This window comes from Cetorhinus maximus, chromosome 13 (assembly GCF_964194155.1).
Source record: "Cetorhinus maximus chromosome 13, sCetMax3.hap1.1, whole genome shotgun sequence".
Lineage (NCBI taxonomy): Eukaryota > Metazoa > Chordata > Chondrichthyes > Lamniformes > Cetorhinidae > Cetorhinus > Cetorhinus maximus.
The window spans coordinates 401,621-473,271 of record NC_135891.1 but is presented as its reverse complement, the minus strand read 5'-3'; the positions used below and the strand labels follow the sequence as shown (position 1 = coordinate 473,271).

Sequence of the window (71,651 nt, the reverse complement as noted above, 5' to 3'; positions counted from 1 at the left end):
CCTTGTATGCCATGGCATCGCAAGTGCACATCCAAATACTTCTTAAATGTTAGGAGGGTTTCTGCCTCTACCACCCTTTCAGGCAGCGAGTTCCAGATTCCCACCACCCTCTTGGTGAAAAAATTCTTCCTCACATCTTCTCTAAACCTCCTGCCCCTTACCTTAAATTTATGCCCCCTGGTTATTGATCCCTCCACCAAGGGGAAAAGTTCCTTCCTGTCTACCCTATCTATGTCCTTCATAATTTTATACACCTCAATCATGTCCCCCTCAATCTCCTCTGCTCCAGGGAAAATAACCCCAGTCTATCCAATCTCTCCTCATAACTAAAACTCTCCACCCCAGGCAACATCCTGGTAAATTTCCTCTGCACTCTCTCTAGTGCAATCACATCCTTCCTATAATGCGGATTCCAGAACTGCACACAATTCTCTAGCTGTGGCCTAACCAGCGTTTTATACAGTTCCAGCATAACTCCCTGCTCTTATATTCTATACCTTGGCTAATAAAGGCAAGTATCCCATATGCCTTCTTAACCACCTTATCTACCTGTCCCACTACCTTAAGGGACCGGTGGACATGTACACCAAGGTCCCTCTGATCCTCGGTACTTCCCAGGGACCTACCATTCATCGTGTATTCCTGTGCCTTGTTTGTCCTGCCCAAATGCATCACCTCACACTTATCCGGATTAAATTCTATTTGCCACTGATCAGCCCATCTGACCAGCCCGTCTATATCCTCCTGTAATCTAAGGCTCTCCTCCTCACTATTTACCACCCCACCAATTTTTGTGTCATTAGCGAACTTACTGATCAACCCTCCTACATTCAGGTCTAAATCGTTTATATATACCACAAACAGCAAGGGACCCAACACCAATCCCTGTGGAACCCCACTGGACACAGGCATCCAATCACAAAACCACCCCTCAACCATTACCCTCTGCTTCCTGCCACTCAGCCAATTCTGGATCCAATTTGCCAAATTGCCTTGGATCCCATGGGCTCTTACCTTCGTTATCAGTATCCCATGCAGGACCTTATCAAAAGCCTTGCTGAAGTCCAAGTAGGCTATGTCAAATGCATTGCCCTCATCTACACAGCTGGTCACCTCTTCGAAAAATTCAATCAAAGTGATCAGACATGACCTCCCCTTAACAAAACCATGCTGACTGTCCTTGATTAATCCCTGCCTCTCCAAGCGTAGATTAATTCTGTCCCTCAGAATTGCTTCCAATAGTTTCCCCACCACTGAGGTTAGACTGACTGGCCTGTAGTTCCCTGGTTTATCCTTTCCTCCCTTCTTGAATAACGGTACCACACTGGCTGTCCTCCAGTCCTCTGGCACCTCTCCTGTGGCCAGAGAGGTATTGAAAATTATTGCCAGCGCCCCTGCTATCTCCTCCCTTGCCTCACTCAACAGCCTGGGATACATTTCATCTGGGCCTGGAGATTTATCTACTTTTAAGCCTGCCAGACCACTTAGAACCTCCTCCCTTTCTATGCTAATTTCTTTAATTATATCACAGTCCTTCTGCCTGATTTCCATACCCACGTCATCCCTCTCACTTGTGAACACGGACACAAAGCATTCATTTAGAACCCTACCTACGTCTTCCAGCTCCACACACAAATTACCACTATGGCCCTTAATGGGCCCTACTCTTTCTCTGGTTATCCTCTTACTCTTAGTGTACTTGTAAAATAACTTTGGATTTTCCTTTATTTTACCTGCCAATGTTTTTTTCATGCCCCCTTTTTGCTCTCCTAATTTGTTTTTTAAATTCCCCCCTACACATTCTATATTCCTTTAGGGTTTCCGCTGTTTTGAGCCCTCGGTATCTGCCATAAGCCTCCCTTTTTCTCTTTATCCAATCCTGTACATCCCTCGACATCCAGGGTTCCCTGGGTTTGCTGATCCCACCCTTTATCTTTACTGGAATATGTTGGCCCTGTACTCTCCCTATTTCCTTCTTGAATGAGTCCCACTGCTCTGACACAGATTTACCTGAAAATAGCTGCTCCCAGTCCACTCTGGCCAAATCATATCTGATCTTATTAAAATCAGCCTTCCCCCAATTTAGAACTCTGATTTCTGGCCCATACTTGTCCTTTTCCATAACAACCTTGAATCTAACGGAGTTATGATCACTATGTGCAAAACGCTCCCCCACTGATACCTCTACCACTTGCCTGGCTTCATTCCCTAAAATCATGTCCAGGACCGCCCCGTCTCTTGTAGGACCTTCTATGTAGTGGATTAAAAAGCTCTCCTGGATGTATTTTAAGAATTCTGCTCCCTCTAAACCTATCACAATATGACTAACCCAGTTAATGTTGGGGAAGTTGAAATTCCCCACTATTACTACCCTATTATTTTTACGCTTTTCTGAGATTTGCCTGCATATCTGCTCTTCTATTTCTCTCTGACTGTTTGGGGGCCTATAGTGCACTCCCAGCAATGTGATGCTCCTTTTTTGTTTTTCTGTCCTACCCATGTGGATTCATTTGAAGAGCTTTCTAAGATGTCATCCCTCCTTACTGCTGTAGTTGATTCCTTGATCAATATTGCGATACCCCCTTCTCTTATACCTCCTTCCTTGTTTCGCCTGAAGACCCTATACCCTGGAATATTGAGCTGCCAATCCTGCTCCTCTCTCAACCATGTCTCTGTGACAGCAGTGACATCATATTTCCATGTGTTAATTTGTGCGCTCAACTCACCTGCCTTATTTGTCAGACTCCTTGCATTAAAATAAATACCATCCAACCTTGCCAAGCTCCCTTGTGCCTTAACTGTCCTATAATTTCTATGCCTTCCAGACTCACTTGCTCTCTCTTCTAATTTTGGCTGTGAACCTCCTCTCAGGATCCCATCCCCCTGCCAAGTTAGTTTAAACCCTCCCCAACAGCACTAGCAAACCTCCCCGCAATGATGTTGGTCCCATTCCAGTTCAGGTGCCTTGTACAGGTCCCACCTCCCCCAGAAACGGTCCCAATGTCCCAGAAACCTAAAGCCCTCCCTCCTGCACCATCTCTCCAGCCACGCATTCATCTGGACTAACCTCCTCTTGTTTTTTTTTAAAAATATCCTTTATTCATAAAATATCTAGAAGAACATTGCAAAACATTTCTAAATCGCCATCAGAAAAAGTACAATCATATTCAACTTTTCCACATAGATCATGAGGTGCTTCAATACAATCAATGAATATTACAGACATTTCAATATAGTCATTACAGACAGTCAGACAATAGGATTGGAGTTATCAACATACATCATGTTGCACTCTGAGGTGCTTCAATACAATTATAATATAATTAGTATTCACTGTATATATTCAATGTGAGTCATACAGCCTGAGGGGTCTATACAATTCCCAGCCCCTCGGTGCACTGTGGCAGAAAGGTCTTAGACAGTGACCTTTCCCCATTGCGCCTTTGTTCCGGCTGCTCCAAGCTTTAGTGCGTCCCTCAGCACGTAGTCCTGGACCTTGGAATGTGCCAGTCTGCAACACTCGGTCGGGGACAACTCTTTGTGCTGGAAGACCAACAAGTTTCGGGCAGACAAAAGAGCGTCTTTCACCGAGCTGATGATCCTCCAGCTGCAGTTGATGTTTGTCTCGGTGTGTGTCCCTGGGAACAGCCCGTAGAGCACAGAATCCTGTGTCACAGAACTGCTCGGGATGAACCTCGACAGAAACCACTGCATCTCTCTCCAGACCTTCTTTGCAAAGGCACATTCCACAAGGAGGTGAACAACGGTCTCTTTCCCACCACAGCCACCTCAAGGGCAGCATGTGGAGGGGGTGAGACTCCTGGTGTGTTGGAAGGATCTGACGGGGAGGGTCTTTCTCACCACCAGCCAAGCCACGTCTTGGTGCTTGTTGGAAAGTTCTGGCGATGAGGCATTCTGCCAAATGACTTTGACAGTCTGCTCAGGGAACCAGCTGACAGGATCCACCCTCTCCTTTTCCCTCAGGGCCTCTAAGACGTTACGTGCTGACCACTGCCTGATGGACTTGTGGTCAAAGGTGTTTCTCTGCATAAATTTTTCCACCGGGGACAGGTGGTACGGCACGGTCCAACTACTTGGAGCGTTCCGCGGCCGCGTGGCCAGACCCATCCTTCGCAACACCGGGGACGGGTAGAACCTCAGCACGTAGTGACACTTGGTGTTTGCGTACTGAGGGTCTACGCACCGCTTGATGCAGCCGCACACAAAGGTGGCCATCAGTATGAGGACGATGTTGAGCATGTTTTTTCCCCCTTTATCTAGAGGCTTGTACATTGCGTCCCTGCGGACACGATCCATTTTCGACCTCCAGATAAAGCGAAAGATGGCTCGAGTGATCGCCATCGCTCAGGAGTGTAGAATGGGCCAGACCTGCACCTCGTACAGCAACAGCGAGAGTGCCTCACACCTGATGAGCAGGTTCTTACCCGCAATGGAGAGGGAGCGTCGCTCCCACATGCCCAGTTTTCTTTTCACCATAGAGACTCGCTCCTTCCAGTTTCTAACGCTCCGAACCATATACCCAGCACCTTCAGGCCGTCACTCTTGTTATTTTCAAATAGAACTGACTGCAGGACACTCTTTCCAGGCTGCTTCACAATGATGCTGACTGCAGTACACTCTTCCCAAGCTGCTTCACAATGATGCTGACTGCAGGACACTCTTTCCAAGCTGCTTCACAGCGATGCTGACTGCAGGACACTCTTCCCAAGCTGCTTCACAATGATGCTGACTGCAGTACTCTCTTCCCAAGCTGCTTCACAATGATGCTGACTGCAGGACACTCTTCCCAGACTCAAGTCTCAAATTAGTTAAACCTGATTTCCCTTTCACAAAACCATGTTGACTCTGCCTGATTACCTAGAACTTATCCAAGTGCCCTGCTATAGCTTCTTTAATAATAGGTTCTAACATTTTCCCTATGGCAGATGTTAGGCTAACTGGCCTTTAGTTTCCTGCTTTCTGTCTCCCTCCCACATTTGCTATCTTCCAATCTAATGGGACCTTCCCTGAATTTAGGGAATTTGCGGAAAATTAAAACCAGTGCATCAACTATCTCACTAGACACTTGTTTTAAGACCCTAGGATGAAGTCCATCAGGATCTGGGCACGTGTCAGCCCTCAGCTTCAACAATTTACTCAGTGCCACTTCTCTGGTGATTGTAATTTTCCTGAGTTCTTCCCCTCCTTCCATTTCCTGATTTATAGCTGCTTCTGGGATATTACTTGTATCGTCCATAATAAAGACTGATGCAAAATACCTGTTCAATTCATCTGCCATTTCCTTGTTTTCCATTATCAATTCTCTAGACTCACTTTCTATAGGACCAACGCTCACTTTGTTAACTTGTTTCATTTTAAAATATTCTTACTATCTGTTTTTATATTTCTGGCTAACTTTCTCTCATACTCTAATTTTTCCCTCCTTATTAATATTTTAGTCATCCTTTGCTGTTCCTTATATTCTGTTCAATCTTCTGACCTTCCACCTATCTTTGCATAATTATATATCTTTTCTTTAAGTTTGATACTAACTTTAACCTTTCTAGTTAACCATGGATGATGAGTCCATCCCTTGGACTTTTTCTTACTCGTTGGGATGTATTTATTTTGTGTATTCTGAATTATCCCCTTAAATGTTTGCCACTGAAATTCTATTGACCTATCGCTTAACCTATTTTGCCAATTCATTTCAGCCAGCTCTCCTTTCAAAATTGCCTTTATTTAAGTTTAAAAACCATTGTCTCAGACCCACTCCTCTCTGCCTCAAACTGAATGTAAAATTCATTATGATCGCTGCTACCTAGGGCACCTTCACTATGAGGTCATTAATTAATCCCATCTTGTTGTACAATATCAGGTCTGGTACAGCCTGTTCCCTGATTGGCTCTTGAATGTGATGTTCTCAGAAACTATCCCGGAAACATTCTATGTACCCCTCATCTAGGTTATCTTTGCCCATCTGACTTTCCCAGTCTATATGTAGATTAAGATCTCCCATGATTATCACCGTGCTTTTCTGACAAGCTCCCATTATTTCTTCCTTGATGCTCCATCCCACCATGTGGTTACTGTTAGGGGGCCTGTACACAACTCCCACAGGTGTCTTCTTACCTTTACCGTTTCTCATCTCTACCTAAACCCTTTCCACCTCCTGGTTTCCTGAACTTAGGATTCTTCCCTCTGTATTGTAAGACTTCATCCTAGGGTCTTAAAACAAGTGTCTAGTGAGATAGAACTTCCCTCTGTATTGTGTTAATACCATCATTCACTAACAGAGCCATCCCTCCACCTTTCCCTCGCTTCCTATCCTTCCTAAATATCCTGTACCTTTTAATCCATGTCCTCCTGCAGCCATGTCTCCGTAATGGTTATCAAATTGTAATTATTTATTTCTATGTGCGCTTTCCGTTCATCTGTTTTTTCCCCCGAATGCTGTCATTCAGATACAGAGCCTTTAGTTTTATCCTTTGATTATTTTTATAACCTCTAGTCTCATCAGTTGATTTACCGTTAGATTTGTACTCTCTATCCCTTCCTATCACAGTCTGTTTTTCATTTCCTGTAATCATACCTTTCTCTCTTGCCTTGTCTCTACTCTTTGATTTACCACATCTTCCCAAATTTGTACCCTTGCCCCACTATTTAGTTTAAAACCCTCTCTGCTTCTATAGTTATGCAATTCGCAAGAACACCGGTTCCAGCACAGTTCAGGTATAGACCGTCCCAACGGTACAGACCCCACTTTCCCCAGTACTGGTGCCAGTGCCCCACAAACCGGAACCCACTTCTCCCACACTGGGCTTTGACCCATGCATTCATCCATCTAATCTGATTTGTCCTATGCCAATTTACACAGGGCTCAGGTAGTAATCCAGAGATTATAACCTTTGAGGTTCTGCTTCTTAATTTGGTGCCAAGCTCCTCATACGGACTTTGTAGAACCTCCTTCTTTGTCCTGCCTGTGTCATCGGTATCAACATGGACCAACGCAACTGGGTCCTCCCCCTCCCACTGCGAGTTCCTCTCCAGCCCCAAGTGGATGTCCCGAACACTGGCACCGGGCAGGCAACACAGCTGCACCAAAATGGGAATCAAATTGCAAGGGTCGAGGCTCCTGCCCTCTTGCCCTCTGGGTCCCCTTACCTGCCTCTCTAGCAGTCACCCTCCTGTCCTTGACCACTGACCAAATCAGAGACTCCATCCTCCTGGGATAAAGCATCCAGGTAACATCCCCCCTCCCAGTGTCTGCAGCTCAGCCTCCAGCTCAATAACTCAGAGCCAAAGTTCCTGCAGCCTCGAACTGCAGATGTGTTTGCCCTGGATCACAGCAGTATGCAGAAGCTCCACATCCTGCAATTGCAGCACATCTGGTCATCTCCAATATGTGTTAATTAATAATTGCTAATTAATTAATTATAATTAATTAAGCCTGCACCTCCCAATATGTTTTGGCACCAGTGAACTTTACAATATTGATTAAATTAATAATACCAGTTACTGGTTTACCTGCTCCTTCTACTGAGCCAAAGTGGGAATTAAATACTGGAGGCTGAAAAAGAGTAGAAGAAAAAAGCTCCTCCCTGCTCTTTACCGAACTCCGCACTCTGCACACTTCACTTCTTGTAGTAACCCTTACCCAAAACAACTCTTCCCCCCTATGCACCGAACTCCCACTTTGAACCAAATTCCCAAATGTACTCCCTCAGTCCCTGTTCCACTCAGGCCGAAGGTTCCCCACACAGACTGTGCACCTCTTACTGACTGTGTGCTTTAAGATTCCCTTTCTTATATAGAGCTGTGAAGATGACTTGTGTTTCCTTTAAACACACGAGGTGGTTTCGCATTGTCTTCCTCGTGTTTTTAAAGGGATCACAGGTTGTCTTCCTGAAGGATTGTCCATCTGTAAACATTTGTTTTTCCTCTTCCTCCACCACCACCCAAAATTTGCTGCTCTGTGGTTGTGACTTGGACCCTGGGCCTGGCCCCTTTACCTGAGTCTGGGGCGAGTCACAAAAGGGCAGTGACGACCACCCCTGAGGTCCCTAAAGACTCTGCTACTCCTTTAACATGCTGGTTAGAACCTCCCTCCTCGGTCGAGCTTTTAGCCAACAGCACTAATATCTCCTTCCGTGGCTCAGTGTCCAGTCTCTCTGGTAAAGCCCCTGTGAAACATTTCAGGATGTTTTAGGGATGCTCTGGTTGCTCCTCCTGTCCTGAACATGTTGACTCTGGTTAAGATGCAATTCCATGGGCTCGGTCCAGCTCTGCATTGTCCCTGCGGGTGACCCCTAGACCGCAGGATATTTGACCATGGGGTACAGGTTCTGCTTGCACTCACTGTGTGAGCTGACGTGCAATGGCGGGTCAGTGGGGGCAGACGGATGGGACAGTGTCCATGGGACAAAGTACAGACTGTGGGATGGGAGCAGAGAGGCCAACCCAGCACAACTCCAATTGGCCAAGTGCAGCATTGGGAACAGCCAATCAGCTGCCAGCTCCTGCTCAGTTTGGTGATTTATGTTCGAGCACGGGAGAGATTTCCTCTGAAATCATCATCGATATCGTTTCCTGTAACAGCGCCGGGGGGGGGGGGGGGGGGGTGGGGGTGGGTGGGGGTGGGGTGGGGGGTGGGGGTGGGTGTGGGGGGTGGGGGTGGGGGTGGTGGGTGTGGGTGGGGGTGGTGGGTGGGGTGGGGGGGTGGGGGTGGGTGGGGTGGGGGGGGGTGGGTGGGGGTGGTGGGTGTGGGTGGGGGTGGTGGGAGGGGTGGGGGGGTGGGGGTGGGTGGGGTGGAGGGGGGTGTGGGGGTGGTGGGTGGGGGTGGGGGTGTGGGTGTGGGTGTGGGGGGGTGGGGGTGGGTGTGGGGGGGTGGGGGTGGGGGTGGTGGGTGGGGGTGGGGGTGGGGGTGGGGGGGTGGGGGTGGGGGTGGTGGGTGTGGGTGTGGGTGTGGGTGGGGGTGTGGGTGTGGGTGTGGGGGGGTGGGGGTGGGGGTGGGTGGGTGTGGGTGGGGGTGGGGGTGGTGGGTGGGGTGGGGGGGTGGGGGTGGGTGGGGTGGGGGGGGGTGGGTGGGGGTGGTGGGTGTGGGTGGGGTGGGGGGGGGTGGGTGGGGGTGGTGGGTGTGGGTGGGGGTGGTGGGAGGGGTGGGGGGGTGGGGTGGGGGTGGGGGGTGGGGGTGGGTGGGGTGGAGGGGGGTGTGGGGGTGGTGGGTGTGGGGTGGGGGTGGGGGTGTGGGTGTGGGTGTGGGGGGGTGGGGGTGGGTGTGGGGGGGTGGGGGTGGGGGTGGTGGGTGGGGGTGGGGGTGGGTGGGTGGGGTGGGGGGGGTGGGTGGGGGTGGTGGGTGTGGGTGGGGGTGGTGGGTGGGGTGGGGGGGGTGGGGGTGTGGGTGTGGGTGTGGGGGGGTGGGGGTGGGTGTGGGGGGGTGGGGGTGGGGGTGGTGGGTGTGGGTGGGGGTGGGGGTGGTGGGTGGGGTGGGGGGGGTGGTGGGTGGGGGTGGGGGGGTGGTGGGTGGGGTGGGGGGGTGGGGTGGGTGGGGGTGGTGGGTGGGGTGGGGGGGTGGGGGTGGGTGGGGTGGAGGGGGGTGTGGGGGGGGTGGGTGGGGGTGGGGGTGGGGGGTGGGGTGGGGGGGTGGGGTGGGGGGGGGTGGGTGGGGGTGGGGGGTGTGGGTGGGTGTGGGGGGTGGGGGTGGTGGGTGTGGGTGGGGGTGGTGGGTGGGGTGGGGGGGTGGGGGTGGGTGGGGTGGAGGGGGGGGTGGGTGGGGTGGGTGGGGGGGTGGGGGTGGTGGGTGGGGTGGCGGGGGTGGGTGGGGTGGGTGGGGGTGGGGGTGGTGGGTGGGTGTGGGGGGGTGGGGGTGGGGGGGTGGGGGTGGTGGGTGTGGGTGGGGGTGGGAAGTGGGGGTGGGGGTGGTGGGTGTGGGTGGGGGTGGTGGGTGGGTGTGGGGGGTGGGGGGTGGGGGGGTGGGGGTGGGGGTGGTGGGTGGGTGTGGGGGGGTGGGGGGGGTGGGGGGGTGGGGGTGGGGGTGGTGGGTGTGGGGGGGTGGGGGTGGGGGGGGTGGGGGTGGTGGGTGTGGGTGGGGGTGGGGGGGTGGGGTGGGTGTGGGTGGGGGGGGAAGTGGGGGTGGTGGGTGGGGTGGGGTGGGTGGGTGGGGGGGAAGGGGGGGTGGGGGGGGGGAAGTGGGGGTGGGGTGGGGGGTGGGGGGTGGGGGGGGTGGTGGGTGTGGGTGGGGGGGGTGGGGGTGGGGGGTGTGGGTGGGGGGGGGGAAGTGGGGGTGGGGTGGGGGAGTGGGGGTGGGGTGGGGGGGTGGGGGGTGGGGTGTGGGGGTGGTGGGTGGGGTGGGGGGGGGTGGGTGGGGGTGGGGGGAAGTGGGGGTGGGGGTGGGTGGGTGGGGTGGGGGGGGCGGTGTGGGTGGGGGTGGGGGGGGAAGTGGGGGTGGGGTGGAGGGTGTGGGTGGGGGTGGGGGGGGGTGGGGTGGGTGTGGGGGGGTGGGGGGTGGTGGGTGTGGGTGGGGGTGGGGGGAAGTGGGGGTGGGGTGGAGGGGGGGGGTGGGGGTGGGGGTGGGGGTGGGGTGGAGGGGTGGGTGTGGGTGGGGGTGGGGGTGGGGGGGGGGGGTGGGTGGTGGGGGTGGGGGGGTGGGTGGGTGTGGGTGGGGGGGTGGGGGGGGGTGTGGGTGGGGTGGGGGTGGTGGGTGGGGGGGTGGGGGGGGGGTGTGGGTGGGGTGGGGGTGTGGGTGGGGGGTGGGGGGGGGGGGTGTGGGTGGGGTGGGGGGGGTGGGGGTGGTGGGTGGGGGGTGGGGGGGGGGTGGGGGGGGTGGTGGGTGGGGTGGGGGTGGTGGGTGGGGGGGTGGAGGGGGGGGGGGTGGGTGGGGGTGGGGGGGGCGGTGTGGGTGGGGGTGGGGGTGGGGGGGTGGTGGGTGGGGGGGGGGGGTGGGTGGGGGGGGGTGTGGGTGGGGTGGGTGGGTGGGGTGGGGGTGGGGGGGGGGTGGGTGGGGGGGGGGGAAGTGGGGGTGGGGTGGGTGGGTGTGGGTGGGGGTGGGGGGGGGGGTGGGTGGGGGGGGGGAAGTGGAGGGGGGGTGGGTGTGGGGGGGGGGGGTGTGGGTGGGGTGGGGGGTCAGAATCAGAGAGAGGGAGGGACACAACAGGGAAGGTCCAGGAGCTCCGCACACTTGTTATTAGAGGTGAGGACGGACGGGAGAGGAGATTATCTTAGATGAGACCCGAGGGGGACCCGAGGGTGGGAGCGAGGAAAAGCTTTTCCTGGGACAAGGTGAAGGTGAGAGGGACTGAGCAGATTCACCAGGGCGGACATGTCACAGCAGATGGACGGCTGGGGGGGTGAGGGTGGCTAGAGCGCGACTTGGGGTTTTTCATGGGTCAGATACAGAGGGGGGGCGTGCGAGGAGTGGATGTGAGGGGGGGGAGGGAAAAGGGAGAGAGGAAGTGGGAGCTGGGGAGGGGGGACAGTGAGGGGGGAGGGGGAAAGGGGGGAGGGGGAAGGGGGGCAGCGGGAAGGGGGGAGGAGGGGAATCGGGGAACAGAGGGAGGGGGAAGGCTGGGAGGAGAGGAGAGGGAACAGGAGGAGGGGGAAAAGTTAGGGGAAAGGGGAGTGTGGGAAGGGGGCGAGGGAGCAGGGGAGAGAGTACAGGGGTAGAGGGAGGGGGAGGGGAAGGGGGGAGCAGGGGGAGGGGTTTGGGGGGGGGTTCCTGCCTGTTTCTAGTCGCAATGCAGTTTCTGGCCCAGGATGCGATGGTCAGCACTGCCCTCTGGTGTATGAGAGTTGGTGCTGCAGGTGAGGCAGTTATTTCCTCAATTGGGAATTTACTGGGTTTGCAGCCAAATGTTTCATCTAATTTTAATTCGTGTTGACTTTGTAAGGAGTCCAAATCTCAATATAAAACATCTGCTGTTTGCTATAAAATGCAATTGAATTCAAATAAATAATGCCAATTTGGCTGTTTGCAGCCACAGCTCTGATTATTTCTTCACAATGAATTATTTTGGTGTCATTCAATAAAATCCCACAAAGAACAGGGAAATTTGCCAGTTCCATCCTCAACATTCTCAGTGTCTCCAGCTCCAATCGGCTGATTAACTCCCCCTATTGCAGACAGAATGAGCACCAAGAACCATATTGGACACTTGGATAATGATGATCTGATTGGGCACAGTCAGCATGGATTTATGAATGGGGGAAAATCATGTTGGATGAACCTGTTGGAGTTTTTAAGAGGATGTTACTAACAGAATTGATAAAGGGGAATTGGTGGACGTGGTATACTTGGATTTTCTGGAGGTTTTTGATAAATTCCCCCACAGGAGGTTGATTAGCAAAATAAAAGCACATGGGATAGGAGGCAATTTACTGGCATGGATTAAGGATTGGCTAACAGGCAGAAAACAGAGAGTAGGAATAAACGGGTCATTCTCACGTTGCCAGGCTGTGACTAGTGGAGTACCGCAAGGATCAGTACTTGGGCTCCAGATGTTCACAATATATATCAATAATTCAGACATGGGGACCAAATGTAATATTTCCAAGTTTGCAGATGATACAAAGCTCAGTGGGATTGTGTTTTGTGAGGATGATGTAAAGTGGTTACAGGAGGATTTGGACAGACTTAGTGAGTGGGCAAGAACATGGCAGATGGAATATAATGTGGAAAAATGTGAGGTTATCCACTTTGGTAGAAGTGACAGATGTGCAGAGTATTTCCTAAATGGTAAGAGATTAGGAAGTATCGATGTACAAAGGGACCTGGGTGTCCTTGCCCATAAGTCACTGGAAGCTAACATGCAGGTGCAGCAGGGAATTAGGAAGCTAATGGAATGTTAGCCTTTATCACAAGAGGATTTGAGTACAGGAGTAGTGAAGCCTTGCTTCAATTGTATAGAAGTTTGGTTAGACCACACCTGGAGTAGTGTGTGCAGTTTTGGCCCCCTTACCTCAGAAAGGGTATTATTGCCATAGAGGGAGTGCAATGAAGGTTCACCAGACTTGTTCCGGGGATGGTGGGACCGTCTTATGAAAAGAGATTGGGGAAACTGGGCCTGTATTCTCTAGAGTTTTGAAGAATGAGAGGTGATCTCATTGAAACCTACAGAATACTTAAAGGAATAGACAGGGTGGATGCAGGTAAGATGTTTCTCCAGGTTGGGGAGTCTAGAACCAGGGGACACGATTTCAAAATAAGGGGGAAGCTACTTAGGACCGAGATGAGGAGAAATGTCTTTACCCAGAGGGTTATGAATCTTGGGAATTCTCTACCCCATAGGACTGTGGAAGCTCAATCATTGAGTATGTTTAAAGTAGAGATTGATAGATTTCTGATTAACAATAACGTAAAGGATTATGGGGATAGTGTGGGTAAAAGGCATTGAAGTGTTCAATCAGCCATGATTGTATTGATTGTAGGAGCAGGCTCGATGGGCTGAATGGCCCAATCCTGATCCTACAGATACGATGTTGACAGCAGCAGATGGTCGGAATGTCCAAATGCACATGGTTTACTCAAATAAAGGTCCCAACTGGGGCTAAAGCACTCGCCAAACCTGTATCAGCTGTGACTCAGTGAGTAGAGCCAAGTGACGAGGCTTTGGGTCAGTACTGAGGGAGTGCTGCATTGTCAGAGGGTCAGTACTGAGGGAGTGCTGCACTGTCAGAGGGTCAGTACTGAGGGAGTGCTGCACCGTCAGAGGGTCAGCACTGAGGGAGTGCTGCACTGTCGGAGGGTCAGTGCTGAGGGAGTGCTGCATTGTCAGAGGGTCAGTACTGAGGGAGTGCTGCACCGTCAGAGGGTCAGCACTGAGGGAGTGCTGCACTGTCGGAGGGTCAGTGCTGAGGAGTGCTGCATTGTCGGAGGGTCAGTACTGAGGGAGTGCTGCACCGTCAGAGGGTCAGCACTGAGGGAGTGCTGCACTGTCGGAGGGTCAGTGCTGAGGGAGTGCTGCATTGTCGGAGGGTCAGTACTGAGGGAGTGCTGCACTGTCAGAGGGTCAGTACTGAGGGAGTGCTGCACTGTCAGAGGGTCAGTACTGAGGGAGTGCTGCACTGTCAGGGTCAGTACTGAGGGAGCGCTGCACTGTCGGAGAGTCAGTACTGAGGGAGTGCTGCACTGTTGGAGGGTCAGTACTGAGGGAGTGCTGCACTGTTGGAGGGTCAGTACTGAGAGAGTGCGGCACTGTCAGAGGGTCAGTACTGAGGGAGTGCTGCACCGTCGGAGGGTCAGGACTGAGGGAGTGCTGCACTGTTGGAGGGTCAGTACTGAGGGAGTGCTGCACTGTCAGAGGGTCAGTACTGAGGGAGAGCTGCACCGTCGGAGGGTCAGGACTGAGGGAGTGCTGCACTGTCAGAGGGTCAGTACTGAGGGAGTGCTGCACTGTCGGAGGGTCAGTACTGAGGGAGTGTTGCAATGTCAGAGGGTCAGTACTGAGGGAGTGCTGCACTGTCAGAGGGTCAGTATTGAGGGAGCGCCGCACTGTTGGAGGGTCAGTCCTGAGGGAGTGCTGCACTGTCAGAGGATCAATACTGAGGGAGTGCTGCACTTTCAGAGGATCAATACTGAAGGAGTGCTGCACTGTCGGAGGTTCAGTACTGAGGGAGTGCTGCACTGTCAGAGGGTCAGTACTGAGGGAGCACCGCACTGTCAGAGGGTCAGTCATGAGGGAGTGCTGCACTGTCGGAGGGTTAGTACTGAGGGAGTGCTGCATTGTCAGAGGGTCAGTACTGAGGGAGAGCTGCACTGTCGGAGGGTCAGTACTGAGGGAGTGCTGCACTGTCAAAGGTTCAGTACTGAGGGAGTGCTGCACTGTCGAAGGTTCACTACTGAGGGAGTGCTGCACTGTCAGAGGGTCAGTACTGAGGGAGTGCTGCACTGTCGGAGGGTTAGTACTGAGGGAGTGCTGCACTGTCAGAGCGTCAGTACTGAGGCAGTGCTGTACTGTCAGAGGGTTAGCACTGAGGGAGTGCTGCATTGTCGAAGGTTCAGTACTGAGGGAGTGCTGCACTGTCAGAAGGTCAGTACTGAAGGAGCACCGCACTGTCAGAGGGTCAGTCATGAGGGAATGCTGGACTGTCGGAGGGTTAGTACTGAGGGAGTGCTGCATTGTCAGAGGGTCAGTACTGAGGGAGTGCTGGCATGTTGGAGGGTCAGTACTGAGGGAGTGCTGCACTGTCAGAGGGTTAGCACTGAGGGAGTGCTGCACTGTCGAAGGTTCAGTACTGAGGGAGTGCTGCACTGTCAGAGGGTCAGTCATGAGGCAGTGCTGCACTGTCGGAGGGTTAGTACTGAGGGAGTGCTGAACTGTCAGACGGTCAGTACTGAGGGAGTGCTGCACTGTCAGAGGTTCAGTACTGAGGGAGCGCTGCACTGTTGGAGGGTCAGTACTGAGGGAGCGCTGCACTGTCGGAGGGTCATTACTGAGAGAGAGCTGCATTGTCAGAGGTTCAGTACTGAGGGAGTGCTGCACTGTCGGAGGGTCAGTACTGAGGGAGTGCCGCACTGTCAGAAGGTCATTACTGAGAGAGAGCTGCATTGTCAGAGGTTCAGTACTGAGGGAGTGCTGCACTGTCAGAGGGTCAGTATTGAGGGAGCGCTGCACTGTCGGAGGGTCAGTCCTGAGGGAGTGCTGCACTGTTGGAGGTTCAGTACTTAGGAAGTGCTGCACTGTCAGAGGATCAATACTGAGGGAGTGCTGCACTGTCAGAGGGTCAGTATTGAGGGAGCGCCGCACTGTTGGAGGGTCAGTCCTGAGGGAGTGCTGCACTGTTGGAGGTTCAGTACTTAGGAAGTGCTGCACTGTCAGAGGATCAATACTGAGGGAGTGCTGCACTGTCGGAGGGTCAGTACTGAGGGAGTGCTGCACATTCAGAGGATCAATACTGAGGGAGTGCTGCACTGTCGGTGGTTCAGTACTGAGGGAGTGCCGCACTGTCGGAGGCTCAGTACTGAGGGAGCGCTGCACTGTCGGAGGGTTAGTACCGAGGGAGCGCTGCACTGTCGGAGGGTCAGTACTGAGGGAGTGCCGCACTGTCAGAAGGTCATTACTGAGAGAGAGCTGCATTGTCAGAGGTTTAGTACTGAGGGAGCACTGCGCTGTCGGAGGGTCAGTACCGAGGGAGCGCTGCACTGTTGGAGGGTCAGTACTGAGGGAGCGCTGCACTGTTGGAGGGTCAGCACGGAGGGAGCGCATCACTTTCAGAGGTCCAGTACTGAGGGAGTGCTGCAGTGTTGGAGGATTAGTACTGAGGGAGTGTTGGAGGGTCAGTACTGAGGGGGTGCTGCAGTGTTGGAGGGACTGTCTTTCGGATGATGCATGTAGAAGATCACCTGGTACTATTTCAAAGAAGAGCAGTGGTGTTATCCCCAGTATCCTGCTCAATATTTTATCCCCCAACCAACATCTCTAAGAAAGCGGTTATTTGGTCATTTATTGCATCATTGTTTGTGTGATCTTGCTGTGTTTCTTACAGTTAAAAACACTTCAGTGGCTGTAATGATCTTTGGAATAAACTGAGATTGTGAATGGTCTCTGTAGAAGCACAGAATGGTTCCAGCACAAGAGGCCATTCAGCCCATCATGTCCGTGCTGGCTCTTTGCACGAGCAATTCACCTTGTCCCACTCTTCCCCCTTCAGCCCGGGGTCCTGTAAATGTTTCTCTTCAGATCATTATCCAATTGTTGTGATATGGCCGGTGGTAAATGCCGGGCTGACCAAATCCCAAAGGGAAACTTGGCCAAGCTACCACAACGATTTTGCAATTTATATTTTTATTACAAGAAGGTATGTGTACTGAATTCAGGAGTAAAGATTCTTTTTGGAGATATTAAATCTTAAATTAAAACATTTATTAAAAGCAAAAGGAAAGAAAATGTAAACAGACAAGATTAGTTACAGATTTAAATTTAGTTTTACAACAATTCCCAAAAGATTTCTACTTAGCTAGACTCACAAATAAACACCCTTTTCCAGGCAACAGTCCTTATAGATTCTTAATCTATAAAACGTCCAGTAATATTACGACAAGGCACCCATTACTGCTTTAAGGGAGGCATTTCACAAGCTTCTCTCTCCCTCTCACTCAACATTGAAAATCCAAGGCTTGTAACAAAACATTGCTTTCTGGATCAACCAGACACTTCTCTGGGATGGCTAGAAGCTGCTTCCTTCACACGACTGTGCTCACACAGCACACTCTTCAAGATCACATGGCCACACACACCTTTCAATCTTTCCTTAAATACGTTTTCCCCCTTTCATCTTTAAACCCATTGTTCTTAACTGTCTTTTGAAGTCACTTTTCCCAGAAACAAAAATCTTTCATGTTGACTTTGTGGCCACCACTTTCAGGAAAAATAAACTTAATAACTTTGCTTTATTTATTTATGATCTTTGCCAGTTGTAAAACTTCCTTCTCTCTCTTTTTTGAAATTCAAAAACTAAGAATTCACCCCTCATTTATCATCTAATGCAAATTCCCACTCATGTTGCATTTACCCGTATCCCATCTTACCTCATCCATTTCCAATTCAAAATGCCTGCTTTTACACCTAATCTCTTTTGATGTTTTAAACCTTGCAGTCTGTCTTCAGTAATATTGGAAAAAATGATTATTTTTTTACACAATGCTCTTTTGAAAGCAATGATTGACCCTGTCTCCATCACACTCTCAGGCAGTGCATTCCAGACCCTAACCACTCGCTGCTTAAAGAAGTTTTTCCTCATAGCCATGTTGCCATTTTTGCTAATTACTTTAAGTCTGTGCCCCCCTCGTTCTTGATCCTTCCACAATGGGAACAGTTTCTCCCTCTCTGCTCTGTCCAGACCCCTCATGATTTTGAACAACTCTATCAAATCTCCTTTTCTCTATGGAGAACAGTCCCAACTTCTCCAATCTATCTTCGTAACTGAAGTTCCTCATCCCTGGAACCATTATTGAGGATCTTTTCTGCACGCTCTCCAATGCCTTCACCTCTTTTCTAAAGTGTGGCCCCCAGAACTCTAAAAGTCTCTGTTTCTTGCACAATGGACTCTGAGCTCCATCTATATCCTGATGTTTGCCAATGAACAGTGAATGTTAAAATCAGACAGTTCAACTCTTCCTCAGGTCAGTGAGCTGTTCCACCAGACAGCAGCTCTTGTACTGGACAAAGGCTGAATTCATTCTCTCAATGTGGAGCTTCCAGGGTTTTGTATGAGTTCCCACTCCCTGCTGAGCCTGCAAATAGCTCATTATTTGTGACTTAAGATCATGGTTGAGGAGGAGGAGGGGGAGGTTGAGGAGGTGGAGGTTGAGAAGGAGGAGGGGGAAGTTGAGGAGGAGGAGGGGGAAGTTGAGGAGGAGGGGGAGGTTGAGGAGGAGGAGGGGGAGGTTGAGGAGGTGGAGGGGAGGTTGAGGAGGTGGAGGGGGAGGTTGAGGAGGTGGAGGTTGAGAAGGAGGAGGGGGAGGTTGAGGAGGTGGAGGGGGAGGTTGAGGAGGTGGAGGGGAGGTTGAGGGGGAGGTTGAGAAGGAGGAGGGGGAGGTTGAGGAGGAGGTTGAGGAGGTGGAGGTTGAGGAGGTGCAGGGGGAGGTTGAGGAAGTGGAGGGGGAGGTTGAGGAGGAGGATATCTGGAGGACGATTGATAGGAGAGGACCTGCCGGGAGTAGTAGCTGAGGATTTGGGGGTGAGATGGTCAAGTCAGTGTTTCCAGTGGATCAATAAATAGCTTCACCTCCTCCAATTACATTAAACACCCGGAGAGATTCACTGACCAGTTCCAGAATGAGCGGGAAAGAGAATCAGGAACAGAATCCAGCCCACAAACCAAACATCACCCCCGCACCCCACCCCCGACCCACTGACCCTGCCCATCCCCAACCCACCCACAACCCACCCAGCCCATCACCCCCTCCCACCCCCCCAACCCATCCCCAACCCACCCAGCCCATCACCCCCCAACCACCCCCGCACCCCCCGCCCAACCCACCCCCCCACCCCCCACCCCTGCCCATTCCCAACCCATCCCCAACCCACCCCCCCACCCACCCAGCCCATCACCCCCAACCACCCCCGCACCCCCCGCCCAACCCACCCCCCACCCACCGACCCTGCCCATCCCCAACCCACCCCCAACCCACCCCCCCACCCACCCAGCCCATCACCCCCAACCACCCCCGCACCCCCCACCCACCGACCCTGCCCATCCCCAACCCACCCCCCACCAACCGACCCTGCCCATCCCCAACCCACCCCCCACCAACCGACCCTGCCCATCCCCAACCCACCCCCCCACGCACCCAGCCCATCACCCCCAACCACTCCCGCACCCCCCCACCCACCGACCCTGCCCATCAGCCCCTCCCACCCCACCAACCCATCCCCAACCCACCCCCCCACCCACCCAGCCCATCACCCCCAACCACCCCCGCACTCCCCCACCCACCGCCCAACCCACCCATCACCCCACCCAACCCCAACCCATCACCCCCCCAACCCATCAGCCCCCTCACATCCTCACATCTTCAACACCCCCAACGCCCTCACTCCCCCAACGTCCTCACTCCCCCAACGTCCTCACTCCCCCAACGTCCTCACTCCCACGTCCTCACTCCCCCAACACCCTCACTCCCCCAACACCCTCACACCCTTAACGCCCCCAACGCCCTCACACCCCCAACGCCCTCACACCCCTCATGCCCCCAACACCCTCACACCCCCAACGCCCTCACACCAACACCTTCACACCCCCAACACCTTCACACCCCCAACACCTTCACACCCCCAACACCCTCACACCCCCAACACCCTCACACCCCCAACACCCTCACAACCCTAACACCCTCACAACCCCAACACCGTCAACACCCTCAACATTGTCAATGCTCTCTCACCCTCAACGCCCCTCACACCATCAAAACCCTCACACCCTAAATGACCTCTCACCCTCAACCCCCACATTCTGTTCCATATTTAAGGAACATCGCCCACACCGGATTGGGAACACTCTTCTCTCTGGTTCCAGGAAGCACAGTAAAATCACAGCCGGCGGAATTTACTGGAAAAATAGCCAGAATAAACAACATTTGCTGTGATTAATGTGAAAATCAGCTGGTGAGTTGAGAGGATGAGTACATGGTGAAGGAGGCTCTCCAGAAGCTGCTGTCTGATTCACACCAACAGCACCTCACTCTCAGTCTCCCAGTATTGTTAAAAACCCGCTGGATTTGCAACTTAAATTTGTTCCAGAATTAGAGCTGAAATTAAACAGTTTAAGTATCTTATTACAGTGTGATCATTGTTAACGCAATGTTAATCAATCTCTGTGTCCCAGAAAGGGAAGAATTCATCTGTTCACTCGTTCCTGCAAGTGGCTGATTCTTCTTAAAGAAGATAACAATGTTTGTTCCGTTCTGTCTCTTTTCTCTCAGTCTGATCTTTCTCTCTATTTCTTTCTGTCTGATTTCACTGGAAATCACTCTCTTCCATCACTGTGGGTTATTTGTTTCTTTCTCCAACCTTAAATCTCATTGGTTAAGATGATAAACTGTTGGTCCCATCATTAACTGAGATCCCTGATGCCCCTGTTGCTCTTTCTGAACTGTTACTGCTTCTCACTCCCAGCAAGTTAAGGTGCAAAGACATTTCCCAGCTGTATCTGAGAGAGAAGCAGCAACAAGGGTGAGAGGCTCCGATCCAACAAGATTGTGCCCAATAAGTCTGATGGTGCTCAGTGATGGTATCACTTCACCGATTGCAGGTCTGTGTCTGTGCGCAGATTCCCTTCCAACTCCAATTAACTCCTGGCAACAGACAGGTGCACTCTGCTCCACAAGCCCCAGCACTCTACATCATTCCCTTTTTTTATTCATTCACAGGATGTGGGCTTCACTGACTAGGCCAACATTTATTGCCCATCCCTAATTGCCCTTGAGAAGGTGGTGGTGAGCTGCCCTCTTGAACCGCTGCAGTCCCTGTGGTGTAGGTACACCCACTGTGCTGTTAGGAAGGGAGTTCCAGGATTTTGACCCAGCGACAGTGAAGGAATGGCCGATATATTTCCAAGTCAGGATGGTGTGCGGCTTGGAGGGGAACTTCCAGGTGGTGGTGTTCCCATCTATCTGCTGCCCTTGCCCTTCTAGATGGTAGTGGTCATGGGTTTGGAAGATGTTGTCTAAGGAGCCTTGGTGAGTTGCTGCAGTGCATCTTGTAGATGGTACACACTGCTGCTACTGTGCGTCAGTGGTGGAGGGAGTGAATGTTTGTGGATGTGGTGCAATCAAGTGGGCTGCTTTGTCCTGGACGGTGTCAAGCTTCTTGAGTGTTATGGGAGCTGCACTCATCCAGGCAAGTGGGGAGTTTTCCATCACATTCCTGACTTGTGCCTTGTAGATGGTGAACAGGCTTTGAGGAGTCAGGAGGTGAGTTACTCGTCGCAGGATTCCTAGCCTCTGACCTGCTCTTGTAGCCAGTTCCCAATCCCACTCACTGTTAGTCCATGCAGAAATTCCATACAGGAACAGGGACGAAATTCCCTTCATCTGCGTCCAGCAGATTTAAAGATCCCAAAAGCAGATTCATTGGACAAGCAAGAGCAGAATTGTCTTTGAGTGGAACCCATAGGGGAAGCTGACAGAAAGTGTGCAGACCACGCCCACAGTCAGCAGCGGTCAGTCTGCACGGTCAGCAGCGGTCAGTCTGCACGGTCAGCAGCGGTCAGTCTGCATGGTCAGCAGTGGTCAGTCTGTACAGTCAGCAGCGGTCAGTCTGTACGGTCAGCAACGGTCGGTCTGCACGGTCAGCAGCGGTCGGTCTGCACGGTCAGCAGCGGTCGGTCTGCACGGTCAGCAGTGGTCAGTCTGCACGGCCAGCAGCGGTCAGTTTGCACGGTCAGCAGCGGTCAGTCTGCACGGTCAGCAGTGGTCAGTCTGTATAGTCAGCAGCGGTCGGTCTGCACGGTCAGCAGTGGTCAGTCTGCGCGCGCGGTCAGCAGCGGTCAGTCTGCACGGTCAGCAGCGGTCAGTCTGCACGGTCAGCAGCGGTCAGTCTGCACACTCAGCAGCGGTCAGTCTGCACGGTCAGCAGCGGTCAGTCTGTACAGTCAGCAGCTGTCAGTCTGCGCGGTCAGCAGTGGTCAGTCTGTGCGGTCAGCAGCGGTCAGTCTGCACGGTCAGCAGCAGTCAGTCTGCGCGGTCAGTCTGCACGGTCAGCAGCGGTCAGTCTGCATGGTCAGCAGCGGTCAGTCTGCACGGTCAGCAGCGGTCAGTCTGCACGGTCAGCAGCGGTCAGTCTGAACAGGAGTGAGACACAGTGAGCGGTGACTTTTATTAGACCTGAACAGGCTCCCACTTCCCTGAATCACTTCACCAGGACCTGCTCGTGTTGCCTCTTGTAGCGTTTGACCAGGCAGCTGGTGATGCCCAGAGCCCCACCCTTCACAAAGCGCACAAAATTATCACCCACCAGAGGACCCATGGCAAAGAGGCTGGGCTCCTGAAGCAACTCGTATGTGTAAGGATGAATCTGCAAAGGGTTATAACGGCAGGAGATTGGCATCTTAGTGTTCAGCCCCAGGTAGCTGCCATTGTCCCTAAGGAAGGAGAGTCTGGGGTTAGTGCCAATCAGCACCAGGACCATGGAGGTTTTCACCACCGTCTGTCGCTTATCCCAGTTTCCCAGGATACATTTCTTATCCGGCTTGAAACTGCTGACGTGATGCCGGGGGTAACTGGTGTAACCACGATAAGAAGCCGACTCTCCACCAACACTCTGCTGGCTCATCATCTGGTGAACTTTGTGGTATTCTGGGTAAAGCACTTTGGGCAGCTGGTTAAATATCAGGCTGGGGTCGGTGACTGCCCGTCGGAAGCTGTGGAGAACAGGGATTCCATAGTGATGGGCACAGAGAATGGCATCGGCCGCAGTGAGTCCGGCCCCAACGATCAGCACGGGCTCCGAGTGGTCACTCACACGGCCACGGATAATGGCCGTCTCAAACTCCGAAATGCTGTGACAGACGTAGGGCAGGTCCTCGCCCTCCACACCCAGCCTCGTGGGCAGGTCGTGTGTCCCAGTCGCTAAGACCACATTCTCCGCAAAGATCAGAAAGGGCGTCTGGGCCCCGTCTGGCCCCATCTGGTAACCTTTGGCCTGCCAGATAGGCCGAGGTGCTGCCCCACTCCTTTCCTCCTCCCCACTCTCCCGGTTCACTCTCCGCTTGCTGCCCTCCTCCCTCTCCGCAACATCCCTGATTCGACACAGAGACGTCAGGCAGCTGCTGGGCACAAAATTCTTCTCAAGGTCCATCTCACTGACAAAGTGCTGGTAATAGGCGGCGACTTCAGCTGGGGTCACTCGGTCATTCCTTAGATTCCTGCTGGGATCAAGGGGAGGAAATGGGGGTGAGAGACGGAGAGGTGGGATGGGAGAGGAGGGGGAGAGGGTGGGGAGGGAAAGGAGGGAGGGGGAGAGGGTGGGGAGGGAAAGGAGGAAGGGGGAGAGGTAGGGGAGCGAGGGGGAGGGGGATGGGGAGAGGGAGGGGAGGGAGGGGGAGTGAGGGGGAGGGGGAGAGGGAGGGGAGGGAGGGGGAGAGGGTAGGGGGTGGGGAGGGGAGGGAGGGGGAGAGGGAGGGGAGGGAGGGGGAGAGGGAGGGGAGGGAGGGGGAGAGGGAGGGGAGGGAGGGGGAGAGGGAGGGGGAGAGGGAGGCAAAAGAGGAAAAGAAACAATATGTAAAAGATATAAATGAAGGATTTTGGGTATTTCCAGGGGGTTTGGGCTGATGTCCTTTACCCCCCGACCCCCACCCAGCTATTGTCTGTATTTGCAACTCTGAACATTAACTTTTTTGCAAAAAGGAGTTTGTTGGGAACAGGAGGCAGCCAATCAGCTTCTTACGCCGTTCACCTCCCTTGGATCTGTAAACCTCGATATCCTGAGGATAAAAGTCGATTTCTGTCATGACCCCGACACCAGCTGCTTTTTGGGTTAGTGACTCAATCCTGAAGCCTCTGAGGGGAACGGGCTCCTTTTCCTCTTGGATCAGTGTCGATGGACAGGTTACTCTGAGGACGAGGGGCAGAGTGGCCAGCACTTCCTTTAATTGTAGTTCTGCTCGTAATGGGGTCCCAAAGAGTCATTGCTGGACATATAGAAAGTGAAGGAGGCCATTTGGCCCCACTGTTTTTGTACTGGACACAAGGAGCAGGACTAAGGACAGTGAAGGTGGTGGGATAGTGGGGCTGGGGGAATGAAGGCGTCACTGACCCTTCGTTTACAGATTTGAACCCAGGGCCCAGCTTTGTTCTCAAATTGGCTGCACATTTAATCCAACACTAAACTCTTATTGACAATTCAAGAAATACAAACACTACTGGACTTACACAGGACGGGCACAAACACAGACCTGGGAGAGGGAATGGGTGGACACATTGCTCCGGGAGGGGGGAAGCAGACCCGGTCCCTGGGAGTGAGGGGGTGGGGCTGGGGGATGGAGGGTTGGGCTGATGGTGAATCTATACATTTTCCATCAAGATTTCATCCTGGTTAAATGTCACTGAGGATACAGGGGGTATGTGTGGAAAGCAGAGTGTTTGAAAATCTTAAACACCCTCAACTCACAAAGAGACATCGATTGGATGGTGAGGGAGAAACCGGATACAGGGATTGGCTGAGAAGAGGCGGTGGGTGAGGAGCTGAGGGATTGAGCTCCAGTGCTGGTTGGTGCGGGTGAAGAGAAGGGGGAGTGAGAGGGTGAGGGAGGGAATGGGGTGAGGAACGGGGGCAGCAGGCTGGATTTGGGACTCACAAGGATAGTTGGAGAGATGGCGGATGGTGAGGTTTAGATCATGGAGATCACTTGTCACTGGGACAGGAGCTGAAGTTAATAGTGAATGAATTCCATATTCAAACCCTTCTCTGACTAAAGGCCTCCCCTTCAATTCTTTTTGTGCTATTTGCTGTTTTGTGTTCTCTCCTCACTGATGTTCTAACCCATGTAACTCCTGCAGACTTTCAAACCCTTCATCAACATTTCACATCACCCTCTCCAAAGCAGCATCTTCAGCTAAATTTCAAAATATTCTGGCCCTCAAATCCAAAATCCAATCTTTTAGTAAATAAGAACAAGCCCTGTCCAGCTCCATGGGACATCACTGAGCACTCACTTATCACCACAGGCTCCTCACCCTTGACTCACGACCACACCTCTTCCACTCCTCCTCTGCCTTCAACTATCTCTCTATTCATGTGACTACCTTTTACTCAATACCATGCCCATTATCTTTCCCTTCTGTCTCTTATGTGGGACTTTATCAAACTTTTCCAAAAACCCTGGACATCCTGTTAATGGACAGTAATCTCACCTCTGAGTCAGAAGGTTGAGAGTTTAAGCCCCAGTCCAGTACTTAAGCAGAGAATCTAGGCTCTCACTCCAGTGCAGTACTGAGGGAATACTGCACTGTCAGAGGTGCTCTCTTTCAGTTGAGAGGTTAAACGGAGGCCTTGCCTGCTCTCTGAGGTGGATGCTAAAGATTCGCTGGCCACTATTTCAAAGAGGAGCAGGGGAGTTCTCCCTGGTGTCCTGGTCAAAATCTATCCCTCAAAAAACATCACAACGATAGATACTCTGGTCATTATCACATTGCTGTTTGTGGGAGCTTGCTGTGCATAAATTGGCTGCCGTGTTTCTTACACCAGAACAGAGGCTACACTTCAAAAGTACTTCATTAACTGGGAATCACTTTGGGACATTGTGAGGTCATGAAACGCTATATAAATGCAAGTCCTTTGCTTCTTTTCTTCAATGAATTTGTTAATGTTGGTCAACCACAATCCATGGTGATTGGCTGTGATTAACAACAGGATAGAGGTACCAGAAAGAATGGGTGCGGGGCGCTAATACTCACTGGGCTCACACACAATAACGAGGGAGAGCGAGGAACCTGACCCCAGTGAAGCATCAGACATTGGAGAGTGCAGCAATGGGACACAGGAGCAGGATGAGCCTTCCAGCCTATTCCACCATTCAACAAGACCATGGCTGGTCTGTATCAATGCCATCCGCTCACTTAGGCCCCATATCCCTCAAATGAAAGCAAAATACTTCAGATGCTGGAAATCTGAAATCAAAACAGACAATGCTGGAAAATCTCAGCAGGTCTGACAGTATCTGAGCAGAGAGAAACACAGTTAATGTTTCTGGTCCTGAAAAGCAGTCATATTGGACTCGAAACGTTAACTCTGACAGATGCTGCTGGACCTGCTGAGTTTTTCCAGCACTTTGTTTTTATCCCAGATCCCTCAATAGCCTCTCTGGCAAAAATCTATCGACCTCAGATTTAAAATTATTAATTGAGTGAGCATTGGCAGCATTTTGTGAGAGAGTTCCACAATTCTACCATCCTTTTTGTGAAGGATTGTTTCCTGATTTCTCTGCCAAACGGCCCGGACTCACCCACCCAGCAGAATCTCCCAATCCACCATTTCAAAATCTAAAAGTCTCAATCAATTCACCCTTTAACCTTCCGTATTCCTTGGGAATACTGGCCCAGTTTGTGAAATCTCTCCTCCTAATCTAACCCTTGAAGCCCTGGTAACATTCAGGTGAATCTGCACCGCCCTCCTTCAGGGACAATATATCCTAAGGTGCGATGCCCAGAACTAAACACAATGCTCCAGATGTGGTCTAACCAGGAATTTGTACGGCTCCAACGTCACCACCTCTCCTTTATATTCTAGTTCTCTCGATACAAACATCCTGGTGAATGGGCACTGCTGTCCTTCAGGGACAATCTATCCTTTCTGAAGGGCTAGACCCCAGTAGGTTGGGCCCATTAAAGGGGAGCGACTGTGCTGTTGGAATCGCTACAAACCTTCGCTTCTCTCCGACCCAGTCCTTCAGTTTCAAACCCGGCAATTCCATCCAATTCCCAAGGCTCACTGTCAGCATCGACCCCTCCATCATCTGGAAAACAACAAATCAACTGTTCAGGAGAGTGAGTGAAAACAGAAAGAAGCAACTTTAATGTGACAGGCTGTGAATGGCTGCTAATGAGAACAGCAGCGTCGGTGAAACTGAACAGAGATCTTAAGATTATGGAAGGTTTTGATAGGGTCGACATAGAGAAAATGTTTCCTCTTGCAGATGAGAACAGAACTAGGGGCCATCAATATAAGATCGTCACTAATAAATCCAACCAGGGAATTCAGGAGAAACTTCTTTACCCAGGGGAGAGAGAATGTGGGATGTGCTACCAAAGGGAGTGGTTGAGGTGAATAGTGTAGGTAGATTTAAGGGGAAGCTGGATAAACACATGGGGTGAAAGGAATAGAAGGATAGGTTGATAGGTTGAGATGATGTAAGGTTGGGACGACCCTCATGTGGAGCAGAAACACCAGTTGGGCAGACGGCCTGTTCCTGTGCTGTACATTTTGTACAAACAGGGTTCACCTGAATAGTGACCAACTCAGAGGAGATGGGCTTCACCCAGCAATGGTGTAATCTCCCTGTCCCAGTCAGGTACAAGGTGTGATCACTTTAGCCAAGGTGGTAGAGAGACAGGACCGGACCACAGGGAGAGGCTCTGTCCCAGAATGTTAATTTTAAAATCTATTTTAGAAAAGAAATGTTGCTCCAATAAGGGCTGACATCAGCTAAGGAGAATGCACCAGGGTGGGGTACTGATTCTAGCAGCCTCCCGTTACACAATTGCACAAAGTTAGCAGTCCCACATCACGCCCAACCACAGTTCAGAGAAAATTAACTAAAAACAAGTGTCACTCGATAGCTCACATGAGCTCAGGTCCTGGAGCAAGACTCAGTGAGTTAGCAGGTTGGGTATCCAAGTCCTGCTCCAGGACCTGAGCTCATAACCCAGTGCCATTGCGAGGGAGTGCTGCATTGTCAGAGGTGCTGAATTTTATGGGAGACTGTATGCTCAGGTCCTGTGTATGGATATCCTGATGTTTTAGGTGCATGTTAAAGGTATTATGGCATTATTCAAAGATCAGCAGTGCTCTGCAAATGATACCTCACACACCTCATGGTGGTTAGTGGGATCTTGCTGTGTGAAAAATGGTTGCTGTGCTCACCACAATGTTTAATGTACAAATAAGGGGACTTAAAAAAGTTTGCTGCTGGCTTAAGCCGCTCTGTGAATCACTTAGAACAGAAAAGCATTAATAACTTGTGGAATTTATGGGTTACGGTGATCAATTAGAAACAGGGCTGAATCTAGTCTCAGTGGGATTATTTTCAGATTGCTGGAGCCGTGGTTTTCGTTACCAGAGCAAATCAATTAAGAGCCCGTCTCTGGGCTCCCAGACAATTGACGGTGGGCGGGCAGGATGATGACATGTCCTTCTGTCAATGGAAGGATTTCTATTAAAGGGATCATGACATATCACAGATAAACTCACCAGCATTAGGATTTGTAAGGTTGCAGCATCCACAGGAATGGAGAGGAGTCCAGGGAAGGCGGCTACCTGGAGGTGCTGCTGCAGGGTCGGAGAGGATACAGTGAGGTGAGCTCACTCAAGGACAGGAGGAAGAGGACAACCTCTCCAACCGTGGCAAGGGTGGAAGTGACCGAGGAAGTCAGCAGCGAGACTGAGCTCCCTCCAACCGGGAGACAGTGCAGCTCGAGGATTCAGGACCTCAGGAGGACAGGACAGTTGCCAAGCCTCCCACTCTCAGCATTCTCCTGCACAGTACACCTCAGGCAGCACACCTTACAACTACACTCACTCCCCTCTCCTCTGCTAGCACCTCACATCCCCATCTGAACAGCCAACGCTCACACTCACCCTCTTACATTCATACCTCACACTCACCCTCCACAAATTGGTCCTTTGCTCCTCTTCACAAAGGTCATTACAGGCACTCACCTCTCTGTTTTCTCTCCTCGAGGAAGAAGAGAGCACACAACCTCAGGGAAAGACAGAGACCTGGGGGGCAATGGGGTGACCCTCTGGTGACAGCTGTCTTGTCAGCCATCAGAACGCCTGATGTATTGGTCCTCAGGCATGTCAAGAAAGCTGACCTATGCCTGTAGACCCTGGGTTGGGGATCCTGCCCCTTCCAGTTGCACCTCTGTGCAGGGACATGTGGCTGAGGGGGAAGCAGCTGGTGGCTTGGCCTCTCCTGCTGGCCCCTCAGCAGAGGTGGAAGGTGCAGCTGCTCCCATGTCGTGGTGAAGCCTGGTGGCACAGAAAATTCAGCTGAAGGTGAGTGAACTGCTCAACAGGTGAAGTGGCTTCTCAGAAGTTGACAATGATCTGTCATGCAGTGATAGCACTCTCTGAAAGAAGGAGTGCTTTGAACAGCAGCCTCTCACATGGCCATGGCTGGAGCTCTTCAGTGTAATTACTCAAAGCCTTCCTAGCCTGTCAGTTTCACTGATGAGCTGTTCTCTCTGTGAAGTCTGTTCACCTCAATGGCCCTGGCGAATTACTGACAGGTCAGATAACAGCTTCCATGGCTGGGAAATTCAGGACTCAGGGCTAAATGGCCTCTTAATTGGCTTCTAAACAACCTCAACAAATTCTAAATGACTAACCTGGTGGACCCACAAGGATCTTATCCCGTGGAAAACTAGCAGAGTGCGGGATCATGTCATACTCTAGAACTTTCCCACCACCCGCCACCCCCCCCTCCGCATAGAATCAGAGAAACTTATGGCACAGAAGGAGGCCATTTGGTGCATCATATCCATGCTGGATGTAAAAGTGTTATCCAGCCTAGTCCCACTTTCCAGTTTTTGGTCTCCAGGTTCCGGCATTTCAAGTGCGGATCTAAATACTTTTTTAAATGTGATGAGGGTTTCTGCCTCTGTAACAACTTTCCAAATCTCCCCTCACATAAATTATTTAGTTTAAAGCCTTCTCTACAGCCCCGCTTGTACCACTTGCCAGAACAGTGATTCCAGCGAGGTTCAGGTGAAGACCATGCCAGAAGTAGAGCCCCCTATTTCCGCAGTACTGGTGCCAGTGCCCAATGAATTGAAACCCACTTCTCCCACACCAATCTTTGAGCCACACATTCAACTCTCTGATCCAATTTACCCTAAACCAAATTGCTCATGGCTCAGGTAGTAATCCAGAGATTATTACCTTTTTGGTTCTGCTTTTCAATTTAACCCCTAGCAGTTTATAGTCCATCGGTAGAACCTCTTTATCAGTCCTACCTATATCATTGGTATCCATGTGCACCACGACAATTAGATCCTTTCTTTCCCACCCAGGAGATGTCCTTAACCCTGGCACGAGGCAGGCAACACAGCCTTCTGGACTCATGCTCTTGGCTGCAGAGAACAGTATTTATCCCCCTAACTATACTGTTCCCTGCTACAACTACATTCCTTTTCACACCCTCCACCTTGAATGAATCTCTGTACCATGGAGCCACAGTCAGTTTGCTCATCCATGCTGCAGTCCCTGCTCTTGTCCACATAAGCTGCAAGAATCTCAAACCTGTTGGACAATTGCAGGGGCTGAGGCTCTTCCATTGCTACCTTCTGGATCCCCATCGCTGCCTCACTTGCAGTCACAATTCCCTGTCCCTGACCATGGACCAAATTCAAGTACCTAACCCAAGGTGTGTGACTGCCTCCTGGAACAAAGTGTCCAGATAACTTTCCCTCTCTCTGATGCATTGCAGTGCTTGAAACTTGGACTTCAGCTCATCAACTGCAGACACTTGCTGCAGATGTGGGTGCCACGGATCACACTGATGTCCACCAGCTCCCACATGCAACAGCTGCAACAAGTCAACTGCCCTGGCATCTTTATTGTGTTTTATTGAACTAATTAAGTTTAAAGTGGGCACCGTATCGCATGAGAGTTTACAGAGCAGCTGTTAGTCATATTATGGAATATTTTTGTGTTTTTTCCAGTTCTGTCACCATACTGACTCCACCACGAGAATTATAAATTCAAATTTCCTGCAAATCCCCAGCCCTGGGTTGATATTTTGAGTGCAGAATGAATAATTGATAAAATCACTGTGAAGCCCAGGCAATAGCCACTTACATGCCAGGATCCTCCAGGTGACCCTGTTCCCAAGACAAGGTGTGATATGCTCTGCCAAGGCTCCAGTCTCCACCACAGCGGTGAATCATGATCCAGCCCATAATCACCACCAGGGAGGAGGAGTGTGTCAAACAGCACGGCCACTGGATTGGATGACCGTCCCTCTAACCCTTCAGAAAGATATTCCAGATCCTGGGGGCGGTGAAAATGACAAGTAATGAGTTAGTAACCTTCACAGCCAGAGTAAACGAGGGGTCAGAAGCAACTTGAACAGCTTTGCGTGTTAATTAAGAGCGCCCTATCCCAGAGATTGGCAACTTGGCATGGATAACGAAATGCTTAGTGTGGCCAGATCAATTCCAACAGTCAGGATCAAATCATTACTAAAAAGCTGCACTCGATGCCAATGTGGTGCATGCGCTGTTGCATCTTTGTGACGTCATTGGGAACAAGGAGTCTCGCTCGCTGGACATGTCTGTGTACACCACACTCCTGATTTCACTGTTTTTCCCGTGAAGGGACCTATTGCACTTGCAGCCACTCACATTTAAGTTGTTTGATCTTGGTTCAAAAGTTCATACAATTCCTTTTCACCCGATTCCTTACAGCAATGCAGCAGCAGCTGCCCTCTTATGTGTCACAAGAGGCTGATAAATAAAAAGCAAGCAAAGACAGAACGCAGGGTTATTTCCCCTCACAAGCTCCAAGATGCCTCATTTTCTTTCTTGTTAAATGTGATAATAAGATAAAGTTGACAACAGAAGGTTGTATAGTTGTCCGAAGCTGGCGATAGTGGGAAAAATAGATTATTCCAGAAACTGATGAAGCTCTGGCACAAGTAGATTGTGGTGCAGTGCTCGGAGGTTTGTGTGTCTCTACACTGCTCTCCTGGTGCCACATGTGCAGTTGCACTGAGAGTTTCTTCTTCAGTATTTGAAAGAAAAATAATACTTGAGGTGATTTGGGAGCTGGACAGGTTTCTATGCATATGTGGCAAAATACAGCTTTAATCACCTTGGTGCAGAATATGCAAAAACGCAGAATATGCAATAAATTAACACGTGTCTCCTGCTCTTGTTTCATGCACTATGGCCATAAATGAAAGCACAGTGGTCATCATTGGTTTCCAGCTCATGTACAGACATGTATTGGTGTCCAGCTTTGTGGCCAACTCACGTTGGCAGGAGACACTGTTACTAAAGCAGGTTGCAAGAGGAGGGTTACAGGTCACAGGTCACAGGTCAGCCGTCACTCTACACGCAGATGTTCCCTAAGCAAAAAGTTTCAACGATGGAAAAACCTGTTTCTCTGGCTTGGCGAAAAAAGGGCTTCAAACAGGATACCTACCCCAGAATCTAGCCTGACCTTCCTCTGCAGGAACGCAGAGCGTTAACCATACCACATACCATCAGACACAAAAACCCCAGCAATTCTTTCACACACAGACTGCCCTGTAAATCACACTCACTGTACAAAACACACCAGCCATTAAAAACATGCTTCCAATTCCAAATATAGTATTCATCACTAAGCAATTTCACAAAAACACTCACAGTATCCCATATAAAACTTGATTTAAAAGGAATTTTTAAAAGATTAAAGATTCTACATTCCACGAGAAATCTCCATCTGCCAGGAATACTGCCCACCTCACCCCTTTCTGCACATTTGACCCAGTCCAAAATCAACTAGGCACATGGGGGGCAGGGAAAAGCCGAGCTTTTAGATTCATTCGCAGGCCCCACTCTCAGAACTAGGTCCTGGGCTGAAATCAGATGAACCCAGCAAATAGATTGTGATATCGGACACATTTACTGTCTGTCCTTGGATAAAGCCGTCTGTTTGAATGTTCTCTTCACACTATTCTCTGGAAAGAGCGCTAAACACACACTGCGGGAAAACTCCACAATGTCTGATTCCGGCTCTCTTTAAATGATAAAAACTGGGTGAACTTTGGCTGGTCCTGTGAATAGTTTTAGGATTCTGCTCCGAGAGCGGCACGTTGTTAGAGAGAATCCTCTTCAGCGTTCAGTGACCTGTGCATTGTAAGAAATGCATGAATAAAGCTGGGAATCAGGTCCACAGTTTGGGCATTATCCTGACATGGGATGTTCACTAATTACACTATTTAAAAACCCCTAAAATCTATGCACAAACAGAAATTTGCAGCAGTGCATAAATACTCCAATTGAAATCAATCTTTCACGTGGGGTTAATGCATTCTCCACAAGGCTTAGAGGCTTGGGAGGAGAAATCCCTAATCTGATCACTATAAACATTGAAAAGCAATCGACAACCAACCACCAGCTGATTCCAGGTTGTAGAAACAGCAAATAAAACAAAAGCAGCAAGGTGGGCTGCTGACAACTGGAATCTGATGTTTCAGCAAGGAGAATGGAGAGAGGTTCAGGTCGGCATTGGTGTATCCCGGGAATTACTCACTAATCCCAGCAGCAGGAACGACAAGGTCCTGACGCTCACACTGTCAGCTCCCTTGGTTGGATCACTGGCAACTTCCGTGGACTCAAATGCAGTGTGCAAACTTCAGTGACAGGTAACCAAGACATTGAGAAGCTTAACCTACTTGCTAGACAATCACTTCTCTACTTGACTGAGTCCTCTCCTCTACACCTGAAGATATTACATTTTTGCTGGGATAAAGTTGTACACATTCTCACATAATCCCCATGTTCAAACACGATCTATGACAGTGAGAGTTGGCAAACTATTCATCCAATATCCACGCATGGATCTCCACTAGCAGCCAGTGAAGAACATAGGAACAGGATGAGGACATTCAGTCACTCGAGGCTTTTCCATCATTCAGTTGGATCAGGGCTTCTCTGTATCTTAACTCCATTTATCTACCTTAGTTTCATAACCCTTTTATACCCTAACCCTGTCCCCACCCAAAAATTTATCAAGCGTAGTTTTGAAATTTTAAATTGGCCCTGCCATCCACAGTTTTTGGGGGAGAAAGTTCCAGATTTCCACGACCAGAAAAAACAGTTTCTCTCCACTGACCCTATTGAATCCTTTAATCATCTTAAATACCTCAATTAGATCACCCTTTAATCTCTTAAAGATGATGGAGTGTAAACCTGTGTGTATAACCAGATGGTGCAGGAACTCAAAGGCAACAATAGTGCTGGAGAAATTAATGGGATTAAAAACCGATAAATCCCCAGGGCCCGATAATCTACATCCCAGGGGACTAAAGAGGTAGCCATGGAAATAGTGGATGTGTTGGTTGTCATCTTCCAAAATTCTGTAGATTCTGGAATAGTCCTGGCAGATTGGAGGGTGGAAAATGTAACCCCACTATTTAAAAAAGGAGGGAGGGAGAAAACAGTGAATTACAGGCCGGTTAGCCTAACATCAGTAGTAGGGAAAATGCTAGAGTCTGTTATAAAAGATGTGATCGCAGGACACTTAGAAAATATCAAAAGGATTAAACAAAGTCAACATGGGTTTATGAAAGGGAAATCAAACCTGACAAACCTACTGGAGTTTTTTGAGGATGTAATTAGTAGAATAGATAAGGGAGAACCAGTGGATGTGGTGTATTTGGATTTTCAGAAAGCTTTTGATAAAGTCCCATATAAGAGGTTAGTGTGCAAAATTAAAGCACATGGGATTGGGGGATAATATATTGGCACGGATTGAGAATTGGGTAGCAGACAGAAAACAGAGAGTAGGAGTAAATGGGTCTTTTTCAGAGTGGCAGGCGGTGACTAGTGGGGTACCGCAGGGATCAGTGCTTGGGCCCCAGCTAATCACAATATATATCAATGATTTAGATGAGGGAACCAAATGTAATATTTCCAAGTTTGCTGATGACACGAAACTTGGTGGGAATGAGAGTGGTGAGAAGGATGTTAAGAGGCTTCAAGCGATTTAGACAGGTTGAATGAGCGGGCAAATATATAGCAGATGCAATATAACATGTCTAAGTTTTTTTTTATTCATTCATGGGATGAAGGTGTTGCTGGCTGGCCCAGCATTTATTGCCTATCTCTAGTTGCCCTTGAGAAGGTGGTGGTGAGCTGCCTTCTTGAACCGTTGTTGTCCATGTGGTGCGGGTACACCCACAGTGCTGTTAGGGAGGGAGTTCCAGGATTTTGACCCAGCGACAGTGAAGGAACGGTGATATATTTCCAAGTCAGGATGGTGAATGGCTTGGAGGGGAACTTGCAGGTGGTGGTATTCCCATCTATCTGCTGCCCTTGTCCTTCTAGATGGTAGTGGTCATGGGTTTGGAAGGTGCTGCCTAAGGAGCCTTGGTGAGTTCCTGCAGTGTATCTTGTAGATGGTACACACTGCTGCTACTGTGCGTCGGTGGTGGAGGGAGTGAATGTTTGTGGATGTGTTGCCAATCAAGTGGGCTGCTTTGTCCTGGATGGTGTCACAATTCTTGATGTTGTGGGAGCTGCACTCATCCAGGCAAGTGGAGAGTATTCCATCACACCCCTGACTTGTGTCTTGTAGATGGTGGACAGGCTTTGGGGAGTCAGGAGGTGAGTTACTCACAGCAGGATTCCTAGCCTCTGACCTGCTCTTGTAGTCACAATATTTATATGGCTAGTCCAGTTCAGTTTCTGGTCAATGGTAACCTCCAGAATGTTGATAGTGGAGGATTCAGTGATGGTAATGCCATTGAACATCAAGGGGCGATGGTTGGACTCTCTCTTGTTGGAGATGGTCATTGCCTGGCACTTGTGTGGCATGAATGTTACTTGCCACTTGTCAGCCAAAGCCTGGATATTGTCCAGGTCTTGCTGCATTTGGACATGGACTGCATCAGTATCTGAGGAGTCATGAACGGTGCTGAACATTGTGGAGTTATCCACTTTGGTAGGAAAAACAGAATGGCAGAGTATTATCTAAACGGTGACAGATTGGGAAATGTTGATGTACAAAGGGACCTGGGTGTCCTTGTAGACCAATCACTGAAAGCAAGCATGCAGGTGCAGCAAGCAGTGAAGGCGGCAAATGGTATGTTGGCCTTCATTGTGTGAAGACTTGAGTACAGGAGCAAGGATGTCTTACTGCAGCTGTACAGGGCATTGGTGAGACCGCACCTGGAGTATTGTGTGCAGTTTTAGTCTCCTTACCTAAGAAAGGATATACTTGCCATCGAGGGAGTGCAGCGAAGGTTCACCAGACAGATTCCTGGGATGGCAGGATTGTTGTATGAGGAGAGATTGGGCCGACTAGGCCCTGTATTCACTGGAGTTTAGAAGAATGAGAGGGGATCTCATTGAAACGTATAAAATTCTGACAGGGCTGGACAGACTGGATGCAGGGATGATGTTTCCTCTGGCTGGGGGGGTCTAGAACAAGGGGTCACAATCTCAGGATACGGGGTAGGCCATTTAGGACTGAGATGAGGAGAAACTTCTTCACTCAGAGGGTGGTGAACCTGTGGAATTCTCTACCACAGAGGCTGTGGAGGATAAGTCACTGAATATATTTAAGAAGGGAATGGATAGATTTCTGGACTCTAAAGGCATCAAGGGGTTTGGGGAGAGAGCGGGAGTTCGGTGTTCAGATAGAGGATCAGCCATGATCATATTGAATGACGGAGCAGGCTTGAAGGGCCGAATGGCCTCCTCCTGCTCCTATTTTCTATGTTTCTATTAATACCAAGTGTGTGGTCCCTGCCCTCACACCAATGAGTGAAGCCAGGCTGTTCCTGGTGGGTGTAGCTCAGTGAGTCACTGCATTAGTTAGAATAACCAATTATGGAAGTTCTTTTGAACAGTGCTAGGTTTTTGTCTTTCCTTTAGCAGGTGTGAGGAATGGAGTTGTTCTCAGTTCAGTCACGCTGCAGTCCCCAAAACAGCTCAAATTCTCTCTCTAATTGGCCCTGCTTTCTGGACACCACCCCAAATTTCCAATTTCACCGTATCTCCTGATGCCAACTAGAAGCCAAATGTGTGCATGCACACTCCCCTCGCATTGCCTCCACTCATGCACACTCCCCATGCATCGCCTCCACTCATGCACACTGCCCTCGCATTGCCTCCACCCATGCACACTCCCCTCGCATTGCCTCCACTCATGCACACTGCCCTCACATTGCCTCCACCCATGCACACTCCCCTCGCATTGCCTCCACTCATGCACACTCCCCTCGCATTGCCTCCACCCATGCACACTCCCCTCACATTGCCTCCACCCATGCACACTCCCCTCACATTGCCTCCACTCATGCACACTCCCCATGCATTGACTCCGCCCATGCACACTCCCCTCGCATTGCCTCCACCCATGCACACTCCCCTCGCATTGCCTCTACCCATGCACACTCCCCTCGCATTGCCTCCACCCATGCACACTCCCCTCGCATTGCCTCTACCCATGCACACTCCCCTCGCATTGCTTCCACCCATGCACATTTCCCTCGCATCGCCTCCACCCATGCACACTCCCCTCGCATTGCTTCCACCCATGCACATTTCCCTCGCATTACCTCCACCCATGCACATTCCCTATGCATTGCCTCCACCCATGTACACTCCCCTCGCATTGCCTCCACCCATGTACACTCCCCTTGCACTGCCTCCACCCATGCACACTCCCCTCGCATTGCTTCCACCCATGCACATTTCCCTCGCATTACCTCCACCCATGCACACTCCCCTCGCATTGCCTCCACCCATGCACACTCCATTGCCTCCACCCATGCACACTTGCCATGCATTGCCTCCAACCATGCACACTCCCCATGCATTGCCTCCACCCATGTACACTTCCCTCGCATTGCCTCCACCCATGCACACTCCCCATGCATTGCTTCCACCCATGCACATTTCCCTCGCATTACCTCCACCCATGCACACTCCCCTCGCATTGCTTCCACCCATGCACATTTCCCTCGCATTACCTCCACCCATGCACATTCCCTATGCATTGCCTCCACCCATGTACACTCCCCTCGCATTGCCTCCACCCATGTACACTCCCCTTGCACTGTCTCCACCCATGCACACTCCCCTCGCATTGCTTCCACCCATGCACACTTCCCTCGCATTGCCTCCACCCATGTACATTCCCTATGCATTGCCTCCACCCATGTACACTCCCCTTGCACTGTCTCCACCCATGCACACTCCCCTCGCATTGCTTCCACTCATGCACACTCCCCTCGCATCGCTTCCACCCATGTACACTCCCCTCGCATTGCCTCCACTCATGCACACTCCCCATGCATTGCCTCCACCCATGCACACTCCCCATGCATTACCTCTACCCCTGTACACTCCCCTCGCATTGCCTCCACCCATGCACATTCCCCTAGCATTGCCTCCACCCATGCACACTCCCCTCGCATTGCCTCCCCCAATGAGTGCAGTTTTCCCCATTGGTTGGTTACATGCTGTTGCTTGGACCATCTCCAACAAGAGAGAATCTAACCATCGCTCCTTCAGATTCAATGGCAATACCATCACTGAATCCCCCACTGATAACATCCTGGGGGTTACCAGTGACCAGAAGCAGAACTGGACTAGCCGTATAAATACTGTGGCTACAAGAGTAGGTCAGAGGCTAGGAATCCTGCAACGAGTAACTCACCTCCTGACTCCCCAAAGCCTGTCCACCATCTACAAGGCACAAGTCAGGAGTGTGATGGAATACCCCCCACTTGCCTGGATATGTGCGGCTCCCACAACACTCAAGAAGCATGGCACCATCCAGGACAAAGCAGCCCGCTTGATTGGCGCCACATCCACAAACATTCATTCCCTCCACCACCGACGCACAGTAGCAGCAGTGTGTACCATCTACAAGATGCACTGCAGGAATTCACCAAGTTTCCTTAGGCAGCACCTTCCAAACCCACAACCACTACCATCTAGAAGGTCAAGGGCAGCAGATAGATGGGAACACCACCACCTGTAAGTTCCCCTCCGAACTAAACACCATCCTGACTTGGAAATATATCGCCGTTCCTTCACTGTCGCTGGGTCCAAATCCTGGAACTCCCTCCCTAACAGCACTGTGGGTGTACCTGCACCACATGGACAGCAGCGGTTCAAGAAGGCAGCTCACCACCACCTTCTCAAGGGCAACTAGACTCATAGACATTTACAGCACAGGAGGCCATTCAGCCCATCGTGTCCACGCCGGTCAACAAAGATCTGACTACACTGATCCCATTTTCCACCGCTTGGCCCATAGCCCTGGAGGCTATGGAAATGCCAGTGAATATCTAAATACTTCTTAAATGTTATGAGAGTTTCTGACTCAACCACCCTTTCAGGCAGTGAGTTCCAGACCCCCACCACCCTCTGGGTGAAAAAAATTCTCCTCAACTCCCCTCTTCGCCTTCTATCACTTACTTAAATCTATGCCCCCTGGTTATTGACTCCTTTCCTAATGGAAAAAGTGCCTTCCTATCCACCCTATCTATGCTTCTCATAATCTTATCCACCTCTATCAGGTCCCCTCTCAACCTTCGCTGCTCCAAGGAAAACAACCCCAGCCTATCCAATCCTTCCTCATAGCTCAGACCCTCCAGCCCAGGCAGCATCCTGGTAAATCTCCTCTGCACCCTCTCCAGTGCAATCACATCCTTCCTATAATGTGGTGACCAGAATTGCACACAGTACTCCAGCTGTGGCCTAACCAGTGTTTTATACAGTTCCAGCATAACCTCCCTGCTCTATGCCTCAGCTAATAAAGGCAAGTATCCCATATGCCTTCTTAACCACCTTATCTACCTGCCCTGCTACCTTCAGGGATCTGTGGATATGTACACCAAAGTCCCTCTGATCTCCAGTACTTTCCATAGTCTAATCCTTTGCCTTGTTAGCCCTCCCCAAGTGCATTACCTCACACTTTTCCGGGTTGAATTCTATTTGCCACTGCTCTGCCCACCTGACCAGTCCATTGATATCCTCCTGTAGTTTACGGCTATCCTCCTCACTATTTACCACCCGACCAATTTTTGTGTCATCCGTGAACGTCTTGATCATACCCCCTACATTTAAGTCCAAATCTTTTATGTACACCACAAACAGCAAGGGCCCCAGCACCGAGCCCAGTGGAACCCCACTGGAAACAGACTTCCAGTCACAGAAACATCCCTCTACCATCACCCTCTGCTTCCTGCCTCTCAGCCGATTTTGGATCCAACGTGCCACTTTGCCTTGGATCCCATGAGCTCTTACTTTCTTGACCAGTCTACCATGAGGGACCTTATCAAAAGCCTTGCTAAAGTCCAGGTAGACCACATCAAATGCATTACGCTGTGGGCGTCGCTGGCTAGGCCAGCATTTATTGTCCATCCCTTAGGGAAGGGCAATTAGGGATGGGCAATAAATGCTGGCCTAGCCAGCGATGCCCACAGCCCATGAATGACTCCTGTTGCTGCCTCCCAGCAGCCATTAATTATCCCATTCCCACTGCTTTGCTATTTTCCATTTCCCACATCAGCCAGCTGGTGACCTCTCCAAAACTGTTTGCCAATTTAACACCAGCTCGTTGCTGAATGGGGGCACGTTGGTGCTGTTTCAGTCAGCACGGGGAATCGGATTGAGACAGAGTTTGGATTCTGTTTTTAACCTGGCATTTTGACAGCATGTGTAGGTACATACATTACCTGGTCAACGATTGACAGGTGACGATTCTCTTCCAGTTTGTGCTGTAGAATTGGGTTTGTGTGACTTGCTCCAGGAGACAGGTAGGGCCTGTACCCAGACAGTAGGTAGGACAGGCAAATCCCAGAGGGACCATTTCCTGAAGGATAAATAACATTTGTTTGCATAGTTCGAGGCTGCACCATCGTAGGAGCTGGAGGAGGCCAATCAGCCCCTCGAGCCTGCTTTCCCATTCAATTAGATTATGGCTGATCTGTTTTTCAACTTCTCAGCCATTGGTCTAAATCCCTCGATACACTTTCCCAACAAAAATGTATCAACCTCAGTGCTCCAATTGTCCCTCATTATACACGGTCTTTCGAGGTCACAGAGTTCCAAATGTCCGCTTTGTGTGAAGAATTGTCACCATTCCGTTATCCTTTTTGATTCCTTTTGGTATCTGTGTACAACCTGTGTATTTATATAGCACCTTTAGTGGAATAAAACATCCCAAGATGCCTCACAGGACCATTATCAAACAAAGTATGACATCGAGCCAAGTAAGGAGATATTAGGACAGATGACCAAAAGGGGTAGGTTTTAAGAAGCACCTTTAAGGAGGAGAGAGAGAGAGAGAGAGAGAGAGAGAGAGGGAGAGAGAGGTGGAAAGGTTTAGCAAGAAAATTCCAGAGCTTAGGGCCCAGGCATTTAAAAGCACAGGTACCAATGGTGGAGCGATAGAAATCAGGGATGCTCAAGAGGCCAGAATGAGAGGAGCGCAGATATCTCAAAGGGATGGAGGGCTGGGGGAGGTTACAGAGATAGGGAGGGGCGAGGCCATAGATGGATTTGGCTCCTTAGACAGCACCTTCCAAACCCATGACCACTACCATCTAGAAGGACAAGGGCAGCAGATAGATAGGAACACCACCACCTGAAAGTTCCCCTCCAAGTCACTCACCATCCTGACTTGGAAATATATCGGCCGTTCCTTCACTGTCGCTGGGTTAAAATCCTGGAACTCCCTCCCTAACAGCACTGTGGGTGTACCTACACCACATGGACTGCAGTGGCTCAAGAAGGCAGCTCACCACCACCTTCTCAAGGGCAACTAGAGATGGGCAATAAATGCTGGCCCAGCCAGCGAAGCCCACATCCTGTGAATGAATTAAAATAACAGGGATGAGAATTTTAAATTGGAGGCTTTGCTAGCTTAGGAGGCAATGTGGATGAACACAGGAGTAACGGGTGAATGGGGCTTGGTCTGAGTTAAGACACAGGCAGTCGAGTTTTGGATGAGCTCAGATTTCTGGGGAGTTGAAGGTGAAAGGTCAGCCAGGGCTGTGTCGAGAGGTGATAAAGGCATGGATGAGGGTTTCAGCAGTGGATCATCTGAGACGGGGCGGAGTTGGATGATGGTATGAAGGTGGAAATGGGCAGGTCTTAGTGGTGGTGAGAATATGAAGTTGTTAACTCATCTCGGGCAAGGTTGTGAACAGACTGATTTAATCTCAGCCTGTGGCTCGGGAGAGGGATGAAGTTCAGTAGCTAGGGATCAGAGTCATTAGCGGGCAGCAAAGGCAATAGCTTTGGTCTTTGTCATATTTAATTGGATGAAATTCTTGTTCATTTATTACAGGATATTGACGAGCAGTCTGCTAATTTAACGAGTGAGAGAGACACCAGAGGTAATGTGCAGGAGCAGGAAGATTTAGAGTTAAATGATTTGTGTAACTGGACTCCCCAATCTCTGTTTTGCTACGGTTTCTAGTTTTTCACCGTTTTGGGTCCAAAGCGGACGGTATCACATTTCCAACATTGCCCTCTTTTGTCCGTTCATTTCATCTTTCTATGTCCCTTTATTTTAGCCTCAACTGCAAACTTGGATAAACAAACAGCACAGACACGATGGGTCAAATGGCCTTCTGTGCTTTAACAATTCTATGATTCTAACTCACTGTTCTTTTATTCAAGCCATTAATAAATATGGTGAAAAGCTGAGGCCCCAGAACTGACCCCTGGGAACAACATTTGTCACATCTCACCAATCAGAATACCTGCCCTTTATCCTCTCTCCAACTCCTAGAAAACAAAGGATTTCCTACACAATCAACAGGTTCCCAGTCACCCTATGTGTGTGGGGGAGGGAAGGTGGCCATTTCTCTCTCCCCAGAGGTCACCCCTCTCATTTACTGCAGCCCAAACAACTCAGGCTAGGGTTGCTAAGGGAACAAGGCTTAAAGGCCCCAAACGTGTACAAGGGATGCTGGAGAAGTCCTACTGGCTAAACCCAAGTGTTCCCCAGCACAAAGCCCTCGGCAGCTTTGCACTGCTCACTTGGGCACCAAAGAAAGCCTAGAGGGAGGAATCCCAGTGCCAGTGGGAGGAATCCCAGTGCCAGTGGGAGGAATCCCAGTGCCAGTGGGAGGAATCCCAGTGCCAGTGGGAGGAATCCCAGTGCCAGTGGGAGGAATCCCAGTGCCAGCGACGCCTGGATTAATCCCTGTCCACACACAACATGAACGTACCTATGATAAGGACAGGGACAGTCAGTGACCCGTCTTTGGGCAGCACCTTCTCTTCCATCACGGGCATCATGGTTGCACAGCAATGGACCTGTTCAGGTTAAACCTGTGCTGACGTATCGCAGACACTTTTTCTGGTGACGACTTGGTGTCAAACTGAGGGAGAAAAATGAGAAACAAAATCTGTTTAAATGTAAAAACTGGGAGGCAGCATAACTGTTATTGAAGATGGTAGGACAGCGTGGTAGGACAGCGCTCACTTGAATGTTTCTAGTTGTCGATGCCCTTTACATAGAATGTACAGCACAGAAACAGGCCATTCGGCCCAACTGGTCTGTGGTGGTGTTTATGGTCCTGACAACCCCCCCGCCCCACCACCTCTTTGTCTCAACATATCCTCTGATTCATTTCCCCCTTGTATGTTTATCCAGCTTCCCCTTAAATGTATCTATCCTATTCAGGTCCACCACTCCCTGTGGGAGTGAGTTCCACATTCTAATCACTCTCTGGGTAAAGACGTTTCTCCTGAATTCCCCATTGGATTCATCAGTGACTGTCTTATATTGTTGGTCTCTAATTCTGTTCTCACTTGCAAGTGGAAACAGTTTTTTAATCTAAAGACCCCTATTAAACCATCCTTCAGATTTACAATTCTGGTTATGGTGAAAGTTTTATTTAACAAAATAAACAGCTTTCCTTCTTTTTGTAAACTATTTCAACCCCTCCCTCTCCCAGGACCCTGAAGGATGCAGGGGGACACCTCCAAACTCATCAAGTCTGCTCATCCCCAGATATTCTCCAATTATAGCTTCTACACAATCCATTTCATCCCCAGAAGGGAGCAACTATTTAAATTCTTGATCCTTAACGTTAATCAAGCAAAACTTTGGTAATATCTCTGTCAGTGCACGGTTTTATTTCGCTCTGGCTTGCTCCTCTGTAAACACCACATGCTTCCCCTCAGCACAGCTCTGCACCTCCAGACCCCACTGCTCCAACACCCTCCTGGCTGCTCTCCCTCACCCAACTCACCGTAAACTTCAACTCAGGCAAAACTCGGCAGCTCGAATCCCAGTTCGCACCACATGGCATTCGCCCATCACCCAGGTTACTTGCTGACATACACAGGCTCCCAGTCCCCCAAAGACCCCCATCCGGAGTTCTCATCCTCATATTTAAATTCCTTTATGACCTCCCCTCTGCTTATCTCTGCAACCTCCTCCAGCACAAGAACCTTATTCTTCCAATTCTATCCTCTTGTCCACCGTTGGTGGCAGTGTTGTAAGCGTCACATTCCCTAAGTCTCTGTACCCCTCTCTACTCCTTCAAAACCCTCCATAAAACTCACCTCTACGAGTCAGCTCTTGGTCAGGTTCCTTCTATTCTCTAATCAATTCTTTGTTTCAGTTTCTGTGAAATGCCTTGCGATGTTTTGTACATCAAGGTGTTGCGATGTGAAGCCAAGTTCACACCTATCTATTAAGAGGAGATTAAAGAATCAAGAGACAGGAAAGATTGTAGATGAGCAAGGAATTAAAACTGGCAAAAAAAACATGTCATGGGTCTTTTACTCAATTGCTAAAGCCTCCTGGAGTGATTTTTTTGCATTTACTATTTTCTTGACCAAGATCAGGGATGCAGCATCATTGAGAATGGCACTAGGTGAGTTCACCTGGAGAGCCAGTGCCGAAACGATGGGCGGAATGGCCTCCTCCTGCACTGTAATAATTCTGTGATTCTGTGATCTGAGAAATGGGTGCAGAGTGGAAGAGCAAGAATTGGAAACCACTCAGTCCAGTTCCCAGGTTGCTTTGCTTTAGCCACACAATCAGTCTCATGGCATCAGGTCAAACATGGGCAAGGAAACTCTTACTGATTGCCATGTACCACCCTCCCTCAGCTGATGAATCAGTGCTCCTCCATGTTGAACATGACTTGGGGGAAGCACTGAGGGTGGCAACGGTGCAGAATGTACTCTGGGTGGGGGACTTCAATGTCCATCAACAAGAGTGGTAGCACCACTACTGACCGAGCTGGCCAAGTCCTTAAGGACATAGCTGCTGGACTGGGTCTGCGGCAGGTGGTGAGGGAACCAGCAAGAGGGAAAAACATACCTGACCTCATCCTCACCAACCTGCCTGCCGCAGGTGCATCTGTCCATGACAGTATCGGTAGCAGTGACCACCAAACAGTCACTGTGGAGAGGAAGTCCCATCTTCACATTGAGGATACCCTCCATCATGTTGTGAGGCACTACCACCGTGCTAAATGGGATAGATTTCAAACAGATCTAGCAACTCAAGATTGGGCATCCATGAGGCGCTGTGGGCCATCAGCAGCAGAACTGTACTGTCTTCAGCTAATTTGATTCACTCCACGTGACATCAAGAAACGGCTGAAGTCACTGGATACTGCAAAGGCTATGGGCCCTGACAATATTTCTGCAATAGTACTGAAGATTTGTGCTCCAGAACTTGCTGTGCCTCTAGCCAAGCTGTTCAAGTACAGCTACAACACTGGCATCTACCCGGCTATGTAGAAAATTGCCCAGGTATGTCCTGCACACAAAAAGCAGGACAAATCCAACCCGGCCAATTACCCATCAGTCTACTCTCAAACACCAGTAAAGTAATGGAAGGGGTCATCAACAGTGCTATCAAGCGGCACTTGCTTAGCAATAACCTGCTCACTGATGCCCAGTTTGGGTTCCGCCAGGGCCACTCAGCTCCTAACCTCATTATAGCCTTGGTTCAAACATGGACAAAAGAACTGAACTCCAGAGGTGAGGTGAGAGTGACTGACCTTGACATCAAGACCGCATTTGACTGAGTGTGGCATCAAGGAGCCCTAGCAAAACTGGAGTCAATGGGAATCAGGGGGAAAACTCTCCATTTGTTGGAGTCACATCTAGCACAAAGGAAAATGGTTGTGGTTGTTGGAGGTCAATCATCTCAGCTCCAGGACATCACTGCAGGAGTTCCTCAGGATAGTGTCCTAGGCCCAACCATCTTCAGCTGCTTCATCAATGACCTTCCTTCCATCATAAGGTCAGAAGTGGGGATGTTCGCTGATGATTGCACAATGTTAAGCACCATTCGCAACTCCTCAGATACTGATGCAGTCCATGTCCAAATGCAGCAAGACCTGGACAATATCCAGGCTTGGGCTGACAAGTGGCAAGTAACATTCGCGTCACACAAGTGCCAGGCAATGACCATCTCCAACAAGAGAGAATCTAACCATCACCCCTTGACATTCAATGGCATTACCATCACTGAATCCCCCACTATCAACATCCTGGGGGGTTACCATTGACCAGAAACTGAACTGGACTAGCCATATAAATACTGTGGCTACAAAAGCAGGTCAGAGGCTACGAATCCTGTGGCAAGTAACTCAGCTCCTGACTCCCAAAGCCTGTCCACCATCTACAAGGCACAAGTCAGAAGTGTGATGGAATACTCGCCGCTTGCCTGGATGAGTGCAGCTCCCACAACACTCAAGAAACGTGACACCATCCAGGACAAAGCAGCCCGCTTGATTGGCTCCACATCCACAAACATTCACTCCCTCCACCACCGACGCACAGTAGCAGCAGTGTGTACCATCTACAAGATTCACTGCAGAAACAAGGCTCCTTAGACAGCACCTTCCAAACCCACGACCACTACCAACTAGAAAGACAAGGACAGCAGATCGATGAAAACATCACCACCTGGAAGTTCCCCTCCAAGTCACTCACCATCCTGACTTGGAAATATATCGCCGTTCCTTCACTGTCGCTGGGTCAAAATCCTGGATCTCCCTCCATAACAGCACTGTGGGTGTACCTACACCACATGGACTGCAGCGGTTCAAGAAGGCAGCTCATCACCACCTTCTCAAGGGTAACTGGGGATGGGCAATAAATGCTGACCCAGCCAGCGAAGCCCACATCCTGTGCATGAAAAGATCTTAATCTCCTTCTTTATCTAGTTTGCAGGAGTTGTGAGAAGACTCTGCTGTCAATCTCTGAGAAGGATCATTGGCTGTGCCTGAAAAACTCCTACTGAACTGTCTAATGTTTAGTTTAAATGTTTAAAGACTAACCAGTTACTTAACTCACTGAGTAACACTGTGTGGCTTAAAAAAGAAAATGTTGGACAGTGTTTGCTCAGAGGTAAATTGAAAATTAAGGAAGGAAAGTAAGATTGATGTCGCCAATTCAAAATATGCCTGCTTGTTGAGCTCTGTTCCCAGTGTAGCCACAGCCATTCGTACTGAGCACCACGTGCATTTACAGAAGGAATCCAAACAAAGCAGTTTTTATGGTGATGTGTATAGTTTGTACATAAAGCTTTCAGACACAAGACAGGAGGAGGAAACCACTCAGGGCTTCACTGCAGGGAGACAAACAAGGGGATGGTTCTTGATTCATTCTCAGGATGTGAACATCTCCAGTATTATCGACTAATTTGCTCGGCAACTTCAGAGCGCATTTAAGAGTCAACCACATTGCTGTGGGTCTGGAGTCACACGTAGGCCAGACCGGGTAAGGACAGCAGAGTTCCTTCCCTAAAGGACATTAACGAACCTGATGGGTTTTTACAACAATCAGAAAGTTTCAACAGCCACTTTTACTGGAACCCGGGGTAGAATATTACAGGATTGGGGGTGGGGTACGAAGACTTGTCCCCTCAGGACACACAGTCAGCGTGGATCCTACCCACTCCGTGCCAGCCCAGCCTGCAGTCAGGGCGTGTTGTGGGGCACAGGGGCAGAGTGGGACTTGCGCCCCTCAGTGGGGAGAAAATCCTGCCCTCGGGAGCTGCCAGCCAATCGGATTGGCCGGCAGAGCCAAAAGCACATGAGTGGGCGTTGCCGGGACAGCAACGGGGAAGCAGGAGGCCCATGAATCCCCAGGAACAGGTAAGTCCTGGGTCTTGGGCGGGGAGGGTTAGGGAGGGGGCCAGGGGGTGGGGCTGGGGTGTGACACGCTTGCAGGGGTTCAAACTTGGAGTTGCAAGAAAGATGGGCAATTTCCCAATCAGTTTAATAATCTGCCTTCAGTTCCATGGGTTACTGTGAACAGTTCTGCTCTCCTTATTTGGTACCCGAGGAGGTACAAAAGTGATTTGCCAGACTAATACCAGGGCTGAGGGATTATACACGTCAGGCAAGTTTGAACTGTCTGGGGATCCCTCTCCAGAAACGTTGCAGGTGGATCCTGATTTAGAGGGTCATCAACATTAGATAATCACTTAGAATTCCTACTGGGAATTCAGGAGAAATTTCTTTAGCCAGAGAATGGTGAGAATGTGGAACTCACTGCCACAGGGAGTGGTTGAGGTGAATTGTATAGATAAATTTAAGGGGAACCAAGGTAGACACATGAGGCAGAAAGGAATAGAAGGATATGTTGATAGGGTGAGATGAAGAGCGACTTGGAGGATGCTCGTGTGGGGCTGCACTGTCGGAGGGTCAGTATTGAGGGAGTGTTGCACTGTCGGAGGGTCAGTACTGAGGGAGTGCTGCACTGTTGGAGGGTCAGTACTGAGGGAGCGCCGCACTGTCAGAGGGTCAGTACTGAGGGAGTGCTGCACTGTTGGAGGGTCAGTACTGAGGGAGTGCTGCACTGTTGGAGGGTCAGTACTGAGAGAGTGCTGCACTGTTGGAGGGTCAGTACTGAGGGAGTGCCGCACTGTGGAGGGTCGGTACTGAGGGAGTGCCGCACTGTCGGAGGGTCGGTACTGAGGGAGTGCTGCCCTGTCAGAGGGTCAGTACTGAGGGAGTGCCGCACTGTCGGAGGGTCGGTACTGAGGGAGTTCAGTGGTGTCGTCCTTCAGATGAGATGTTAAACATGTTTGACATGCTCTGGTTGGTTCAGATGAATATGGAGGAAGTGAGGATGTAATTGGAAAAACAGAAGAGTTTCCTGGTCAACATTCCTCCTCAATGAAAGGATTAACTGGTTGTTGCTGGTTGTGCTCTGTGAGGGGCAGCAATGTTCTGATTATCCAGTGTCCTGTCGCAGTGAATGAAGAGTTGCAGGAGGGATCAGCAATATTGTTTTTCTGCCAAGAAACATACGTGCTGAGTGGCACCATTCCCTCGTTCTGTAAATCCGTGCTCCAGTTGCCTCTGGGATTCATGCAGTTTCCTGGAAGCAGACAAGTATGGAGTACTCAGCACTCTCGGGAGCTTACATTAGCGAGGTCAGAGTGGTGTCCTAACACAAGCTCATGTGACTGACCAGACAATGTTCTCATGAAGCAGATATCTTTAGATGTGAGTCAATGTGAATGGATTAACAGGTCATCCATTTGCTGTATTGAGACAAATCCAAAACTGGTCAACGTCCTGGATGAAATCCACTGTTAAACACAAACCACAAACATTCGAGAAAATACTTCAAGACTCGTGCTACGTCCAACTTGTAGAATTCTTCCCCTCAATGAGTGATTTGAATCTCAGCATTAACATCCTGTTATCCTATATTTAGCACATCAAAGCCCACAGACACTCACACAAAGCTGCTCCAAATCTCAACTCTCACATTAATATTAAAGCCTATGAAGTGTGTATCTCAAAGCTGCACTGGTCAATTGCAGTTGATTCTATGTGTGTATCAGTTCTTCAATTAAACCAAAGACCTGACATTGAGCTTTCAGTATTTAAAATAACTGGGAATCACCAACATTAACAAAGTGAAAACTCCCTCAGGCCTGGTGCTGAAGGCCTGCAGTGAAGGCCCATCATGAATTGTCACAATCACAGTATGAACACCATCCACTGGTGCCCACGCTCCCTCCTCCTCATGGCCATTTCACAACTTGACTTTCGAAACTGCTCTGTCTCGACTTTCTCTCGACACTTTCACATCCTGTCCCTTGTCCTCAGCTTTCAGTCTCCTCTCCGCTCATTGGTTCAGCATTCAGACCAATATTTGAAATATTTGAATTAGTTTCACTCCCATGAGGTGCCTGGGGACATCTACATTAAAGGTGTAATATAAATGAAAGTTATCAGTTAATCTCTGCCCTACATTGAGTTACATCAAGTCTACAGGACAACCAATTCAGCAAAACTGGTTCACACAAGTCAGGAGTGTGATGGAAAACTCCCCACTTTCCTGGATGAGTGCAGCTCCCACAACACTCAAGAAGTTTGACACCGTCCAGGACAAAGCAGCCCACTTGATTGGCACCACATCCACAAACATTCACTCCCTCCACCACCGATGCACAGTAGCAGCAGTGTGTGTACCATCTACAAGATGCACTGCAGGAATTCACCAAGGCTCCTTGGACAGCACCTTCCAAACCCACGACCGCTACCATCTAGAAGGACAAGGACAGCAGATAGATGGGAACACCACCAACTGGAAGTTCCCCTCTAAGTCACTCACCATCCTGACTTGGAAATATATCGGCCGTTCCTTCACTGTCGCTGGGTCAAAATCCTGGAACTCTCTCCCTAACAACACTTGTGCACAAGCCAATAATGGGAAAGACTGAATGCCTCACATGCTGGAATTGATCATTATGGATTACATGTGAAAACAAAACATCTCAGTAAGGGAGCTGAGGGGAATGAATTCCGGTAGCTTTATAGACCAGCACCTGTCAGAGCCATTGGAAAAAGGGGTTACGTCTGTATAAAACAATGAGGAATAAGGATTGGTGTTCTGCAGACTACACAACAAAACATACCCAGAGATAAGAACGTGGAGAGAGAGAGAGACGGAGAGAGAGAGAGAAACAGAGAGATAGAGACAGGGGGAGAGAGAGAGAGAGACAGAGAGAGAGAGAGAAACAGAGAGAGAGAGACAGGGAGAGAGAGAGAGGGAGAGAGACAGAGAGAGAGAGAGAGAGGGAGAGAGATACAGAGAGAGAAACAGAGAGAGACCGGCAGAGAGAGAGAGGGAGACAGAAAGAGAGAGAGACAGAGCCAGAGGAACAGAGACAGAGAGAGAAAGAGAGAGAGAGGAGAGAGAGACACACACACATAAAGAGACAGACAGCTGGAGAGAGAGACAGAGAGACAAAGAGACAGGGAGAGAGAGAGAGAGACAGAGGGAGAGAGAGAGAGAGAGAGAGACAGACGGAGACAGAGAGGATGAAAGTTGGAACTGTAATTATGATTGGTGACATACAAGTTAATGTGACAAACTGGCTGTGATAATAACTAGAAACTATGTGGTAAAGATGAAGGTATAATGAGGTTATATTTAAAATGCTGCTCAGGAAGACAGATGTGGTGGAAATAAACCACATGGATTTACTGTGAACAGCTCTGGTCTCTGCTATAAAAAAGATAAAGACGCTGAAGAAGATACAAAAATGATTTACTAGAATGATACCAGAAATGAGAGGTTATCCTTATCAGGAAAGATTGAACAGGCTGGGGTTCTTTTCTCTAGAAAAGAGAAGATTGAGGACTGACTTGATAGAAGTCTTTAACTTAGTTGGAGAGATAATGTTTCCACTTGTGGACAAGGCCAGAGCCTGGATCCATAAATATAAGTTAGTCACTCATAAATCGAATTTGCAATTCAGGAGAAACTTCTTCACTCAGAGAATGATGAGCATGTGGAGCTCACTCAGAGTGTCTGAAGTGAATTTGCACTGATGCATTTCAGGGTGGGTGTCACTGATAGTGGTTGCAGGCTGCACTCTCCACAATCTGGCACTGGCAAGGGGGGACCCACTTGATGCAGCTCCACAGGCCACAGAGGATGAACCCAGTAGTGAGTCGGAAGAGGAGCACGGGGAGGAGAACACTGAGGGTGTGGAGCCAGACCTCAGTAACCTGCAGGGAGGCAGGGACACCAGGAACGCCTTGATCCAACGCTCCTTCAGCTAGGCTGCCAAAGATCAGCTTCAACCACATGCCAGGGCTGCTGCCTCCATCCCGGGTATCTGAAATACCCCTGTCACGTGTACCCACTCAGTGTCTGTGCGTTAAAGTTTAGAGTCACCCACGTCCAGCATTACAGACTGGCGTACCCCGCACCAGAGGGTACAGACTGGTGTACCCTGCACCAGAAGGTACAGACTGGTGTACCCTGCACCAGAAGGTACAGACTGGTGTACCCTGCACCAGAAGGTACAGACTGGTGTATCCTGCACCAGAAGATACAGACTGGTGTACCCCGCACCAGAAGGTACAGACTGGTGTATCCTGCACCAGAAGGTACAGACTGGTGTACCCCGCACCAGAAGATACAGACTGGTGTACCCCGCACCAGAAGGTACAGACTGGTGTACCCTGCACCAGAAGATACAGACTGGTGTACCCCGCACCAGAAGGTACAGACTGGTGTACCCCGCACCAGAAGATACAGACTGGTGTACCCCGCACCACAAACATACTCAGGTCATTACGACAAAAACAAAATTTATGTACTTTTCACAATCAAGAAAAATGAACATGGCCATCACTTGTGTTCATATTCACACCAGTAAACATAAACAAAACATTACAGTACAGAAAATCACCCGTGACCTGTCCCTCTTGTGCTCATGGTGCCTTTAACTCACGAGTGCTACACCCTGGTGCTCCCCCCTCACTGACAGCAGCATTGGACACAGCTGCTCTACCTGCAGCGCCATTGCAGCCTGGCCAACCCCAGCTGAGGAGCACCTCACAGGGCACATCCGAGTCGTGGCCCTCGAGCCACAAGACACTCAGTCCAAGCAGCCAGGGCTCACCCCCTTGGCCAGCTCTGCTGTCATTGACAGTTGGCTCTCAGACTGTAACACCCCTGAGCTCCACGGGGAGACGGCCAGTCCTTAACACTTCACCACACTGACCCATACCAACACGGTACTCACCCTTCCTGAGCGCAGCAGCTCGTTGAACCTTTTCCAGTACTGGGCCCATGTGGGCTGCACAATGTTGTGGCTGCTGATCTGGGCTGCCAACTCCTCCCGAGCTCTTTCTGTGGTGGCCTCATCCTTCCATCCCTGGGGACAAGGGTGTCCCTCCTGGCAGCCTCCTCCTCCAGGAGGACCGCGAGGCACTGAGTGCCCACCGGACCTGCCCTCCTGCCTGGCGTCGCCATTCATTGCTGAGGCCGTAGCTTCACTCTGCAGAAACGCTCAAGAAATGTTCGTCCCTGGCAGCCTTCAGGGTGCTGCCTGGGCCGTTTCTGAACAGCCCAACTACCTCGCCAGTGGCCCCAGCGCCCAACAGGCCCCCACCCCCGCCCGGCCCTTCCCGACCACTGGGAAGCCGCGTTTCACACTGGGTGGGCTTTAACTGGCCAGATAGCGTGTACCTGCGGCTGTGGGCCGATGGTGGGCAGGGGGCAGGTCCTGACCAGTCCTGGGCCTGCTGATCACACCCGTCCGCCAAGGGTAAAATCCAGGCCTCAGCTTTCGTAAAATAATAAAGAACTGGTTCCGGTGAGTGGAATTACAGGATTACTAAATGCCAAAGCACCTGGTGTATAAACCAAAAAGTTGTAAATTGTGTGAATTTACCTCAATAATTCTGATATTTTAGTTTTTCTTGCACTCACATTCAGTGAGTAACTTCAGTGTTTATCAGGTACACTGACTGCAGAGACTACTGTTGGATTCAATTCCTTTTCCAGTTTCTTTGTAATTGGTGGGCTTTTTTTAAACTTAATTGAATGATGGGATCTGAATTGTAGCTGGAAGCTCTGCAGCAATGGCAAAATTTACAAAACTGCCTCTTCCGAAAGGTCATTCTCCTGCCCAGTTTCACTACTGCACAATGTTAGAATGTGACTGATTTGATACAATTACATGAAGTGAGCACCAGGGTAATTGTCATTAACACCAGCTATTACACACGTTACAGGAATGAACACACAAGCCCCATCCTACAGTCTGAGTTCAGGGAACTAGGTAGCAAATTAGCAAGCAGGACCTCCAAAGCAGTCATCTCCACATTACTCCCAGTGCCACACACACATGAGGACAGGAATAGGAGAATAAGACAGATGAATGTGTGGCTGGAAAGATGGTGCAGGAGGGAGGGCTTTAGATTCCTGGGACACTGGGACTGGCTCTGGGGGAGATGGCACCTGTACAAGTCGGACAGGTTGTACCTGAACAGAGCCGGGACTGAGTTCCTTGCGGGCGTTTTGCTGGTGCTGTTGGGAGGGTTTAAACTAACTCAGCAGGGGTGTGGGAACTAGGAGAGAATAATAAGGGGCACAAAATAGATAGAAGAGATAGATAGGACTAGAGTAGGGAATAATAAGTTAATAGGTGGGGTCAGAGTAGAGGAGACAGTAATACATTCTAAAGCATGGTTACTGTGCATGTAACCATGCACGGAGTGTGGTAAATAAGATTGGTGAGTCACAGGCACAGACTGCCATGTGGAATTATGATGTTGTGGCTATAACAGAGACCTGGCTCAAAGAAGGGCAGGACTGGGTGTTAAATATTCCTGGATACAAAGTATTCAGGAACGATAGGGAAGGAAGAAAAGGGTGAGGGATGCGAGTATTGATTAAGGAGACCATTGCAGTGCTGGAGAAAGAGGACCTTCCCAGAGGGGTCAAGGACAAAATCTATTTGGCTAGAGCTAAGAAACCAAAAAAGGTGCAATTACTTTGCTCAGTGTATGGAAAATGTTGGAAACAGATTGTGGTCCATCAGGATTGGGTATGAAAGGCAGCTGAATATCTTGGTAATAATCTCTCCATCAATGTTGCTGTTTATTCCTGGTTTGCTTTCCTGTCACTTGCACCTTCTCCTTGTTCCTGTTGCAGTTTATTCTATATTTGGATACATTTTATGTAACATTCAGAAATATTTTAACAAACTAAATCTCGGGTGTTAACAGTCAGGAGCAGCACGGCATTGACAGAGTGACGGGTCAGTCAGGGAGTGACGGGTCAGTCAGGGAGTGGTGGGTCAGTCAGGGAGTGGTGGGTCAGTCAGGGAGTGACGGGTCAGTCAGGGAGTGGCGGGTCAGTGACACAGAGTGACAGGTCAGAGTCAGGGAGTGACGGTTCAGACAGGGAGTGGCGGGTCAGTGACACAGAGTGACAGGTCAGTCAGGGAGTGGCAGGTCAGTGAAACAGAGTGACGGGTCAGAGTCAGGGAGTGATGGGTCAGAGTCAGGGAGTGACGGGTCAGTCAGGGAGTGGCGGGTCAGTCAGGGAGTGGCGGGTCAGTCAGGGAGTGGCGGGTCAGTCAGGGAGTGGCGGGTCAGTGACACAGAGTGACAGGTCAGAGTCAGGGAATGGCGGGTCAGTGACACAGAGTGATGGGTCAGAGTCAGGGAGTGGAGGGTCAATGACTCAGAGTGGCGGGTTAGAGTCAGAGAGTGACGGGTCAGAGTCAGGGAGTGACGGGTCAGAGTCAGGGAGTGACGGGTCAGAGTCAGGGAGTGACGGGTCAGAGTCCGGGAGTGACGGGTCAGAGTCCGGGGGTGACGGGTCAGAGTCCGGGGGTGACGGGTCAGAGTCCGGGGGTGACGGGTCAGAGTCCGGGAGTGACGGGTCAGAGTCCGGGGGTGACGGGTCAGAGTCCGGGGGTGACGGGTCAGAGTCCGGGGGTGACGGGTCAGAGTCAGGGGGTGACGGGTCAGAGTCGGGGGTGACGGGTCAGAGTCGGGGAGTGGTGGGTCAGTGACACAGAGTGACGGGTTAGAGTCAGAGAGTGACGGGTTAGAGTCAGAGAGTGACGGGTCAGAGTCAGGGAGTGACGGGTCAGAGTCAGGGAGTGACAGGTCAGAGTCCGGGAGTGACGGGTCAGAGTCCGGGGGTGACGGGTCAGAGTCCGGGGGTGACGGGTCAGAGTCCGGGGGTGACGGGTCAGAGTCAGGGGGTGACGGGTCAGAGTCAGGGGGTGACGGGTCAGAGTCGGGGGTGACGGGTCAGAGTCGGGGGTGACGGGTCAGAGTCAGGGAGTGGTGGGTCAGTGACACAGAGTGACGGGTTAGAGTCAGGGAGTTACGGGTCAGAGTCAGGGAGTGGTGGGTCAGTGACACAGAGTGACGGGTTAGAGTCAGGGAGTGATGGGTCAGAGTCAGGGAGTGGCAGGTCAGTGACACAGAGTGACGGGTCAGAGTCAGGGAGTGGTGGGTCAGTGACACAGAGTGACGGGTCAGAGTCAGGGAGTGGTGGGTCAGTGACACAGAGTGACGGGTTAGAGTCAGGGGGTGACGGGTCAGAGTCAGGGAGTGACGGGTCAGAGTCAGGGAGTGACGAGTCAGAGTCGGGGAGTGGTGGGTCAGAGACACAGAGTGGCGGGTCAGTGGCATAGAGTGACAGGTCAGAGTCAGAGAGTGACGGGTCAGAGTCAGTGTGCGACAGGTCAGTGACAGAGTGACAAGTCAGGAAAAGAGTGAAAAGTCAGTCTCAGAGTGAAGGGTCAGTGACAGAATGACCTGTTGGTGACAGAGAGTGATGGGTCAGTGACAGAGAGTGATGGCCAGTAACAGAATTAAGTGTTAGTGACAGTGAGCAGTCAGAGTATGAGAGTGACAGGTCAGGAACAGAGTGATGGGTCAGTGACAGTGAGTGATGGGTCAGTGACAGAGAGTGATGGGTCAATGACAATCCTGTTACTGACTAGTCAGTCTAAGTGTCAGTGACAGTGACCAGTCAGAGTAAGAGTGTGACAGGTCAGTCTCAGAGTGAAGGGACTGTGACGGAGTGACCTGTCGGTGACAGAGAGTGATGGGTCAGTAACAGAATTAAGTGTTAGTGACAGTGAGCAGTCAGAGTAAGAGTGTGACAGGTCAGTCTCAGAGTGAAGGGTCTGTGACGGAGTGATGGGTCAGTCTTAGAGTGAAGGGTCTGTGACGGAGTGATGGGTCAGTCTTAGAGTGAAGGGTCAGTCTTAGAGTGAAGGGTCAGTGACAGAGTGACCATTCAGAGTTAGAAAGTGACCTCTCAATGATAGAGCGACGGGTCAATGACAGAGTTGCCGGTCAGAGTAAGAGAGTGACAAGTGAACAGAGTGAAGGTCAGGGACAGAGTGAAGGGTCAGATACAGAATCAAGGGACAGTATTAGTGCGAAAGGACAGAGATGGCGAATCACAGAATTGTTACAATGCAGGAGGCCGTTTGGCCCATTGTGAGTGCACTAGCTCTCCAAATGAGGAATTGATTTAGTGCCACACTCACAACTGTTCCCAGTAACCCTGCACATTCTTCCTTTTTAGATAATCATTAAATTCCCTTTTGAATGTCTCAATAGATCCAGTCTCCACCACCCTCCTCAGGCTGTGCATTCCAGACCCTAACCACTCGATTGACCCTGTCTCCCCCACCCTCTCAGACAGCGCATTCCAGATCCTAACCACTCGATTGACCCTGTCTCCCCCACCCTCTCAGGCTGTGCATTCCAGACCCTAACCACTCGATTGACCCTGTCTCCCCCACCCTCTCAGGCTGTGCATTCCAGACCCTAACCACTCGATTGACCCTGTCTCCCCCACCCTGTCAGACAGTGCATTCCAGATCCTAACCACTCGATTGACCCTGTCTCCCCCACCCTCTCAGGCTGTGCATTCCAGACCCTAACCACTCGATTGACCCTGTCTCTCCCACACTCTCAGGCTGTGCATTCCAGACCCTAACCACTCGATTGACCCTGTCTCCCCCACACTCTCAGGCTGTGCATTCCAGATCCTAACCACTCGATTGACCCTGTCTCCCCCACCCTCTCAGGCTGTGCATTCCAGATCCTAACCACTCGATTGACCCTGTCTCCCCCACACTCTCAGACAGTGCATTCCAGATCCTAACCACTCGATTGACTCTGTCTCCCCCACACTCTCAGACAGTGCATTCCAGATCCTAACCACTCGATTGACCCTGTCTCCACCACACTCTCAGACAGTGCGTTCCAGATCCTAACCACTCGATTGACCCTGTCTCCCCCACCTTCCTCAGGCTGTGCATTCCAGACCCTAACCACTCGATTGACCCAGTCTCCACCACACTCTCAGACAGTGCATTCCAGACCCTAACCACTCGCTGTGTGAAACAACTTTTTCTCCTCAGGCTTTTGCTTCTGTTGCCCTTTATTTTAATTCGGTGCCCTCTTCCTCCCGATCCTTCCACCATTGGGAACAGTTCCTTCCTACCCGCTCTGTCATGAGACCCTCATGATTTTGAACACCGCTATCAAATCTCCTCTCAGCCTTGGGAAGGGTCACAGAGACTGGTCAGTGACAGTGGATGGTCAGTGTGTGGTCAGAGTGAATGGTCAGTGTTTGGTCAGGGTGAATGGTCAGAGTGAATAGTCAGGGTGAATGGTCAGAGTGAATAGTCAGTGTGTGGTCAGAGTGAATAGTCAATGTGTGGTCAGAGTGAATGGTCAGTGAGTGGTCAGTGTGTGGTCAGAGTGAACGGTCAGGGTGAATGGTCAGTGTGTGGTCAGAGTGAACGGTCAGGGTGATTAGTCAGTGTGTGGTGAGAGTGAATGGTCAGTGTGAATGGTCAGTGTGTGGTGAGAGTGATGGTCAGAGTGAATGGTTAGTGTGTGGTCAGACTGAATGGCCAGTGTGTGGTCGGAGTGAATGGTCAGAGTGAGTGGTCAGTGTGTGGTCGGAGTGGACGGTCAGTGTGTGGTCAGGGTGAACGGTCAGTGTGTGGTCAGGGTGAACGGTCAGTGTGTGGTCAGGGTGAACGGTCAGTGTGTGGTCAGGGTGAATGGTCAGTGTGTGGTCGGAGTGAATAGTCAGTGTGTGGTCAGGGTGAATGGTCAGTGTGTGGTCGGAGTGAATGGTCAGTGTGTGGTCAGGGTGAATGGTCAGTGTGGTCGGAGTGAATGGTCAGTGTGTGATCAGGGTGAATGGTCAGTGTGTGGTCGGAGTGAACGGTCAGTGTGTGGTCGGAGTGAACGGTCAGTGTGTGATCAGGGTGAAAGGTCAGTGTGTGGTCGGAGTGAATGGTCAGTGTGTGGTCAGAGTGAATGGTCAGTGTGTGGTCGGAGTGAATGGTCAGTGTGTGGTCGGAGTGAAAGGTCAGTGTGCGGTCGGAATGAATGGACAGTGTGTGGTCAGGGTGAATGGTCAGTGTGTGGTCGGAGTGAATGGTCAGTGTATGATCAGGGTGAACGGTCAGTGTGTGGTCGGAGTGAACGGTCAGTGTGTGGTCGGAGTGAATGGTCAGTGTGTGGTCGGAGTGAACGGTCAGTGTGTGGTCGGAGTGAATGGTCAGTGTGTGGTCAGTACCGGAACGGGTCCCGTGGCCGGGCCCACGTGTGAACCGCGGCTCCGGCCCCTGAAGCCGGTTCCCCCCGGGTCCGGGTCCGAAACAGAAGCTTCAAACTCACCGCGGCTTCGGGGCTCGGAGCCGGATCCCGATCCCGATCCCGGTCCCGGAGTCTGGTCCCGATCCCGGAGTCTCCGCCCCGGAATGGGCGGTCCTAAGAGCTGCTTCTTCATTGGATAGAGAGAAGAACCAATCAGAGATCGGGGCCGACAAACCCGGAATGGATCAGGATCAAACCCGGAATGGATCAGGATCAAACCCGGAATGGATCAGGATCAAACCCGGAATGGACCAGAACAAAAATAAAAATACCTGGAAAAACTCAGCAGGTCTGGCAGCATCTGCGGAGAGGAACATAGTTAACGTTTTGAGTCCATATGACTCTTCAACAGAACTAAGTAAAAATAGAAAAGAGGTGAAATATAAGCTGGTTTAAGGTGGGGTGGGACAGGTAGAGCTGGATAGAGGGCCAGTGATAGGTGGAGATAACCAAAAGATGTCACAGACAAAAGGACAAAGAGGTGTTGAAGGTGGTGATATTATCTAAGGAATTTGATAATAAAGGTACAGATAGCCCTAGTGGGGGTGGTTTGGGGTGAAGGAATCGAAATAGGTGGCACCTCCCCATGCCCACGCAGAAGGTGCAACACCTGCCCCTTCACTTCCCCTCTCCTCACCGTCCAAGGGCCCAAACACTCCTTTCAAGTGAAGCAGCTTCACTTGCATTTCCCCTAACTTAGTCTACTGCATTCGTTGCTCCCAATGTGGTCTCCTCTACATTGGAGAGACCAAACGCAAACTGGGTGACCGTTTTGCGGAACACCTGCGGTCTGTCCGCAAGAAAGACCCAAACCTCCCTGTCGCTTGCCATTTTAACACTCCACCCTGCTCTCTTGCCCATATGTCTGTCCTTGGCTTGCTGCATTGTTCCAGTGAAGCTCAACGCAAACTGGAGGAACAGCACCTCATCTTCCGACTAGGCACTTTACAGCCTTCCGGGCTGAATATTGAGTTCAACAATTTTAGATCTTAAACTCCCCCTCCCCCCATCCCCACCCCGTTTCTCCCCCCTCCCCTTTTTTTTCAATAATTTATATAGATTCTTCTTTCCCCACCTATTTCCATTATTTTTAAATCTAAAACTAAAACCTTGTCAGTCTTTCCACCCCACCCCCACTAGAGCTGCACCTTGAGTGTCCTGCCTTCCATTCTTAATTAGCACTTTTCTTAGACAAATATCACCACCTTCAACACCTCTTTGATCCTTTTGTCTGTGACATCTTTTGATTATCTGCTCCTATCACTGCTTGCTTATCTCCACAATCACCCCACCCTCAACTTCTCTCTCCCCCCACCCCCCCACCTTAGACCAGCTTATATTTCACCTCTCTCCTAACTATACTTCAGTTCTGCCGAAGGGTCGTGAAGACTCGAAACGTTAACTGATTTCTTCTCCACCAATGCTGCCAGACCTGCTGAGTTTTTCCTGGTAATTCTGTTTTTGTTTTGGATTTCCAGCATCCGCAGTAGCTTTTAGCTTTTTATTTTTATTAAGATACAGATAGCCCTAGTGGGGGTGGGGGGAAGGGATCGAAAAAGGCTAAAAGGTAGAGATAAAACAACGGATGGAAATACATTTAAAAATAATGGAAATAGGTGGGAAAAGAAAAATCTATATAAATTATTAGGGGGAAAAAAGGGGGATCGGAAAGGGGGTGGGGATGAGGAGAGAGTTCATGATCTAAAATTGTTGAACTCAATATTCAGTCCGGAAGGTTGTAAAGTGCCTAGTCGGAAGATGAGGTGCTGTTCCTCCAGTTTGCGTTGGGCTTCACTGGAGCAATGCAGCAGGCCAAGGATGAACATGTGGGCATGAGAGCAGGGTGGAGTGTTAAAATGGCAAGCGACAGGGAGGTCTGGGTCATGCTTGTGGACAGACCGAAGATGTTCTGCAAAGCGTTCACCAAGTCTGCGTTTGGTCTCTCCAATGTAGAGGAAACCACAATGGGAGCAGCGAATGCAATAGACCAAATTGAGGGAAGTGCAAGTGAAACGCTGCTTCACTTGAAAGGAGTGTTTGGGCCCTTGGACGGTGAGGAGAGGGGAAGTAAAGGGGCAGGTGTTGCACCTTCTGCGGTTGCATGGGGAAGTGCCGTGGGAGGAGGAGTAGGGGGTGATGGAGGAGTGGACCAGGGTGTCCCGGAGGGAACAATCCCTGCGGAATGCCGCCGGGGGGGTGAAGGGAAGATGTGTTTGGTGGTGGCATCATGCTGGAGTTGGCGGAAATGGCGGAGGATGAACCTTTGAATGCGGAGCCTGGTGGGGTGATAAGTGAGGACAAGGAAGACCCTATCTAGCTATCTTGACTCCATTCTCTCTCCCCTTGTCCAGTCCCTTCCCACCTACATCCGTGATTCCTCTGACACCTTACGTCACATCAACAATTTCCAGTTCCCTGGCCCCAACCGCTTCCTCTTCACCATGGACGCCCAATCCCTCTACACCTCCATCCCCCACCAGGATGGTCTGATGGCTCTCCGCTTCTTCCTCGAACAGAGGCCGGAACAATCCCCATCCACCACTACTCTCCTCCGTCTGGCTGAACTTATTCTCACACTGAACAATTTCTCCTTAAACTCCTCTCACTTCCTCCAAATAAAAGGTGTGGCCATGGGTACCCGCATGGGCCCCAGCTATGCCTGTCTCTTTATGGGGTACGTGGAACATTCCTTGTTCCAGTCCTACTCCGGCCCCCTCCCACAACTCTTTCTACGGTACATCGATGATTACTTTGGTGCTGCTTCACGCTCTCGTCGGGACCTGGAAAAATTTATTAATTTTGCTTCCAATTTCCATCCCTCCATCATTTTCACATGGTCCATCTCTGACACTTCCCTTCCCTTCCTTGACCTCTCTGTCTCAATTTCTGGTGATAGACTGTCCACCAATATCCATTACAAGCCTACCGACTCCCACAGCTACCTCGACTACAGCTCCTCACACCCCGCTTCCTGTAAGGACTCCATCCCATTCTCTCAGTTCCTTCGCCTCCGTCGCATCTGTTCTGATGATGCTACCTTCAAAAACAGTTCCTCTGACATGTCCTCCTTCTTCCTTAACTGAAGTTTTCCACCCATGGTGGTTGACAGGGCCCTCAACCGTGTCCGGCCCATCTCCCGCGCATCCGCCCTCACACCTTCTCCTCCCTCCCAGAACCATGATAGGGTCCCCCTTGTCCTCACTTATCACCCCATCAGCCTCCACATTCAAAGGATCATCCTCCGCCATTTCCGCCAACTCCAGCATGATGCCACCACCAAACATATCTTCCCTTCACCCCCCACCGGCGGCATTCCGCAGGGATCATTCCCTCCGGGACACCCTGGTCCACTCCTCCATCACCCCCTACTCCTCAACCCCCTCCCACGGCACCTTCCCATGCAACCGCAGAAGGTACAACACCTGCCCCTTTACTTCCCCTCTCCTCACTGTCCAAGGGCCCAAACATTCCTTTCAAGTGAAGCAGCATTTCACTTGCACTTCCCTCAATTTAGTCTACTGCATTCGCTGCTCCCAATGCGGTTTCCTCTACATTGGAGAGACCAAACGCAGACTTGGTGACCGCTTTGCAGAACACCTTTGGTCTGTCCGCAAGCATGACCCAGCCCTCCCTGTCGCTTGCCATTTCAACACTCCACCCTGCTCTCATGCCCACATGTCCATCCTTGGCCTGCTGCATTGTTCAACACAAACTGGAGGAACAGCACCTCATCTTCCGACTAGGCACTTTACAACCTTCCGGACTGAATATTGAGTTCAACAATTTTAGATTATGTACTTTCTCCTCCATCCCCACTCCCTTTCCGATCCCCCTTTTTTTCCCCTAATAATTTATATAGACTTTTCCCACCTATTTCCATTATTTTTAAATGTATTTCCATCCGTAGTTTTATCTCTACCTTTTAGCCTATTTCGATCCCTTCCCCCCACCCCCACTAGGGCTATCTGTACCTTGCTCATCCTGTTTTCTACCCTTAATTAGCACATTCCTTAGATAATATCACCACCTTCAACACCTCTTTGTCCTTTTGTCTATGACATCTTTTGTCTATCTCCAGCTATCACTGGCCCTCTATCCAGCTCTACCTGTCCCATCCCCCCTTAAACCAGTTTATATTTCACCTCTTTTCTATTTTTACTTAGTTCTGTTAAAGAGTCATATGGACTCAAAACGTTAACTGTGTTCCTCTCCGCAGATGCTGCCAGACCTGCTGAGTTTTTTCAGGTAGTTTTATTTTTGTTTTGGATTTCCAGCATCCGCAGTTTTTTGCTTTTACCGGAATGGACCAGCATCAGTCCCGCACCGGATCAAACCCGGAATGGACCGGGATCAGTCCCGCACCGGATCAAACCTGGAATGGACCGGGATCAGTCCCGCACCGGATCAAACCCGGAATGGACCGGGATCAGTCCCGCACCGGATCAAACCCGGAATGGACCGGGATCAGTCCCGCACCGGATCAAACCCGGAATGGACCAGCATCAGTCCGCACCAGATCAAACCCGGAATAGATCAGGATCAGTCCCGCACCGGATCAAACCCGGAATGGTTTCTCTGCACAGATGTTGTGGGACCTGCTGAGTTTTCCCAGCATTTTCTGTCATTATTCCTAAAGTCCTGAGACTGGGATCAGCTCCTGCCCAGAGCCAGAATATTTGGAGCAGTTGTTAGTTCCCAGAGCCAGAGCCACAGCAGGAAAGTGAAAGGAAGTTTGAAAGAGAGCAGAGAAGATACAGAACAGAATAATATTGCTATAAAAGTTGTAATTAACTAGCAGAATATTTAATGTTTAGGATTTCCCAGTGATTGGCTCCCTTGCATTAGAATGAGCCATGGTTAAAATAATTTGCATTTATATAGCACCTTCCATGATCACAGGATGTCTCAAGTGCTTTACAGTCAATGAAGCACTTTTTGAAGTGTAGTCACTGTTGTAATGTCTGAAACATGGCAGCCAAAATGCACACAGCAAGATCCCACAAACAGCAAGGTGAGAATGACCAGATCATTTGTTTTTGTAATGTTGATTGAGGGATAAATATTGGCCAGGAGACCGGGGAGAATTCCTGTGCCCTTCTTCAAAATAGTATCTATATTTTGATAAAAGCAAAATACTGCGGATGCTGGAAATCTGAAACAACTGTGTTCCTCTCCGCAGATACTGTCAGACCTGCTGAGTTTTTCCATCTATATTTTGATATCCGCTTAGGTAGGGAGGTGTGGCATGACTTAACATCTCACCTGGAAGAGGCACCACTAACAGTGTAGCACTTCCTCCTTTCTGCACTGGTGGGTCAGCTTTGATTCCTTTGTTCAGACTCTGGAGTGGGACTTGAATCCAGAATCTTGTCTCAGGTGTAAGTGCCACCAACTGAGCTAAGGCTGACACTCAAATGTGCAAAATGTTGAGGCTCAGGATTGGGATGTGGGTATTTGCTATGAGCAGCCAGGGTTTTAATGAGGCTGTTGCGTTCAGTGAGAGGAAGTAAGTGTTTAGTCGATGGAGCTTATGGTGACCTCACAAGTCCCAGCCAGGATGGAAATGTCTGATTCAATTCCCCTGTTTATCATCCCAAGAGACCTTTAGGTTAGTAGGTGGTCACAGACCTACATTGGCTTTTACTGCACTTTAGGCTTTTGTTATTATTAATAGCACCTTTATCACAGGGTGCTTCACCTCTGCAAACAGTTCCTTACAATTTGTCAGCACAGCTTTGGTTAGGGTTATTGTGCTGTTTGACCTCAGGATCGAATTTTTGTAAACATTCATTGCAATAACAATCATTTCTTGCAGGTAATTTTTTGAAAATGTTTTGCGTGGAAGAGATTGTGGCCCAGAGACTGGTGTTGTCAACCTGCTGGGGTGTGCAGGCTGATCTCTGCACTGGGACAGGAGGGGCACAAGGTACACCCCATGTTGGAGCTTGGCCTTATTGACACCAGACAGTGAGTTGTAGACTCCTCCAGGCTGCAACTCACAATCCACTGCGGAGAGCTGTGGGACTGTGGGGATTCACTTCCAGAGCTAATGGTTGAAGCAGAAAAAGTGAGGGTGAATTTCCCATCTGCTGTTGTGACCACAGCATCAGTTCAGCAATAAATGAGGATCTGACCACAGTTCCAGCAAAAACCCAGAGGAAATTCACCGTTCGCGATTAGATTGGAGAGGGAGATAAACACTCATAAATGTGGGCGGGACTATTTGCTCACTTGACCTTTATTGCAAAGGGAGTGGAATATAAAAGTAATGAAGTCATGCTACAACATGTACAGGGCATTGGTGAGACTGCCCCTGGAGCTCTATGGACAGTTTTGGTCTCCTTGCTTAAGGAGGGATATACTTGCATTGGAGGCAGTTCAGAGAAGGTTCACTAGGCTGATTCCTGGGATGAAGGTTTTGTCTTATGAGGAAAAGTTGAGCAGGTTGGACTTACATTTATTAGAGTTTAGAAGAATGAGAGGTGATCGTATTGAAACATATAAGATTCTGGGGGGATTTGACAGGGCAGATGCTGGAAGGATGTTTCCTCTCATGGGGTACAGTTTCAGAATAAGGGGTCTCCCGTTTAAGACAAAGGTGAGGATGAATTTTTTCTCTCAGAGGGTCATTAGTCTTTGGAATTCTCTTCCACAGAGACCAGTGGAGGCTGAGTCAGTGAATGTATTCAAGGCGGAGTTAGGCAGATTTTTGATCGACAAGGGAGTCAAGAGAGAGGAGACAATCCCATCAATTGTCATAAAAACCCATCTGGTTCACTAATGCCCTTTAGTGAAGGAAATCTGCCGTCCTTAACTGGTCTGGCCTACATTTAATTACAGACCCACAGACCATAGACCATAGACCATAAGATGTAGGAGCAGAAGTAGGCCATTGGGCCCATTGAGTCTGCTCCGCCATTCAATGAGATCATGGCTGACCTGATAATCCTTAACTCCACTTTCCTGCCTTTTCCCCATAACCCTTGATTCCCTTACTGATTAAAAATTTGTCTATCTCAGCTTTGAATATACTTAATGACCCAGCCTCTACAGCCCTCTCCGGTAAAGGATTACACAGATTGACTACCCTCTGAGAGAAGAAATTCCTCCTCATCTCTGTCTTAAATGGGTGATCCCTTACTCTGAGATTATGCCCTCTGGTCCTAGACTCTCCCACAAGGGGAAACAACCTCTCAGCATCTACCCTGTCAAGCCCCCTAAGAACCTTACATGTTTCTATAAGGTCGCCTCTCATTCTTCTAAACTCCAATTAATACAGGCCCAACCTACCCAACCTCTCCTCATAAGAAAATCCCTCCATACCCGGAATCAACTAGTGAACCTTCTCTGGACTGCCTACAGTGCCAGTATATCTTTCCTTAGTTAAGGGGACCAAAATTATTCACAGTATTCTAGGTGTGGACTAACTAGTACCTTGTATAACAAAAACAGAATTACCTGGAAAAACTCAGCAGGTCTGGCAGCATCGGTGGAGAAGAAATCAGTTAACGTTTCGAGCCTTCATGGCCCTTCGGCAGAACTGAAGCATAGTTAGGAGAAAGGAGAAATATAAGCTGGTTTAAGGTGGGGGGGGGGGGGGGGTGGGGGGCGGTGGGGGGGGAAGAGAGATGTTGAGGGTGTGGTGATTGTGGAGATAAGCAAGCCATGATAGGAGCAGATAATCAAAAGATGTCACAGACAAAAGGATCAAAGAGGTGTTGAAGGTGGTGATATTTGTCTAAGAAAAGTGCTAATTAAGAATGGAAGACAGGACACTCAAAGTACAGCTCTAGTGGGGGTGGGGTGGAAAGACTGACAAGGTTTTAGTTTTAGATTTAAAAATAATGGAAATAGGTGGGGAAAGAAGAATCTATATAAATTATTGAAAAAAAAGGGGGGGGGGGTAGAAACAGGGTGGGGATGGGGGGGAGGGGGAGTTTAAGATCTAAAGTTGTTGAATTCAATATTCAGCCCGGAAGGCTGTAAAGTGCCTAGTCGGAAGATGAGGTGCTGTTCCTCCAGAAACTGGAGGAACAGCACCTCATCTTCCGACTAGGCACTTTACAGCCTTCCGGGCTGAATATTGAATTCAACAACTTTAGATCTTAAACTCCCCCTCCCCCCCATCCCCACCCTGTTTCTCCCCCCCCCCCTTTTTTTTCAATAATTTATATAGATTCTTCTTTCCCCACCTATTTCCATTATTTTTAAATCTAAAACTAAAACCTTGTCAGTCTTTCCACCCCACCCCCACTAGAGCTGTACTTTGAGTGTCCTGTCTTCCATTCTTAATTAGCACTTTTCTTAGACAAATATCACCACCTTCAACACCTCTTTGATCCTTTTGTCTGTGACATCTTTTGATTATCTGCTCCTATCACGGCTTGCTTATCTCCACAATCACCACACCCTCAACTTCTCTCTTCCCCCCCCGCCCCCCACCCCACCTTAAACCAGCTTATATGTCTCCTCTCTCCTAACTATGCTTCAGTTCTGCCGAAGGGCCGTGAAGGCTCGAAACGTTAACTGATTTCTTCTCCACCGATGCTGCCAGACCTGCTGAGTTTTTCCAGGTAATTCTGTTTTTGTTTTGGATTTCCAGCATCCGCAGTAGCTTTTAGCTTTTTGTTAGTACCTTGTATAGTTTTAGCAAGACTTCCCTATTTTTATACTCCATTCCCTTTGCAATAAAGGCCAATATTCCATTTGCCTTCCCTATTACCTGTTGAACTTGTATGTTAGCTTTTTGGGATTCATGCACAAGGACACCCAAATCCCTCTGTGCTGCAGCTTTCTGCAGTCTTTCTCTATTTAAATAATATTCAGCTCTTCTATTCTTCCTGCCAAAGTGCATAACCTCACATTTTCCCACATTATATTTCATCTGCCAAGTTTTTGCCCACTCACTTAACCTGTCTATATCTCTCTGTAGACTCTTTGTGTCACCCTCACCACTTGCCTTCCCACCTATTTTTGTATCATTCGCAAACTTGGCGATACTACATTTACTTCCCTCATCTAAATCATTTATATCTATTGTCAATAATTGTGGCCCCAGCACTGATCCCTGTGGCACTCCACTAGTTACAGGTTACCATCCTGAAAATGACCCCTTTGTCCCAACTCTCTGTCTTCCATTAGTTAGCAATGTGATTGACTCTTAACTGCCCTCTGAAATGGCCTAGCAAGCCATGTAGTTCAAGGGCAATTAGGGCAACAAATGCTGCTTTTGCCAGTGACACCCACATCCCATGAAACAATAAAGAAAAAAAAGTTCCTTTTTCACCCAAAGAAACTTTCAAAGAAACAACATTGGCCGTTGCCGGTGGCGACACTGCGTGCTTCTGTGAGTAGCAGCTGCACTGGGTGGAGCTCGAGATCATTACTTTACAGTTTATTACATACACAGAATGACATTGAACATAAACACACAAACAGACCATCCAGACAGTATTTATGCTCCACATGAGCTTTCACCCATCTCTTTTCATCTGAATCTAACAACATATTCTTCTATTCTTTTGCTTTTCATGTGTTTTTTATTCCAACTTCCCCTTAAATGCATCCATGTTATTCACCTCAAACATTCCATGCGGTACTGAGTTCCACATTCTCTGAATAAAGACGTTTCTCCTGAATTCCCCAATGGATTATTAGTGACTATCTTATATTGATGATCCCTGGTTCTAGTTTCACCCACAAGCGGAACCAATTTTTCTACATCTACTCTATCCAACCCTTTCATAATATTAACAACCTCCTCAATCTTCTCTTTTCTAGAGAAAAGATTTCAGCCTGTTCAATCCTCCTGATAGGGATCACCTCTCAGATTTTTTTTATTCATTCACGGGATGTGGGCGTCGCTGACTGGGCCAGCATTTATTTCCCATCCCTAGTTGCCCTTGAGAAGGTGGTGGTGAGCTGCCTTCTTGAACCGCTGCAGTCCATGTGGTGTAGGTACACCCACAGTGCTGTTAGGGAGGGAGTTCCAGGATTTTGACCCAGCGACAGTGAAGGAACGGTGATATATTTCCAAGTCAGGATGGTGAGTGACTTGGAGGGGAGCTTCCAGGTGGTGGTGTTCCCATCTATCTGCTGCACTTGTCCTTCTAGATGGTAGTGGTCGTAGGTTTGGAAGGTGCTGTCTAAGGAGCCTTGGTGAATTCCTGCAGTGCATCTTGTACATGGTACACACTGCTGCTACTGTGTGTCGGTGGTGGAGGGAGTGAATGTTTGTGGATGGGGTGCCATCAAGCGGCTGCTTTGTCCTGGACAGTGTCAAGCTTCTTGAGTGTTGTGGGAGCTGCACTCATCCAGGCAAGTGGAGAGTATTCCATCACACTCCTGACTTGTGCCTTGTAGATGGCGGACAGGCTTTGGGGAGTCAGGAGGTGAGATACTCACTGCAGGATTCCCAGCCTCTGACCTGCTCTTGTAGCTGCAGTATTTTTATGGCTAGTCCAGTTCAGTTTCTGGTCAATGGTATCAATCTTGTAAATCTTTTTTGCACCTTCAACAATGCCTCTATTTTCATAATATGGGGACCAGAAATGTTCACAGTAACTCCCAGGTTTGGTCTAACCAAGGTTCTATACAAGTTTAACATAATTTCTCTGCTTTTCAATTCTGCAAGTTAATGGCCTAGAAATTTTGGGACTGCAATTTCTAGTTTTGTGAGGATGGTGGGGGTAGGGATGGTGGGTAGGGGTGGTGGGTGGGGGTATGTATGAGGCTGCTAGTACTATTCCAGCACCTGAATGGTGTTGTCCTCAGTATTGGGCCTCATGCTTTGCCTGTACTGAGCTGGTGAGCAAAGAAGCAACAGGCAGCTGCAGGTGAGACAGGATTAGGAAGGTGAGGCTGATTGGGAAGGTAGAGAGGGTGTGAGCTGCTTCAGGGCAGTGCAGCCTCAAGAAAGGTGCCTTATTTGCGTTTACAAAGAGCCTGCCATCGGTTTCATCATTTTGATATTTCCATATCTGAGGCCACTTATCCGCTTGCGTAGCGAGGTACCTGTTCCTGTACGAGGTGGGATCAAGTAACAGGGCCCCAGGACTCCTGTAATATCACAAGTGAAGAAGATGAGTGTCGTTAGCTTGTGTCAGTAACAGAGCCAGAAAAATATGAAAGCCTGTGAGGATGAGATTTCTTCCTCATTGTACTATAATTATTTTAAAGGAGAGTGTCTTCATTAAGCTGCATTTAGCAAAGTGTTTTGTCAAGAAGTGAGCAGAGTGACTTAAACAAGTTTAAACCGGTGATGACTTTTCGCATAATACATAATCTGACACAATCACAGAATTGTTACAGCACAGAAGGAGGCCATTCGGCCCATCATGTCTTCACCAGCTCTCTGAATAAGCAGTTCACCTAGTTCCATTCTCCCTCCTCCTTGCTGTAACCCTGCACATGTTTCCTTTTCAGATACAGTCTAATTCCCTCTTGAATGCTTTGACTGAACCTGCCCCCACCACACTTTCGAGCAATGCATTCCAGACCCAAACCACTCGTTGTGTGAAAAGTTTTTTCTCATGTTGCCTTTGCTTCTTTTGCCAATTATTTTAAATCTGTGCCCTCTCGTTTTCAATCCTTTCACAAGTGGGAACAGCTTCTCCTTATCTACTCTGTCCAGGCCCTTCATGATTTTAAATACCTCGATCATTTCTCCTCTCAGCCTTCTCCAAGGAAAAGAGCCCCAGCTTCTCGAATCTATCGACATAACTGAAGTTCCTCATCCCTGGAACCATTCTCGTGAACCTTTTCTGCAACCTCTCTAATGCTTTCACATCTTTCTTAAAATGCGGCCCCCAGAACTGGGCACAATACTCCAGCTGAGGCCAAACTAGTGTCTGAAACAAGTTGAACATAAGCTCCTTGCTCTTGTACTCTATGCCCTTATTAATAAAGCCCGGGATACTGTATACTATATTAACTGCTCTCTCCACCTGTCCTTCCACCTTCAATCATCTACACACATAAACCCCCAAATCCTTCTGTTCCTGCACCTCTTTAGAGTTGTACCCCTTATCTTTTATTGTTTGTCCATGTTCTTCCTACCAAAATTAATCAATTCGCATTGCCTACATTGAACTTCATCTACCATTTGTCCACCAACTTGTCCATGTCCTTCTGAAGAGCTAAACTATCACCCTCACAGTTCACAATTCTTCCAAGTTTTGTATCATCCACAAATTTTGAAATTGTTCCCTGTACACCAAAGTCTAGGACATTAATATATATCAGGAAGAGCAGGGTCCCAATACTGACCCCTGGGGAACTCCACTACAAAAAAACAT

General features: G+C 49.8%; 1 protein-coding gene across 2 annotated transcripts; it reads right to left on the bottom strand.

The window, feature by feature from the left end:
• Positions 1 to 21,955: 21,955 nt before the first annotated feature.
• Positions 21,956 to 59,451, bottom strand: osgn1 (oxidative stress induced growth inhibitor 1). 2 transcript variants are annotated; one of them, XM_078554772.1, is made up of 7 exons: positions 59,377 to 59,451; positions 44,468 to 44,595; positions 43,123 to 43,275; positions 40,618 to 40,754; positions 31,011 to 31,202; positions 26,855 to 26,946; positions 21,956 to 23,358 (listed from the first exon to the last, which is right to left on the bottom strand). In XM_078554772.1, exons 3-7 carry the CDS (start codon positions 43,190 to 43,192, stop codon positions 22,344 to 22,346), a joined length of 1,506 nt encoding a protein of 501 aa, XP_078410898.1. In that variant the 5' UTR covers positions 43,193 to 43,275; positions 44,468 to 44,595; positions 59,377 to 59,451; the 3' UTR covers positions 21,956 to 22,343. The 2 variants fall into 2 exon arrangements, with proteins under 2 accessions (XP_078410898.1, XP_078410899.1); XM_078554773.1 differs by lacking the exon at positions 44,468 to 44,595 and having other exon boundaries at positions 59,377 to 59,449.
• Between the last annotated feature and the right edge of the window lie 12,200 nt (positions 59,452 to 71,651).

What these genes read in the sequence shown, in the direction of transcription:
- osgn1 (XM_078554772.1), bottom strand. Translation starts at nt 43,192, where the DNA reads ATGATGCCCGTGATGGAAGAGAAGGTGCTGCCCAAAGACGGGTCACTG. An exon ending in ACCTGTCAATCGTTGACCAG is followed by an intron (nt 31,203 to 40,617) that starts GTAATGTATGTA and finishes CACCGCCCCCAG; the next exon opens with GATCTGGAATATCTTTCTGA. An exon ending in TGGGTCGGAGAGAAGCGAAG is followed by an intron (nt 23,359 to 26,854) that starts GTTTGTAGCGAT and finishes TGATCCCAGCAG; the next exon opens with GAATCTAAGGAATGACCGAG.